Source organism: Haliotis rubra, unplaced genomic scaffold (genome assembly GCF_003918875.1).
Source record: "Haliotis rubra isolate DU_JTF1 unplaced genomic scaffold, ASM391887v1 Scf680, whole genome shotgun sequence".
Taxonomy (NCBI): domain Eukaryota; kingdom Metazoa; phylum Mollusca; class Gastropoda; order Lepetellida; family Haliotidae; genus Haliotis; species Haliotis rubra.
The window spans coordinates 220049-290025 of NW_025767391.1; the positions used below are offsets into that span (position 1 = coordinate 220049).

The window sequence follows — 69977 nt, forward strand, 5'->3', positions numbered from 1 at the left end:
CCAACGATGTTGAGAGTTTCCAGTAGTTGTATACCGGCGGATGCGCAATATTTTGCAAGCACCAGTTTGAAATATTTTTCTTTTTTTCACTAATACGCTCATATTTATTTGTATTACAGGCTGCTGAGGTGTTATGTTTTGTGTATTTTGTATTTTGTAATTTTTTAAATTTACATATATATTTTTGTCATTCAGTAATTTGCACCATTACATAGAAAAGTGTTTTATTAGTATTTTATTTTTCGAAGCGGTAATAATGCATTACACTAGTCAGTCGTGTTTGTGCCGGTTCGGTCAATGCATTCTATTTATTAGGATTAATTCAAGGGATTGGGGTTAGGGTTAGGGTTAGGGTTAGGGTTAGGGTTAGGGTTAGGGCTAGGGGTTAGGGCTTAGGGCTTAGGGCTTAGGGTTAGGGTTGGGGACCTAATGCAATATAGTAGGTACTTGTCCGGTGGTTCGGTCAATGCATTCTATTTATTAGGATTATTTCAAGGGGTTAGGGTTAGGGTTAGGGCTGAGGGTTTAGGGTTAGGGCTGAGGGTTTAGGGTTAGGGTTAGGGTTAGGGACTTAATCCAATATAGCAGGTACATGTCCGGTGTAATACGTGAGTACCATTTGTTGTTTTTCTTTTTTGCATTTTAATACTTTTTTTTCACACAAAAACGGGAAACCAAAAACGTCGAAAGTACATTATGAAATGGGTTAATGTAGAAATTTTGGGCTAATGGAAATTGAGCCTGGAATTTGCACTCAAGCCTCTTTCACAAGCAAAATAAATTTTGTTCAGTAATGATTCGAAGGCTAACTCACCCTCGTGCCGTCACTACACATGCTCATGTCTCCCTCGTTCCTTAGTGCGATCCACATTATCCTTACAGTGTTCCCTACATCACCTTTCTGTCACAAAATCACCGATTTATATAAAAGCGCGTCATTCATGCATGCACCGTGAAATCCACGTCTGACGCCTGACGTCAACAACCCTTTTCAGTTTGAGGCATATCGGCTCATTCCACGCCACACGTTATCTTGCAGATTACGGAATGGGACGAGTGTGCCAAATGGCATCGGATCCATTCGGCAATTGTCCGAAGAATAAAATCACGCGACACCAAGTCTACCCTTAGCATTCGTAATTGTCCGTGACTTATTCGACTCTTTCCGTTCATTTCCGTGACGTCACAGGAATGACTCGATAAATTTGCACATTGTGCAACAGTGTGGACGTAGCTCAGTCGGTTAGCTGTCGAGCTAACAATCCGAAGGTCGCGGGTTCGCGTCCGACGGGTTCTCACAAACTGGTTGCTTGTCTTAATGACATGTGACCTACGGCAGAGATCGTCCTCACGAGGAGTTGTGGTGCTGTATTCTAAAGGTGATCAAGTTTTCTCTAAATAGTTCTGGATTGATATATGTCAGATTCCGATATTTCTACTCAGCTAGTTGAGGCGGTGGGTTAGTCAGAGACGTTCTGAAGACAATAAAGAAATGGTCAGACATCACAAGGACTTCTAGACGCTACCCAGTCAATAGTATGTCCATTTCCATGAGTAGGGACATTCACATGTTGAACTAGATCATGGCTATCAAGCAGTATCTTATCCGAGTATCTTATGTTTCACGATGCCATGGCTTTATTATACGTCACAATCCAGAGACAGATGAGACTGAAACCAACAACCAATAACAATGCCTACAAAATGCAAAATTTAGCGTTGCGTCATTCGCATAATTTGTTGATAAACAGACAAACACATTTGTGTCGAAGTTGAAGGATCGTGTGTAAACACTTCGAGTTATCGACACAGCCAAAAAAGGACGAATGAAGAAAGCATACGAAGGGATCAAGCTTTTGCTTCAAGATGTCAGTAAGTTCGACACATCGATACAATGGTGTGTTAGTGTATATCAAAATGAATCATTCGCTTCTCTAACTTTACCTTATTTTTGGGGGGATACAAGATGTATAGGTCACAGATTTATAACACACAAATATTTTCTCTGCAATTAGTAGCCGGCTTTTGTTCGAACACAATATTCTTTTATAAAGCCCAACGTCAATACAAGCCATTAAAGCTACAGTTATATATAGTATTCCCAGAAAACTTGTTTCGGCAAATATCTGATACATGTATATATGTTTTACGTAAATGAATATGTTGAGATATGAATCTCTTACAGTGTAAGTGTCTTTTCAGTACTTTGTGACACCTCCTTGCTGAACTGAACTGAACTTTATTTCAACTCAGGCCTCAGATAGTGGCATATGAGGATACATATATGTTACAATTAAATATATTCATTTAGTTATATACAATATATGTGCAGTCGAGTATTTCATATATACAGATGAATAAGTAATGCATACATTAAATATATTTATAATAATATTACAGACTAAAACGAGTTTTCTAACAATTCCTATCTTAATGTTATTGATTAATGTATATATTTTATGAAACTTTGGTCTGGTATAAAAATTTGGCTTTAAGTATTTAACTCTTGCATTTATAAAGTGAGATCAAATAAATAAATGATGAAATTCATCGCCGATGTCGTTACCATTACATTTTCGTCCGACAACCACTGTTTTGAGTAGCCAGCAGTGTGTTTTGGGTCGTTATCATGCTGGAAAATCCAAATATCTTCATATAGTGTTCGGGGCCGTTGGAAGGAGGTGACCATTTAAGATGCCAACATATCGTTCCTTCGTCAAATGTTCAGTGAAAATACACAACGGCGTCACTCCACGCGATGATATCCCAACCCACATGTCTAATTTCGGGCTGTTTTGGGCGTTGGTAGATAGGTTTCACGGTATCATTTGTCCACATTTTCACACAGTTCGGAAAAGTCCAGACAGCACTTTCATCAGAAAAGAAAACATTATCAGATTCTTGATTTTCGTGAGCCCTGCACTTGCATATTCTTCAAAGTTCTGTATACTGTAGACAGAGGAATATCATGTCTACCAGGTAACTCTTTTGCATTAGTCACACCCCTTTCAAAATCATCTCGAACCAGCTTTCTTTCCTCTTCTGCTGTCAAATCTGTCATGTCAACAAATAAGCCGTCTGCTACACCAGGGGATATAAATCATGATGAAGTAGGGTTCATTCTTAAGCTTACAAGAGTTGCCTCCTTTATTGAATGCCTTACTACGTAATGTAACACCTATTTTATAATTCTATTATCAGTATTAGGAAAAAAATCATCCCCATAATTTCTGGGAAAACTGTACAGTTTGGTGGCTAATGATGGGACGTCTGTGTGAAACAACCCCTGTGTGAAGCAACGTGAGATATGTATGGCATGTCTAACATTACCTTCGACACAGAAATGGCTGCAATGTTGCTGCTGTAGGACGTCGTGGCATGGCCGACACCCGTGGCACCAGATAGTAGACCACCTATCCCTTCCATCAAGATCCCTCTGTTTACCGCGTGATTTGGCGGAGTATCCACTTCACATGCCTTCGACGCAGCGAAATAGTCCCCCACGGACTCGACCAACGATGCAAGGAAGGATGCGCAAAACCCGATAAACACCGCAACGTTAAAACCTGGCATTCCGAACTGACCTGAAATGAGATTATACCCCATCTCATTTTTTAATAATGTGATTTTTTTAGTGTCATTTTAGAAAATGGGAAGTACCATATGCTTGATCCATAACATTTGTCTATATAATCTGAAATTTCTCTGTCATAGGGTATTGCAGAAGGAAAGACCCAAAATGAACCAATTTTGTGTATCCCATGGCATATATCTTTACCAATATACCTGTATATCGCTGTTGACTGTAGACAAGTGAAATTACTATCCAGTACTGTTCTATCGAATAATATGTGTTATTTGTGACAAGAGGACAGAACTTTGAACAGTTTCGTGTTTTTAAACTGTTCTATCTTTCAGACTGAAGGAGACGGATTCCAGAAAGGCTTATATTTACGCATCTAATGCTTGAATATGGATCATTTCAAAATGCGATTCCAGACTTCATGTGTAATAAATTGTTTTGTGTATGAGCCCGATTGATTGAAAGTACGGCTAGTACATCTTCACACTTACACAAGTTGAACAAACAAGAATGTTGTTATCGTATACAGAATATCTCATTGTCATCTGGAATTGGTCATGTCACACATGTGGAAACTGTGGTGGTTGAAGGTTGTGTGTTGGCCATTAGGTGCCTGACTCTGGAGTTGGGGTCCAAATCCCGGATGGAACGTAGCCTAAGCCAAAGTACGTGAATCTGTACTTTACTGAGAAAGTGAAATCCCAATTATAACATTATGATATGTTATAGCTATAAAATGTTAAACCAGAACCATTGCCACAATATGAATTAATCATACCTCTACTACTTGGTGCCCGTTGGAACTATAGGTGTAAACATTATTATGCTCAGTTTGTACATATCACCATGTCCCAGTTGTGTATGTACACACTCATGCTGTCATATTCGCAACAAAGTAGGAGTTAGCAGACAAATTGAAACAGTCATCCTGGCAATAGCTATTGGTCAGAGCCTTGTCCTTCAGAGGTAACACTGGTCCAAAGTGTCCCTGATCCTTGCCCCTTCTTTCCGAATAGTAATACGACTTCATCTTTGGGAGATCCGAGTGCCTTCTGTAGGTCACGTATACACCTTTCACGGAAATAATCAGTTTCCTCACAATACGTTTGTGGCAACATACCTGGATATGGGAAAATAAACCAGGGAGTTAGATGTATCAGCGACGATTTAGCGTCCGTCCTCGCCATATAACGAACACTGCTTGGGTCGTCGGGGAAGACGTTGGTGACAGTCAAAACAGTGCAAACTATCCACATCAAAACGGTGCTGAGCAGGATCTGAAACACGTTCCTCAAATGTCGAATTTCAGATTGCGTCTTTCTTCATAATCAGGCACTTTTTGGAATGTTTGATTCACTAAGGTTGTTTGACAATCACGGATATTTTAAACCGTCACTATTAATGTAAAGAATATATCCTTTAAATATAAAAATGTATACAAATACAGCCCAACATCAATGACATCATATTAAATGTGCCACTGGAAATTGATAATAACGATCAACAAAATCGTCAAATAGGGAGACATTATCATCGACACTAGGGACACGTGGACACGTTTTAGACATACCGGAAGTAATCCGAAAAGACGAAAACCGCCCTTCTTCCCTTGCTTCGGTGTTTTCCTTAGACAGGAGGGGAGTGGAATTTCCATCTTGTTAAGGAAGAGGGTAAACACGAGGACCATGATAGCAGCTCTGACATAAAAGATGAATAGCGAATAATATCAAAGCTGGAAAATATTTGTTACTATTTATTACTTTAACTCTTCACAAAACAGTATGACAAAAGGGTAGATTTCAAATGAACCTTCCCTTCATGTAGAGAAATATTCCACACACTCCATCCTTCGAAATCAGCATCATATCATGTGATGACTCTTGCTGAAAACTTCAAAATTGGAGGCATCTGTAACACACCCGATGTCTGAAGCACTTCTCTATTCTGAATCGTACAATAAGTATATTTCCCTTTTGCATGTGAGACGAGTGTTTTAATCATGAATGCTACCAGAGGTGTTCTGTCCTTTAGTATTCCTTTACTTAAGATAGGACATGGACAAAAGCAATTACCAATTACAGAATGGAGTATATAGACAGATATATCAAAGCTTAATGAAGGTATATTTCATACTGGACATATATTAGCTTAAAGGTACTTACGTGATGGCAATTTCCCATGATGGTCTTGAATATATTATTGGGATTTTATACAAGGAAAGTCCTATCAGTGTTATTGTAGGAGCCACGGTCAAAGGTCCAATGTAACGAAGCATAGCACCGACCATTCCTGTTGAACCAACCAGTATCTCAACCAAAGACGCTGCCATTAAACTTCCAGACAACTGCAACAAAGATTAGGCTTTGAGAGAACTACAAACAATAGTTAGCCCGGATATCTAGATGTTCTTTAATTCGCAGAAAATAGGTTCCAAGTATCAGGCCAGATATATTTCAAGTAAACGGTGTTTAACGCTGCCTCGGGAATATTTCAGCCCTGTATGATCCCCATTTTCCAATTTCAGTAGGCTCTTACCACAATCATGAGATATAAGGGACATATTCATATTGTCCATGATGTGCTTGGGATAAGATCAAGGGCATGTTCACATACATGAGTGTTGAGCAGCAATGGTTGATCTGAGTGCCTTGTTTCAATCCCCAAATCTTATTCGATCAGGTCTACTCATAAATGACAAATTACTCATGAATTGTGTGTCTGATTTGGAAGCAAACTTCATAAACTGCATGTAAAAGTATATCATAATCGAATAAAAGCATATCACGTTTCATACGTTAAATATGTTTTATGAAAAGGTAGAATATACAGTGGCCTTAACCCTTTCCTTTGGGTATTAAAATCTATGTGACCTCGTACAATGTTTCAGTTACATATTAACATAGATTATAACGCAAGTTACATTCTTCTACACAATGACAAAACCACATATACTGAGTCAAAAAAGAAACTTCACATTCTTTCTTCAGTGCACTATAAAAGAATTAGAGATGGTAAGATGGTTAACTTGTTATTATTTCATTGCTGAGATCTGTGTGATGTACTCGATACACTGACAGTGCCATAATCAGTTCCATTAGGCTACATCGCCGTTCCAAAACATTGGTATACAGAATGTCAAGTCACAAGAATAAAAATGCGAAATTTCTCAGTTCAATATCGTGTATGGCCGCCCCGCGCATTCGACTCCCTGATGCTTGTGAACACGTGGTTGGGGATTCTGCGCCATTGATCTTGCAAGGCAGCGCCAAGTTCCTGCAAATTCTGAGGTTGGTTCCTAAGACCACGAAGCCTTCTCCCAAGTGCATCCCAAACGTGCTCTATTGGATTAAGGTCAGGGGACCTCGATGGCCAGTCTATGACGTTGATTCCAGCGTTTTGAAGGAAATTTCGTGTCAACATCGCGGTATGCGGCCGAGCATTATCATGCTTGAACTGTAGACCTGGGCCATGAGCCGCCATGAAAGGAACGAGTTCAGGGGTGAGCACCTGGTCGCGGTATGCAGCAGCTGTGAGGTTTCCACGGATGACCAGAAGTCGGGAACGGTTGTTCCAACAGAAAACCCCCCACACCATGCAACTTCCGCCCCCGAATCTGTCGACTTCCTGTACGCAACATTGGGCATACCGTTCACGACGTCGTCTCCAGACTCTATGCCTGCCGTCCGCGAATCTGAGGGTAAACCTGGATTCATCGCTAAAGACGACTCGATTCCAGTCTCTCTGGGTCCATCGGAGGTGACGTTGGGCCCACAGCAGACGTTGACGTTGATGAAACGGCGTCAATATTGGCCCACGATATGGACGTCGAGAATGGAGATTGGCGGCCCGCAACCGATTTCGAATGGTCTGTGAGGACAGTCGACCTCTAAACATCTCAGCCCTGGTTCGTGTAGCCGGCAGAAATCTGTCACGTAGGTGACGTAGGACGAATTGACGGTCTTCTGCTCGAGACGTCACACGTGGACGACCCGACCTTGGGCGATCAGAAGTGGTGCCAGTTTGTTGTAGACGACCTCGCAAGTCATACACAGTACTACGGCTGCATCCCATTGCTCTTGCGACGTCAATAACTGATCTTCCCGCTTGCAACATGCCAACGGCACGTTCACGGTGCACATTTGACAATCGTGGCATTTCAAGTACCGTTAGAACTGTGGTTTAAAAGTGTTTTTACAATTCTTGAGGCCAATGCAAACACGTGCATATGAAGAAAACTTCGATGCGAAGATCACGTGATCGACTGCACGTGCAAAACCTGATTTGGCACTAACGTCATTTGCACGACGAATGGATGGGTTTGAGTGGGTTTTTCTAGAGTCGAAAGATAGGGATCCCATTTCGGATACATAGATGTATCATCAGAGAAATATTATTCATTATTTTTCAAATTACATTTGTGAAGTTTCTTTTTGGACTCAGTATATATAGCATTGTGCCTGAACTGGGATGTCTGCAAATGGAGTAGAACCAATTTCCGTAACGAAAAGAGTATATCAGCTAATGGAATCAATTAAAATGTTCCTACCATTTGTAACCTCTCCGTTTCAGATAACACGTGTGTTGAAGACGCTTCAGTCATGTTAAACTGAGATATTGTCACATTGTTTTCATTGTAGGTATGGGACTCTGTAATGCAACAAAATGTTACAGGCAATGATTTATGTAATATGTTGATACATATATCCCAAACCCTAGACAACAAACAAACGACCAACAATCGCATTTATAATAAATGTGAGTATATATGTCAAGAGGCATGGAAATAGTAGATGAATTTGCAATAAAGATAACTCGTTACATTTAAGTAAAGTTTGAGATATTGTTGCAATAATGTGCAATATTCTTCCAATGATCTTCCTCTGATCAGCGTACATACGAACCTCCATTGGTCACATTGTCACATGACCATGCGACATTGTTCTGTATGGTAAGCAGTGCTGGTATAAATGATGACGAGGGTCCTTGAAAAACTGGAAGTCTGTCCAGAAAAGGTAAAACGAGGTTCTAAAATATTATTGTGGATATTATAAGGAAAGGTGTTGAAATATTATCAGTCAGGATTGCATCACTTGAAAACACTAAATTGGCAGTCATAACAGGGCTACAGTCCGTTTGCTGCAAAATTGTTTGCAAACAAGTGCGATTGTCACGTGCGAATGGTGGGCTGTTCTACATACACTGCAAACCCCTTGTTACAAAATTCATTAAAACACCAACGTGTTTAACAACTTTTCCCCTTCTTCATGCCATTGTCTAAAATTATAGTAACGATTTGGTATGGACAAATTGTCAACTTTCATGCTATGCCATTTAAGACGATTTGTTGCTTTCGAATGTACAATATATTTGCCATTTCATTTGTACGATTTTGCAGCAAACGGAATATAGTTTACTATGAACTGCACAACTCGAGTGACAGCTTAAAGAAGAGTGTCCTCATTTCTTATACTGCCATTGAACAATATATATTCAAAAATATGAATTACGGTTTACAGATATGCGATTTATGTATTGTGTAAATAATCAACAAATCACCCCTGATGCATCCAGACATGATAAATTCATATTTGGTATTAATTGTGTAAGAACATCAGCAAAACTCTGTCAGATATTTCTATTTTCGCCTTTTGTGTTTCCTCTTTTCTGCAGACTGAGTATAGATACTACTTCCCCTGTCAGTCACACAAGGTAAGTTCAAACTTATTTTAAAGTTTTACTTTCAAGTAAAACCTGCAATGACGTTTTTGTTCTTCATGTTAGACCTGAGGTTTTATACTGAATAAGTGAGACCTATTTTGCTTTTGAAATATATCGGTAAATTTACACCTAATGCTCATTTAGACTGATTGAATATCTTACATGAATATTCCGTGACACGCACAATTCCGCTTATGCACGTGATGCCACACTCGCGTCCCAGCAAGACCTCTTTCTCGGTCGTGTCAAAAGGCTAGTCCAAATTAAAAGCCATTTGTATTTCTGAGTTTCGTATACAAAGATCTTACCTTACTCCGAAAAGCGTCTGTAGAATTGTGCAGATTCCACACATGAACAATGTTGAAGAGAACAGCCTCGTTCTTATAGGACTATCAGCAGCTGCACACAACACGTCTGAGACGATGAAGCTTGTGGCCAAACACGATGTCAGGCTCAGCAATACATGCTGAAGAAAATATGTAAACACATCTGTTCTATATTCAGAACGTATCGAACTTGAGAAGAGACAATTTGGAAGATACTAACAGTGAATGAGTTAGTTTGGTTAAACGTAGTTTCTAGTTTCATTATGTGGGAAGCAAAATGGCGTAGGTCTCAGATATGTACAACTCTGGTGGAACCCTCGTGCACGTCTTTGGTTTTGACAAGCGAAGAAACATTATCAGTGCGATCATGACTGTAATCGCAGATACGTTATCTGGCATGCCTAATAGACCCAACTCTGATGGTATGAAACATTTAATGACGCTCAGAAGTTTCACCACACACGTTCTGTGAGTCTATATTTATTAGTGTAAACATGCATGTGCAGCTACATAAGGATGACTAATTAATTCCCCCTGACAATATGACAGAACCTGTACTCATCCCGATTTGAAGGCACCCATATCATGATATTGTATATTAAAGAGAGTGAGTGAGTTGGTTTAACACCGCTTTGAACAGGTTCAATTTGTATCATCGCTTGTCAGCTTGATGCAGGAGAAGCCCTGCTTGTGTGCTGGATTAGAACCTCCAATTAAGTGTAGAATGATTCTCCCCTAGGATAGTGATCTTATCGAAGCATCAAATCACTCCCATCCCGATCTCTCTCTTCAGGGTACAACCAAAGCCCCTTAGGATAAGATCATTGAAAAAATATAAGATATAAACATTTATATATTTCGAAAAATGTGGAACATATGTGTGAGATCGCATTCCAGGTCCGTGTTTGGAAAGATTAAAACGGACTACTTTCAAGAATGTGATTCAGTGATACGTTACTCATGCTTGATCGAACGCAGACCTGTTGCTTCTGCCACGAACCTTTATCCCTACTTGTTATCTAGAATAAATGACAACATGTATCTGTTCTTTTCTAATTCACTTATTGTTTTAAAATGGCTTGAGCAGTCAATAATACCTGAGTAAACAAATACGTGAATATTGCCGGTAAAGGCGAAAATATATTATCTCAATGAAACATTTTGAAACAACTCGCTGTGAGATAAATGCTATCTGACAGTCACTAGTGTAGTAATCTCTATGCTGTTCTTGGCAAATCTATATGCAACTTGTACCCAATACAATTAAGCATATCTTTTACATACAAACGTGCATTGCTATATGGCAGCAATGTTGCTGACGCAGTGTAAATTTTAATTACGGACTTATTAAGGCACATGTATGTTATTCATGTTTCATTGTACTCACTCTTTATGTTGTCACGTTTTGTTAAGTACATATGTATATCGTTTTATATATTGCAGAATAATATCCTTTACAGCATATCCCATTTTAATGTTATATTTATCGGTATTGTTATTTTCGTTTCATATAATGTATTTAAAGTGTATTTCATTTACATATATTATGGACGAATATGTTATAGCAAGGTGACTGTCACGAAGTGCTAACTGACAACACATGGCGGTAACTTCATACTTGTCCGTAATGTTAATCTTGATAACACTAATGTCAAGAGTTTTGAATTGTTTATAAAAGCAGTTTAATGGTTAGCATAAGTAATTCCTTAGGTTAATTAGGGTGGGGCGATGCCAAGCTCAAATTAAGTGTGCAGAAAGTATATGTGGACAGAGACCGAATATATTCACCCAAGGGAGTGTTTACACCTTGCATAGGATGTGTGAATGCTATGACTCTAAACCTGGGATGAATTCACTAAGGAGTGATCTGACCCCAGGTAATGACCTCGTCCTCCTACAAAGACATAGCTGCAAGCCACGGGCACAGGTATGGTGCTGACAAACCTACGGAAATAATCTGGACGAACTTGGATCTCATCTATGGATTGCCATTCCGAGCCCTACGAAGACTGTACTACCCGTTGCTTGCTTTTGGACGTGCGCAGGAATCGTCCAGAGGGAATGAATTAACATATATACAGATTGGTTCACGTAAAATACTTGCCTGAAGAGCTACACTGATGATAAGCGGAACTGGAGGCATTTGTATCAAATTGTATTGAAGTTTTTCATCCTCACTCCCAGATCGATTGCCTTGCCCATCCTCATGTAATGCTTTGTCTTCGTCGGAGATGTCATCGGTTGAGGACCGTGTAGGATCTTCTTCCTGTGTCTCACGGTCTTCTAAAGGCCCCATTCTTCCAGTTTACCTTCTTCGAAGAGACCCGGACGTTTGGTAGAAGCCAACAACGTCTTATCACTACCAGATATTTCATTTATAAACCACCGTCGAGCTACCTGTCACTGTCCGCTATGTATATTACCTACACACTATCAAGACATCAGCATGCGTAACGGCATGCGTAACAATTGCCCGTAGGAACAGGGGTCACACAGCTACCTGATAATGGATTCCCGTGTCTAACAACGAATGTAACCATGACCCTCTCACTGCCACAGGTACATATATGTATCCTTACTATGCACAATGCAAACACCTCCCTATGTGAAACACCTAGGGAAAACTATGACTATCACCACTTATGAACTCCGTGTTAACATCATGTGACAGTAAGTGATACTACGAACTATGGTAGATTAATGAAGTTGTTAACGTTCGCTGTTTCGCCACATTTCTGGTGCGTTCGGTCGTTTGTGATACTATGGCTGCTATGTTATCAACAGAACATTTTTCACCACCGCAGTCAATAGACTTCATTGGTCCTACTGGAACAACACACCTTTAGTGAGATTTTCCTTGATGTCTTATCGCTGTTGCCTAAGCTTATTAGCATTGTGCTCTTATCTACTACCAGCTTAAGCGATCTTAAAGGCCTTTCTAAATTACTGAATCACGTATTTATAACATTTTATAAATGAGGTATTGTTGTTATTCATAAGCTGTATATTATGTAAATGTATATACATTTATCTCATGTACCGCCGTTGGTGGTTTCTCGAGAATAAAGAGTTTGAGTTTAAGTCGTTTATGACCAAGGCAGACATATTAGCATTGTTTTGGTCGTTAACGATCAAGGCAAACATATTAGCATTCAGTTTGTTTTGGTCGTTAACCATCAAGGCCAACACATTAGCATCGTTGTGGTCGTTAAAAGGATCAAGGCAAACATATTAGCATTCATTTTGTTTTGGTCGTTAACAATCAAGGCCCACACATTAGCATCGTTGTGGTCGTTAAAAGGATCAAGGCAAACATATTAGCATTCATTTTGTTTTGGTCGTTAACCATCAAGGCAAACATATTAGCATTCATTTTGTTTTGGTCGTTAACCATCAAGGCAAACATATTAGCATTCATTTTGCTTTGGTCATTTACCATCAAGGCAAACATATTAGCATTCATTTTGTTTTGGTCGTTCACGATCAAGGCAAACACATTAGCATTCATTTTGTTTTTGTCGTTAACGATCAAAGCAATCATATAAGCATTTTCATTTTGTTTTGGTCGTTAACTATCAAGACCCACACATTAGCACTGTAGTGGTCGTTAACGATCAAAGCCCATATTTTAGCATTGATGGTAATGATCAAGGCCCACCTGCACAAAGCGACCGTGACGCTGCGACTGCCATGAGTCTATGGTAGAATATCGGAATTGCGATCATCGTAGCACTCATATAGCTTTGTGTATGTTGGTTCTTACCTTTTGGGAGGTAGTACGATTTTCTCGACCACCTGGTGTTATCACTAGATTTCAGTAATTAGTTTTGTTATGTGTCAGTGTTATGTATTGTGATACTATGTTCAAAGTGTGATAAATTGTTTGGGAAGTGTTGTGCTCTATCTTTAGAATTGGGCTATACTTAGACAGAGTTCTGAAGGCTTCCACTGTGTTTTCCTCCTCTTGTGAATTCCTATAATTATGCTACACATCTACTTGCTATGTATTTCTACATATCCAGTTAAATAACGCCTTCTTCGCTTTTTGACGTGTGTCATGTTAGAGCGCAATTTTTAACCACAAAGGAAACCGGTGAGGCAGGATACGCTCACCTTTTCGTGAACACCTGGTATCATCACTATTTGATAATGATTTATAAACTATGGAATCCTGGAAGGGACATTGTCGCGTGTCGCGTTTTATTAGTTACGGCGGATTTGATAAACTATCACAAGCATGATTACTTTTCCATATTTGGAGCGTAGCGGAGTGAGTGAGAGTGAGTGAGTGGAGCGGGGAGTAGAGCGGAGCGGAGTGGAATGGAGTGGAGTGGAGTGGAGTGAGTGAGTGAGTGGAGCGGGGAGTGGAGTGAGTGGGTGAGGGAGGGAGGGAGCGAGCGAGCGAGGGTTGATTTCTGGCACTCCAAGGGTACGCAACTCTGCCAAGTGATTTCACCGGTATTAATATCATAATGATAACAGTCCATTTGTATGGCGTTTTCCCAAGAAGAATATCACGTTCAAAGCCGACCTAAACTGTCCTTGAGGTGAACATAGAGATTTTTTTCTGGCTTACATCTTCTTTTTATTCTCGAGTACAACGTTTCAGGGCTTGTTCTGGCCCCATCATCAGGTAAACTGAACAGTAACTGTTAACTCTGGCCGTGACGTCACAATGCTTATCATTGTGACGTCACGGCCAGAGTCAACAGTTACTCTGCACAGCAAATAGCCCCTCCTTGAATGACAGGGCCGGCGTGTGCCGTCATTACAATGAATAGTAGCGCTAATGATTTGTCTTGCTGCTAAAACACACTTGATTGGCCAAATACATTTACAATATATACAATAATTTTGAAAGCAACAATGAAAGATTTGCATTAAGTTCCAGAAAGGCAGCCCTCAGTATCATTACGCGTACTACTTCATTGTAAAAACCATTGAAGGTAACAAAAGACCATATTGAATATGTCGCATTGTCGCGTGTCGCGTTTTAGTCAATTTTTAGGCTTCTTTTTACACATCTTAGATAGGCCGACACGCAACAACGCGACATATTTTGACCTTGAAAATTGTCGCTATGTCGCGTGTCGCCCTTTGGAGGAATAGAAAAATATTATTCAAAACGCGACACGCGACATCGCGACAATGCGACAAATGAGTGAAATGTCGCGTTGTCGTGAGGTCGCGTGTTGCGTTTTGGTTTATTTTGCCTCATTTTATTTGTTTTTGAGAGGGCGACAATGCGACAACGCGACAATGTCCCTTCTCGGATTACATAATAAACACATGCTCAGTCATGACATCTCACAGTGTCAATCACAAAAACCTGTAATACTGCTGAATATGACGTTTAACAAACACATACTTATGAGATAGTCACAACTGTACTATCGACTCTGATTTTAGCAGAGATTTCTTTTGAAAGTTGAAAGGGTTTTGTCGTCTATATTTGTTCAATTCACAAACATTATCACCCGGAGTGCATGTATACCCAGTCAGTCCATTCAACGGTGCTACGCATGTCTGTCAACTCAACACATCTATACTCACAGAATATATTTATAATCGCCATTTTCAGATATAAAGGATGTCATGTTGTTTGCGACAGTTGATATACTGTGCATGTAGTAGATCTATATAATAGGACATTGTTGTGTAAGTGCAAATGTCTTGACTCCCCACGGAGTCCATGAGTGTATTAGGTTTATTACTTCTTGTCAAATGCTTTATTGTAGTTATAAGTGGCCTTACCAGCTTTAACAACTAATACTATTTGGTTTATTGCTATCTGAGGCACGCTGTATGGCAGTGATAGATGTTTGGTTACATGGCTTGCAATCTTAGGTTAAATAATAGTGAGTGTGTTTAGTTTTACGCCGCACTCAGCAATTTTCCAGCTATATGGCGGAGGTTAAATAATATATTAGCCATACATTTAAGATGTTTTAATAGGCGAGATTCTTAGCTCCACACTGTGATATCTACGGACGGAAACTCAGGCAAAGAAGGGAGTTAAAGTAACAGTGCAGTGGATTATCCTTAGTGCCAAGGAATGTGAATGTACCCTTTTTCTGATCTAAATGAACCGTAAAGAAATCTTTCAAATGTTTTACTGATACAAAATGGCAGTTTGCATTTACTGAATTTCAGGAATCTGTCTATTCATGACATTACATTTCGAAAGTGTAGATGACTCTCATGTAGATTAAAACTACCAAAAGCTTAATCATTTGCCACGCCAATTGCAATCCATTAGAAGACACTCATGAAGATCAGGGTTATAATTGGCCACACCCATGTTTGTCACAAGACGTAACCATCTGGGTGTCATAGTACAGCTTGCTGACTTGATTCATTCAAATTAATCCAAAATATGTGGATCGGTGGTCATGATGTCAATCACTGAATTGTTAATTCAGAAACACCCTTTATAAAGCTGGGGTATTGTGACGTTAAACAGTATACATACATGTACAAACAAATTCAGAGCTAATTCACTATGAGAATATTTATATGTTAGGAATTCGTTTATTGATGCGCACTGTATATTGAAAATGTGTTTTGACTTCAAAAGTAAACGGAGGCTTTCACTTACTGAATTGTAAATAATATATTGAATTAAAATAACATCCATAAATTGAGTAAAACTTGATGTCGTTACCCAGTGCTATATTGGAAACCCTTTCTTTCCAAATGCTTTTACTGATACCAACTGGCAGTTTTCATTTACTAAATTTCTGAAATCTATCTGTTCATGAGCTTCCAAAACATTTTGAAAGTGTTTATGACTGTCATGTAAATGCGTAGATCTATGTTCATGCTGTTGATCACTTTTTCACAATTATTTACCGACCACCGCCATACAGCTGGAATACTGCTGAGTGCGTCGCTAAGCAACAAACAAACACAATTCTGCCAACAATAATACAAATCCCACTGGTGCAAAATATGTCCTAGTTGGTGCTGTGAAATGTTCTCTACAGCAGAAGTGATGTCATCATGATTTGCATAACGCTTGCAGACTGTTCGTTCTTCAAGGAAAGAATGAAATCTATGAGAGAGAGAGAGAGATAGAGAGAGAGAGAGAGAGAGAGAGAGGCGAGGGGAGGGAGGGGGGGAGAGGGAATAAGGGCGGAAGAAAGGAGTGACATAATTTAGTAGATTTAAGGTATTTAATTGCAACATACACAAAGTTATAGACGTTTCAAAGGCATTCGATTCCGTCCAGAAGAGTATATTATGGACCCCTGGTTTAAGTGGCCAAGTGTTCAGGTAATATATTTATGCAACAGTATACGTAACAACATCTTGACACAGAAATGGTTGCGACTTATCTCGGAGTAAGGCAAGGATACATAGTAAGTCCTTTCCTGGACAACTACACAAACACCTATACAAAAGTTTTTACTCATAGTATTAGGACATTCTGGAATATTGCTAAAATCATTGAAATCATTAATATGTGTTTACCTTGATTCAAAAACAAATTACAATCACAAACATGTAACGAGGTTCAAGGAAGCTGCTGGATTACCATGTTAGAGTTTGCTCAGCTTTTTTATCACCTACTATAGCGATACTGAACTTGTAGATTTATCTGGTTGAATGGCATTTAGAAGTGGTACACACATATTTATGGATGAAAGCTTCTGGTGTGACCTGATTCAGGAGTAGAATACACACACAAACGTCGTGTTCCTCATAATTCACGAGTTGACATCCATAAGTCCCCCTTTAGATTGAACCCGGCCACTACAAATGAGCAAACGCCCAGATTAACCAATTATGGGCTCATAACGAATATCACTTTTAGTCATATGCTCGACACTCCGTTGCAGGTCTCCCAGGCCGTTTGTAAGAACTTACTGAGTGCATTTGACTGGGTTAATTAACCTAGTTGATTAGTGATCATCGTACCAAGAAGGCTTCGCTCATAATATCAATCAGTTGGTCGTCTTGTCTGAATCAGTTTGCATACCGGCTGCCGTCATATATTTTGGGGGAAAAGCAAAAACCAAAACAAACAAAAACAGTTAAAAAGAACAACAACTATATCGCGAAAAACAAACAAATACACAGAAGTCGGTATTGCATGTGGCACTACACTACGCTTGACTCACTTCAACAACATGAGGCTGACAGAGGCTGAAGGAGGCTAGGGGAGGCTGAAGGAATCCATACTGGAACTACTTTCACTGTTTCACACAACACAGCCTTGTAGCAGTCGTGGTTCTATGTGGTTATCGGCGGTGAACCTAATTACCGGTGTGTCATACAACATGTCTGCTCCATTATTGCCTATGGTGGAAATTGGGAATGCGCAGAGTTGACACCAATATTCAACGTTGTCTTTAATTATTCAAGTATACCAGTTGAAGGGAGGTAATTCTTGATGCAATTCCATAAGAAATAAGGGTCAGTGATTGGATGGAAATTTTGCATAGCCTATTCCGACCGGTCATATCGCATGAATATGTGTCAACTGTAATATAATTATAGGTTTGTGACAAATGAACGTGGAACACTGTCTGGAAGTTTCTTAGACAAGGCCCATCTACTATTCTGAAACAAAGCAGAGAACCAGAGTGGACCATAGAAAGTGGACCTTTTAACCTGTTAGACATTTCTGTTATATGCGTTGTACTAAATTTGATCCTGGTTTGAGATGGGACATATGTAAGCAAATTCTTGGAGTTTTCGAGGATCAACATCTCCAAAGTGTATCGTCGTCTTAGACGTAATGACTTTGACTTTAAAATGTCCACCCGAGGGCTGTCTAGCTAGGTGAATTATGTGTTGATGATGCACAAAACCGGTCTCATCTTTGAGGGCAAACAGAACCTCCTTTTGATCCATGTCACCATGTACCACTACCTTCATCACTAAAATTGCAGCCGCAAGAACGCATCGTAAACTATTTGAAGCGGTCATAAAATATTCCCAATAGTGACGGCTCCTACCAGCGCGTGAATGTTCCTGGTGTCTCCCAATTTCCCACCCGTTGTCGCAGTCGTTTGTGTGTATTCTCAGCCACCTGTTGCCATCACTTGGTGATGAGGTCATCACTGTTTCTGTATGTCATCACTGTAGGGTGTTCTCATTCCAGGTGTTATCACGATAGCTGGGTTCATGTTTGTAAGTGAGTCTCACCAGTTTGTTTGGTCGGGGGTTGTTTCACGCCACTCCCAGCCATATCACGGCGGTCTGTAAAGAATCGAGGCTGGCCAGGACAATCAAATGACTGCCATCATGAGCATCCAAGCGTAATTTGGATATGATGAAAATTAGGGGTGGGTATTGCACAGAATTTGCATATTGCAATATATTGCGATGCGAAAGCATGTATTGCGATATGTATTGCAATATATTGCCTGAAGTATTTTTAAACAAAAAACTACTGATAAGCGAGTTAATGCTTGATTTTATAGAGCAAAAACACAACAAAATCATTGTGCTTGATTAAGCTTTAATAACAACTTTTAATCATGATAAAATATACATGTGAAGAATATTTGGCACAAATGAAACAAGGAAATATCCTACGATTTCCAAGTGTTACGAAGTTTTCCGAATGCAAGTCACAAACCGGTTTTCAACCAGCGTATCGCAATACGTATCGTTTTCATGTCTGAACCGGTAAATACCGGTAAACCGGTTATATTGCGCAGCCCTGATGAAAATGCATCAACCAAGTAAACGAGCCTGACCCTCCATCCCTCTTACGACAAGCATGGGTTGCTGAAGATCAGTTCTAACCCGGATCTACACGCCAATATTTAAGGGCAGTCACATCTATTACTGCGTGTCATCACAGTCACTTTATGTCATCTTTGTCACTGTCGTGCGCACTCAACCGTTTTTGAAGCACACTAATCATGTTAAGGTATAACTATAAATTATGAGTATTAACTCAGTGATGTTCTGTCATATTATCAGACGAAATATTTCACTACCAAGCACTAACTTTTTCCCCATATTTGCATATTTATTTTATATTTGTTATGTGTATTATGTCATCCTTTTCAAGTCATTTAAATAATGCTTATCCCAAAATTTATCTTGTATGAGAATGAACTTGAGAATCAGAAGTAGGTGCGAGTAATTAATGTTGATGGGTGATCTAGATGCGTAACAATGTAGTGAGAATGAGAGTCCTAAATATAATGATGAGACTTGATATGAATGCAGACTATAATGGAAATGCACATGACAGGTAAGTGAGAGCTAAGAGACTGACGTCGCCTTGAGAAAACGGTGCCTGTGGTCTGCGTTAATTGTGCGCACGATTACCTGTAGGACTGAATGATGATGACGACGACGACGATGATGGTGATAATGATGATGATGATGATGATGATGATGATAATGATGATGATGATGATGACGATGATGGTGATGATGATGATGATGATGATGATGATGATGATGATGATGATGATGATGATGATGATGATGATGATGATGATGATGATGATGATACGTTTATATATTTGATTACAAGTGCCAATTGGGGGCACTAAACCACAAAATATAATTATTACATTAGAGGCTTCGTATTTCTTTTCACCTACCAGTCCCTACTTTAACTTGCATTTATCTAAATTTCAAGCAACATTGAGAAACATTTGCATCAGATTGAAACCTTACTTCGTTGCAAATTATCCATTTCACTGATCTGCTTGGTACTTTGCCGTGCTATCGTGCTTGTCTGAAATATAATGAGTTCATATAAATTTGGAACCTATTAAAGACATAAAATAACTCAAGAGAAAAATCACTTCTTCAGCACATATGTTCCACAAGTCTTATTGATGGCTGGGTTGTTTTGTCTTGAACCTATTCTCATCGGTTTTTAAAGTCATTTTCGAGCGTCTGTATTGATAAAATGTCAAATGCACGTGTTTGCAGCTTCAATAAGACATCCAAATACTCGACAGTGCACAACTGATATTCTGCAGTGTGTGCAACACCTGTTGGTTTTCCGTAAACACATCCAACAACGAACCTGATTTTCTCGCAGTGTATGCCATGCAAGGCTCGTTACGCACGAGCTGTCAGTAAGGCGCTGATGCGACTCCGACTGTCTGTTTGTTTGTTTATGCAAATAAGAAAAGTGGTTTTTCACGCATTCTTGTTCAATTTACGCACACCATTCTAAAGAGCACATATTTGATTTTCTATTGAACGGGTGGGTTTTTCTGGAAACATACTTGAGACCCAGTTTTACTGACTTTTTAAACATAAAACATTACAGAAACATTATTAGCCTGATACTTGTGGACTACAGTAGAGAACACCGGTCGATACTGTCAGTTTATTCATGATGTTGATCACTGGATCCTCGATTATTTACCAACCGCCGCTATATAGCTGGAACGTTGCTGTGTGCGGCGTTAAACAACAAACAAACCATTTAGTTTATTCATGATGTTGATCACTGGAATGACTGGTCCAGTCTCGATTATTTACAGACCGCCGCTATATAGCTGGAATATTGCTGTGTGCGGCGTTAAACAACAAACAAACCGTTTAGTTTATTCATGATGTTGATCACTGGAATGACTGGTCCAGTCTCGATTATTTACCAACCGCCGCTATATAGCTGGAACGTTGCTGTGTGCGGCGTTAAACAACAAACAAACCATTTAGTTTATTCATGATGTTGATCACTGGAATGACTGGTCCAGTCTCGATTATTTACAGACCGCCGCTATATAGCTGGAATATTGCTGTGTGCGGCGTAAAACAACAAACAAACAAAACTTTTAGTATATTCAAAAACACCTGAAAACTTGTTTGTGTTGAAAAAAATATTTTGGCAACATTTGTATAGAACACCCAGTCTTGACTATCACCGACCTCAAACCCATTCTTCCACCCCTAGAGGCGGTGGGATAGCCTAGTGGTTAAAGCGTTCGCTCGTCACGCCAAAGACCCGGGTTCGATTCCCCACATGGGTACAATGTGTGAATCCCATTTCTGGTGTTCTCCGCCGTGATATTGCAGGAAAATTGCTAAAAGCGGCGTAAAATTAAACTCACTCACTCACTCTTCCACGCCTAAAATCAAAGGGATTGTTCCTACATTGACAATTCGTCCTCAACGTTTAAAAGTGGTTGTCATAGAAACGGATATCGATTTAAACTTAGTTTCCGACATGATAAAGTAATAAATGTCAAACTAAACCTGGAATGGCCTTGGAACTAATTATAAACACCGGAGAATGTTGCGAACTGATTGTAAAAGTGTCCAACAATCTGTGTACTTTGTTCTTGACGTGGCTTATGTTTTGTGTGTGTAGGTGTAAGTACTAGTCAGAAGGTCTGTCACTGCACCGGCTGGGACTTAGGTCTAGATATGATTTATTGCGCGACAGCTGGTATAATTGAATTCAATACTTCAAACATGTGATCAAAAAATTCAGTTAATCGTGATAAAACATTCTTTTCATAACACCTGATATCAATCAAATGTCATTATTATTTCTAACGTACGTTTCCCTTTTTTAGCTAGCCTATGTGAACATTGTGTGTGATACTTTCAGGAGGAATGATTTCACACATGAGGAACTAGTTGTTAAATGTCTGTAGATGTAAGAAGCGGTAGTCATGACAACATTCGTGTAGAAAGAAATCGATGTTGCAGTAACACGTCAGGTAACGGTTTGAAAAGTTTCTCTGAAACAAAAAAGCTCAAAGATGTGTGGATCGCTTTCAGGTTTGTTCGGTTCTGATAGTCTAAAAACGTGAACATAATTATTTACTGATTGCTATTTCGTTATTTTCAAAGAATTTAATTGGTTCATTTCCTCAAGGCTACGCTGAATCGCGAGGCAGTGAACAATCTGAGATCATGATGTAGCACTGTGAACATAAAGTACAAACTGGATACTCTTTAAAGGGACACTCCGCATAAGGTATTCAGCAGTACCAGCAAATTTCATCCAAGTCCTTCAAAGACCACAGTTTGCCTGCTGGTTCAAAATATCAAGACAATGATAACAGTTAACATGGAAAAAAGACCACAACGCTCTGGCCATTGTGCACCATTAATCTGAGACAAAGCACTTTGGCAAGTTGAGCGCTGTGTTAAGTGTTTGTTCTTCAGCGCATCGCTCAGCAATGCTCCAGCTATATGGTGGCGGTCTGAAATAATCGAGTCTGGACCAGACAATCCAGTGACCAACAGCATGGGCATCGATCTACGCAATTGGGATACGAGTTCGTGTTAGGTGAGGAGGCGTTAGTGTACCATAGTGGTTAAACGTGGTTAGACATACTGAACACCAGGTTCGATTCACAAAGATGACAATATGCAAAGTCCACTCTTAGTGTCCCTTGACGTGATCATGACTTGCCTAATGTTAAACGCAGCGTAAATCACTCAGCCATTGATTACGTTAACCCGAGTATAATATAGTATAATAATCATATTTGCAGAGGAGATCTGTACGTTTTTATAATAACATACATCCGCTGACAACAGCAATAGCAATATTCAGATTTTCCGGTGAGTGAGTGAGTGAGTGAGTGAGTGAGTGAGTTGAGTTTTACGCCGCTTTGTATGCCATTCCAGCAATATCACGGCGGGGGACACCGGAAATGGGCTTCACACATTGTACACATGTGGGGAATCGAATCCGGATCTTTGGTGTTACGACCGAACACTTAGAATAACCACTAGGCAACCCCACCGCCCACGAATGCAGGAACAACAGCCTCCAGCACAACGAGGTGTAGCACATCACAACTCATCTGAAGTCCTGTATCTGGGCCATCTGGCAGCAGACTCCGTGTCCGACCTTGGCCGCCTGTTGTAGATGTTATCACAACCATTGACACTGCTATGTACACGAAGTGCGGGTACAGAATGGTACTTAACGGAAGTTTGAAGTGACAGCCGTTGACGATATACATATGATTCATATCGAAGTGTGCACTCTCAGACACCGGCGATAGATAGATATAGATAAGATGCCGTTTCATGTTTGTTTGTTCCAGCATATATTGTGTGAACTGTGCTTTATTAAAACAATGTAACTTGAGCGTGGTCAGATTCATACTAGTGTCGTTCCATTTCACCACTCTCCAGAACAGTATTCTTGTAAATTAGTAAACTTTCTTGGACGCTGCATCAAAGTGTTACAGTATTCCAGTTGCACCTGGTCTGCTTGGTGGGGGAGGAAAACCCGAAGTGATGCAGCTGTTAGACTTTTAAAAAACTGATGAAAACCATGAGTAAGGATATTGCGCTGGCAAACCAAGAAACGTAGTGACTAGTCAGAGAGCACCAGGATTCGAAACCCATGGTCATCGCTTCCTGACAAAACTAAGGGATGCAACTCCGCACAAACAATTGCTGCACGCCGTACAAGATCAGACGTGTCGGTACTGATGCCTTTTGTGACTGGGACCCAGTCTTCAGTAACCCATGCTTGTCGTAAGAGGCGACTAACGGGATCGGGTGGTCAGGCTCGCTGACTTGGATGACACATGTCATTGTATCCCATATAGCTTCAGTATTGCTGCTTGTGGCGTTAAACAACAAACACACAAAGAAAATGAAAGTGATTATTTATTTAAATAGTTTATCTTCAGCCTCAGCCTCAGCCTTCATCATCACACCTATATCACGAGGGTCTATAAACAGTCGACCATAGTGTTTATGCACCGGCACAGTTACTCACGACCATCTGGTGTTTACGTTGATGACAAACAGTACTAAGTCAGGTTGGCTCTGTTCACTGCGGTTCATTGCCAACAAGTACTACCAACATCGTTTTGTCAGGTATATTAGCCTATGTGTGCCGAACAATAACACCATGCTCCTATTTGTGTTGGCATCTGTTTCTAACAAGTCTCCATACCACAAAACACTCATGCACACGTAAGTTGGCTGCACGAGAAACGTGAGTGTTTTTGTCGTTTCATATTCACCGGTGTATTTTCACATATGTTGTCTGGTTTCATCAACAAATCCAGTAACGAATCAAACATTATCGTGTTAGTTATCCATAACGGAGCCGGAAAGGAAATGGCATTCCCCGATATTTCAAGAGTGAGTGAGTGAGTGAGTGAGTGAGTGAGTGAGTGAGTGAGTGAGTGAGTGGGTGGGTGGGTGGGAGTGAGTGAGTGAGTGAGTGAGTGAGTGGATATGTATTAAGACTTCTACTAGCGAGTGAGTTTTATGCCGCTTAAGCAGTATTCCAGCAATATCACGGGTGGGGAACACCATTAATGGGCAAGCGAACGCTTTTACCACTGGGCTACACAGCTACCGGATTACCATTACCGGATCGTACAATTCTGTACACTCGTGACAATGATCTCGCGGATCTAAACTCTGTCAAAAAAGAAACGCAACCCCTGTCCTCAGATATGAAAAAATCGTTTGAATGAAGTTATTGCTTCCAAACTAAATTTTATTCGAATGTATTGAAATGATACACGTAATTAATGAAGATTACCATCCAAACAACTGCATTTGTACGCATAAGTGTATTTTATTGCTTATTCCGTCACAACGCATGAAATGACCCTCATGGTGACTTCGCACACAAAAAACACATGCAAATCATGAAAATGCCAGTTAATGTAGGGGTGTATAAAAGCCCATGTGGTTCCGTATTATATTCATTCATTTGTCGCCGAAAAGCTGTGTTAAAATGCCACGATTGAGTGCTGCCGACCGAAATATCGCCATTGGTCGTGTTCAAGCCGGAGAAAGTTTTGGAACTGTTGCACGGCACCTAAATGTTCACAAAACAACGATATCCCGACTTTGGAGCCGCTACAACAACTTCAATTTGACCAACGATCGCCCGAGAAGTGGAAGGCCAGAATCACGACCCCCTTCAAGATCGGTACATCCGGGTCCATCACCTGCGTAATCGGCATGCCCTACCAACCGTGACTGCCACACAAATACCAGGTTTGAGGAGAGTGTCAGCTCAAACGATTAGGAACCGTCTGAAAGAAGCGGGTTTACGTGCCTGTAGACCAGTTGTTGGACCTGTACTACGCCCCTACATCGACGCCGACGACTCAGGTGGTGCAACAACGTAAGGATACGGACTTTACAAAACTGGAGGCGAATCTGGTTTTCTGATGAATCACGTTTTCTTTTGCAACGTCACGACGGAAGACAGCGTCTGTATAGGAGACGTCATAAACGTTTTGCGCCCATCTGCGTCCGACAGGTGGACAGATTTGGCGGAGAAAGCGTCATGGTTTGGGAACCATCTCATACAACCAGAAATCAGACTTGGTGATCGTTCCAGGGAACCTGACAGCCCAACGTTACATCAACCACGTGTTAGAGCTTCACCTTCTCCCGATTATTGACCAACAGACACAGATTTTTCAACGGGACAACGCCCGGCCTCATACTGCACGTGCAACAATGAACTTTCTGCAGAATTCCAACGTCAATGTCTTGCCATGACCCTCTACATCACCAGACCTCAACCCTATTGAACACCTGTGGGATACTCTGGATCGACGCGTACGTCAACGTCAGCCGCCGCCACAGACGCTGCAACAGCTCGCCGTTGCACTGCAGGAGGAGTGGAGAGCCATTCCCCAGGAAAGAATCCGGCGTCTTATCCGTTCTTGTCCAAGGAGATGCCGTGCAGTGATTGCAGCGCGTGGTGCTCATACGAGATACTGAGAAAGACGCCCCCCTGGTGACAAACTGGTGTCTGTGAGATGACTTTTGAAATGACAATTTTAAACATGCCCATCTGGGTTATTATTCTGCCAAATTTCAGACTTCTGTCTTAAATAATAAAAATGCCGTGTCGTCCTAAAACTTCAGATCAAAATCTCTAAAATACAGGGGTTGCGTTTCTTTTTTGACAGAGTTTATTTTTCTTTGGTAGATGTTTTTTGTGAAAAACTGGTGTAGTGTCTGACAGATCACTTTGCATTCAATGCTTTCTTTCTTTCAGGTTGCCATGTTTTCTACGGTGCCGCGATTGCGCCCCTTAGATGTGCCAGGACCCTAAATCATGATTGTGGGTTCAAATCCCAGATTCTGTTTCTGATGCTTCTAGGCTTGTTAGCACTCTGCCCGTGCCTGCTCGGGTCAGAACGGTACACCGTGTCTTGAATGCCGTACTATTCGAAGCGGCCTTTTTCACCATTAGGCTTTATCTAAAAGGGAAATATGAAGAAAAATGGTAAAATCTTCTTTGCTTTGAAGTTGCTTTTTATTTACATTTATCCTCTATGACTTCACTCCTACTGCACAATCCGTCAATAAATTAGCTGAATATATTTTACAGTAGACATATACAGTGGTTTAACACAAGGGTGATAAATAACCAATATGCGATACATTTATCCGGTGTAACTGTCGCGAATTATATACAAATGAAAATGGCATCTGACAAAAGAGCCCTCATAAATTTCCCTGAATGTCCAAAAGGAACCGTAAATACCTGGAACAAATACATAACAATAACAAATAAGCGTTGAATACACAACACAAGTTTTCAAGCGTGGTACACGCAGTCGATGTGCAAGGTCGATAACTCTTTCAGCTTTCGGTAGCCTCGTTTGAGATCCATGTGTGACGTCAGTCGTTCACGGAGCCGCTGTTGGCTGGCAGGCCTTGCTGTTGTCTCCAGCACGCCAAGCGATGTCGGAACCATCTCTGAAACAATAAAAAAAAACCCATAAGCGTTAAGTACACATAGAGGCCGGTAATAGGCATGTACTAGCCCAATCAAAAACTGTACACAGTCCATTCATGTCACGTATATAAAGGGACATAACTCTGTGCGTTTTGTTCGTTTCAGTTGGGGGAAACCTTCTGGTTAATTATTTGCGTGTTCCTTCATCGAATTTTTTCCTGTGTGTTATTTTGCATATAGACAATTGACTTGCCTGTACATGTGCCTCAAAGCTATTCGCGAACACCTGGTGTCATCATGTTTTGGTGCTGATTCCTAAACACATGTTTATGATACAGTCGCAATCTACAATAGACCTTAGCAGATTTTTTTATGAACATGGAAAGATTTTTGTCTTTTTTATGTGTTTGCCAGTCGGTTTAAGCGCACTCTTGTGAATATGTTTTGTTGATGAGAAACACTTTTTATGGATAGACAACTTCTTTATTGCAACGGATGCGACGGTTCGGTGTAGATTCTAACACCGTTATCAAGCAAATGATGTAAGGATCTACATCGAAACGTCGCATCTGTTGCAATAAAGACGTTGTCTAACCATAAAAAGTGTTTCTCTTCTTCATACCAGTTTCTAAATGCCACTGAAAAAAATAATATTACATACTGACTGCAAAGGATAAACTAGATCTGGTATAATGTCTATTAGTCAAAACCCATCTCGATTTCATGTATAATGTGTTATTAGTTTTGTTAACGTAACGTATCTAGACGTGAAGGCAAAGTGTCCCCCTCCCCACTTCCGCACCCAACCAAGCATCATAATACACATCCTCAGAGCGATATATCCAAAATCACTGGTGCTGGATGAGCTCATAAACTACGAGCTGTTTTACACCGATTGATTTATTATCCTTCAAAATTCTATACACTGATGATATAAGCATTTTTATAACATAATATCAAAATTCAGATATTCTCTCAGGACGTCGGTGCGACACGGCCTGGAATCTGAACATAACGTAGTCTAGAACCGGTTTGGTATCATGCAATGTGAGATCTGATAGTTCTGAGTAAAACAGCGATCACTTCTACATTGTGGCTACGTCGGTTTGGTTTCGGTGGAACTTGATTTAGAATGATAATCTCAATTGACCTTAAATACACAATGTTAAAATGTTGTTACAATTTTCGTGTAGCTGTAACATTACTAGTTAATGTAGAATTAAAGCTCTTAGGTTTACAATATCTGTGTATGTGTTAAGCACTGTCTGAGCAAGTCTGTGGTAGCTCTATCCGCTCTGGTCGCTTCAAATGCAGTCACTGGGGCTACACGAGAGTCAAGATGTCATGCTGCAGATTATATTCATATAAACTATCTGGTATCTGTCCCACATCCGTCATGGTAGCCGTTCATCACTCTGGTTGCGAGGAGTTTATCTCAAACGTGTCGTATAAATGCATCAAATATCAATAAACGCTTCATGTACGATCCCACCATTCAAGTGAAATATTCTTGCACCGCAGTGTGTAGAATCCTTCCAAATAAACCAAATTCTCACACATCGTCTACTATTATACACTATGGATAAAATACTCTGAAAAAGAATGGTTCACTTTCCTACAATGGTTCACTTTCCTTCCAACGCATATCTGATTGTACGGCAAGAACAAAGTCATGGATGACAGCAAATAAGCTGAAACTGAACGAAGAAAAAACAGAGGTGATGCTGATTGGCACTAAGCAACAGTTGTCCAGAGTAGAAGAACAATCCATTCTGATAGCGGACACGGAAATAGTTCTCAGTGACCACCTTAAAGATCTGGGAGTATTTCTGGACTCACACCTCTCCATGGAGAAACAGGTTACCCACATCAGTAGAACCTGTTATTATCATCTCCGATCCATCAGCAACATTCGACACTTAATAACCGCAGAAGCTGCAAAGGTACTTGCCCATGGTCTAATAACATCAAGACTAGACTACTGCAACAGTTTGCTTCAGGGCATCAGTGGTAAACTGCTATCTAAGCTACAGGTGCTGCAAAATTCTGCTGCACGGGTCATCACAAGAACACCAAGACACGTGCACATGACACCAGTGCTCAGAGACCTCCACTGGTTGCCAGTAAAAGCTAGAATAGAGTTCAAGCTTCTCTGTATCACATATCGATGCCTCCATAACACCAGCCCTGACTATCTATCTGAACTCTTGACTCCACATACTCCAGCACGTAAACTCCGATCAAGTGACCAAAATCTCCTCCAAGTTCCTAAATATCGACTGAAGACATTTGGCTCCAGATCCTTCTCCAGCACTGCCCCTATCCTCTGGAACTCACTTCCATCAGAGTTGAAACTGTGTCCAACTTTTGAGAAATTCAAATCAAGACTAAAGACCCATATGTTCTCCAAGTATCATAGTGACATTTAACTCCACTCAACACTCCCTGACTTTTATCTTTATACATTCCCATTGTAGCGCCTTGAGCAGGCATATCTGTCTGGATTGCGCGCATTATAAATGCACATTTATTATTATTTATTACAATATTTATTAAATCTTCTAAGACTTCATTGTAGGCACTTTGCTTTAAAAGTGCACGTCAGTCCAAGGCTCGCGCTGTGTATAACAGGCCGCCTATGTGGTCCAGTGGGTAGAGCGTCTTCCCTAAGTGGGGAAACTGGGTGGTTCGATTCCCGATCGTTACGCTCGTTGTTGTTATCCTGCCTTGTTACACTCGTCATTAATGGGATAAAACAAGGACGGTCGGCTCGGCGTCAGTACACTCTGTCTGAGGGAAGTATCCCTTAATGGACAAGCAATATTAACTTCGGACTAGTACAAGCAAACCACACACACATACACACGAACGCGAACACGCACACGCACACGCACACACATGCACCTTGCTATAAGGGTCCATAACTCTTCCATCTCACCTCAGAACACAACCAGATTTAGCTGTTTTTAAATCAAATCTAAAAACCTGTCTCTTTACTGAAATATTTTAACTCTATGATATCAAGACCATCTTAGAGCCTTTGAGTGGTTTACGGATACTGGTGCTATACAAGTATTTGTATGTATGTTTGTATGTACTCTTAAACACGACGTTAATGCCCATTTCACTTCCTTCACAACTAATCCCGTGAACATCCAGGTTAGAATGGGTCACTAACCCATGCTTGTCGTAAGAGGTGAGTAACGGGTTCGGGTGGTCAGTCCCGCGGACTTCCTTCTTTCTTATCATTACGTAGATCAGAGCGCATGATGTCAGTCACTGGATTGTCTGGTCCAGGCTCGATTATTTACAAACTGCAGTCATGTGTCTAAAGTGAGTGCTGCGTTAAACAAACAAACACCATCACGAACAGACACATAGACTAACGCTTAGTCTCTGAATATATATAATTTGAAATAAACCCATTTAAACTGAAAAGGAGCCCCAGTGAGATTGGAGATTCAGAACCTGAGGAAATCTAGACTTGATTCATTTAGGACTTTAGCATTCGGGGAGGGCCAAGCAGTAGGGAAAATAATGTGGTTCGGGGACTGTGAGACAGACTAACAGACACACTGTTCCAAACAGAGAAAAATCCAACTCTCACTGAACTGTTATGAAGTGTATATTTCTGACCATCAGTTTTGACGAAGGCGCGGTCGCGACTCCCGTGTTATAAATGTCATGAGAATCGATCACAACCGACTTTCGTGACCCAAGCCATGTTCACTCACAATACAAAGACGCTATACAAATATCATACAAATCAATCGGCTATTCAAAGAGTGATGACGTAACATTTATAGCCCCTCGATGCGGTGATAAATCACGACACAGAAATTGACGTGCCACTTTACAATATTTTACGAGCAATTGAAGTCATAGATTGTACCACCCGTTTATAGACACCAAAATGGGCAGCGAAGGTAATATCATAACCCTATATAAATATATTCTATTTGGTGTACGGGCGTGGTTCGATCGAGGGCGTGGGTACTAGGCGTGAAGCTATGTACGTGTTGTACAAACAAATCAACTATCATTCAGGGCAAGGCACAATATATTAGTTTTCCCAGGTGAATAGACCAGTGAAGGTCCGGGTTAGATTGGTCTTCAGCAAGCCACCCTTGCCGTAATAGACGACTAACGGGATCGGGTGGTCAGGCTCATCGACTTGGCTGACACATGACACCGTGTCCAAATTGTGCAGATCGATGCTCATGCTGTTGATCACTGGATTGTCTGGTCCACTCGATTATTCTACATACCGCCGCCAATTGGCTGGAATATGGCTGAGAGGGGCATAACACAACAAACCACTAACCAACTCGGGTGAACAGAGGCGTTTAACCCCACGGACACACCCTTTAACACAACCTATGAGCAGAAAGTTCCATAATAGAGTACATTTACTACAACAAGTCTCATGCTACATCTACACAACACAACAGTTTTGCTTGTTTCTTCCTCATCAGCGGGTTGTAAATTTTTTAAAACAAACACCTCAGGAGTGACATTTCCGACAGCCGTGGATATTTATTGATAGATTAATCCTCAGCGTAAACCCATAAAACGACCCCCAACATAGAACGCCCGGTTTATCCAGCACTTATCCTAACATTAAACATCGTAGACATCACGTTTAATTAACGCCTGACAAGGGAGGTAATCAAGCAAGTGATGATTTCTCCGATAGACAGCAATGTACACCTGATTGAAGATTTGACAGTCATGACCCTTGACGATCGAGGTCAGTGTTCACAGGCAGCGATATCAATGTTAGCGTTTCGTGAACCATATATCCCTTTCCGCTATCGGTGATAAGGGTGAGGTGGTTAAACAGTTCCGTATACTGTCGTACGGCAACGTCATGATGCTGCTAGGGGGCTGGTGGGTAGCCTAGTGGTTAAAAGGTTCGGTCGTCACGCCCAAGACCCGGGTTCGATTCCCAGTAGGATACAATGTGGGAAGCCCATATTCATATTCATATTCAACCATATTCACTCACTGACTAATATTAGAATAATATTACTAAAAATAAGGATATGAGTCAGTCATGGATCAGGATTGACCAGAGAAGTGACATAATATAGTTCATTTAAGGTATTTAATCTACAGGTCGAAATCGTATATACTATGGCAAATACTTTGCAAAGTCACTTTACACATAAATACTGCATTAGTTTTTAAAAGCATACAAACACGATGTGAGTTATCGTGAGAAAGATACACATCATTTGAACATTTAGAAACACTCACCTCAAGTTACACTTAATCTATTCAAATTGTGTTTACAAATTCATATATATTCTGGTTTGAGTTCATTTGATTTTTAAAAAGACTCTAACATGATCGGTCATGACGAGTAACACATACCCTCGCTTGTTATCTTTCTAAAAATAGCTTACACGGGGAAAACCTCATGAATACAGCGTCCAACAGCGACAACACCAACAGAAGCACAGGACATATTAAATATTTCACATTGTGTACATGAGAATTATTGAAACAACCTAAAGGTACAAGCTTAAGTACCTTGATATATTTTGCGTGTCTTGCACAGAACTTGTATTTCGTGTAATGAACACACTTGTAAAACTTTTTGAACTGTAATCTTGAGCAGATTTGTAAATATTTCAGCATGTTCAGTATATATTTCAGTATATTGCATGCTCTTGTGCATTCTCTTGTGGTTGATAGAGTAATGTACGAATCTCAATCCGTTGTGTCTCTGCCCTTGAATAAACAAGTACATGTTGTCTACAAACACATTCCATAAAACATGTAATGAAAATGCACATGGCACACCTTCACGACTTGTTTACACGAAGAACCACGTGTGGCTTAATCACATTTACTAAGTATATTAACCTAAATTTCAAGGGTCAGTGCCTGTTGAGTCAATGGTCAACGGGGTCAGGTGGTCCATGCAGGTGTTAATATATACATTACAATGTACACTGTCTTTTTTCATATGCTCTGCCCACCCTTGACCTATCCCATTTAGGCCTTACAGTTAAAGCTGCAGGATGTTGACCATACACTTACACCTGAACAGCAGAATAGTGACCCGTGGCCAGGTTGATTACTTCATCCAATGTCGTGCTTGACCACGTGCTTAATGTCACTGTTAAGGACATGTCAGGTGAAATAAACGGCATGGTTTAGTTACTATATATTTTTTCGTCACTTGATTCAATCTAAATATACCAGAACATAAATATAAGTCATGTCTTACTCACCCCAACGTGTTTGTAAAGGGCTACCGTGGGAATATATATCACATATGTACATATTGTATGTCTCCAAGAAGCACAGCAAATAGAATTCCTCGCGATCTTACTTCATGACGCGAACATATCGGAAACCAAATAGATGTAGATGTATGTATTTAATCTCCATCCAGCAGAGGCGTGACAACCACACCATCTTGTGGCTCACACAACATTCACACATACACACACACCTCTTCTAAACCCGTCGGCTATTGTCCCACAAGCTTGTCCCCCTTTGACAGTATTTGTGAGACACAATCGGTATTACAAAGGTGATTGTAGCGATAACTACTCGCAACATCTATAATTGAATATCATGTACAATAGCGGTCATAAAAGCTCTATGATAGTGTAATATGTATATGCTTTCCGCGTCAGAAAGTGAAATAGGCTGAAGATGATGTTGCGTTGTCTGTGTCGTGGTTGCTGTCACTGGAGGTCGTGAATGACTCATGCAGTGACAACTGTATATTTCAATAATAATGTGTTCGTGAATGAAAACGGTTTTGTACTGCCAGTGTTAGTTATGGGAAATCCATTTCATCGACGGTGATGTAAGTTTATCTGTCACGTGTATGCAGAGGTAGAACATTGGTCAATGAGATTCACAGGTGTGCTTTATTACGATACAGCATCGATCAGAGATGTATAATGGTTTGGTGTCGTGGGCACTATAGCCCCTGTATGTGTATGAGTATACATGTATATACTGAGAGAAACAAATAAAGGAACACAGGAAAATTCAAGTGTTCCTTTAATATTTTCCAGTTTTCATCACCAGCTTTGAATAGCGCTGTGGGAGGAAATCTGAGATTAAATATAGGAACACTGCCATAAAGTGGTGTTCCCTTATTTGTTTCCCTCAGTATATGTTTGTATTACAGGCGTGACGACTGACCACGTGTGAGTGATGGAGTGTGATATATAGCCGTTTTTTGCAATATTCAAGCAATATCACAGCATGGGAACACCATAAAGTGGTTTTACATATTCTATACGTGTGTGACCCTACAGCTGTCATCTCATCAGAAGGATGCCATTAACATTGCAAACACTACACTATCCCGTGTCTACAGATGTCAGCTTTACAGTAGTCAGTTACTGACATAACAATACAACGCACTCTCACATAAGAAGCTGGCATCCCCATCAGCTACAGATTAATTGTAAGCTACCGTTTATACTCTCACATGTCTACAACTGTCATCCCTATCTGTATTCATCTACTGACATGACAATAGACCACACACTCACATGTCTACAGTTTCATACCTTTCTGCATTCAGCTACTGGTATCATAAGTCATGTGAAGGGCCACACAAAGCCCCGGATATTATTGAGTCAACAGTGCTTGTAGCTATCAATCATACGTATATTTACACGCCGTGCTCAATGCTTGCAGGTACGTGTTGTGGGTGACTCACAGCCCTGGACATTAGTGTGGGTCACTGAATTTTCCATAGCATCTTCGTGCTGCCCATAAACCTGCTCCAGGTCTTTGTAATCATAGCACATAACGCCCCGTTTCATTATGTTTTATTACGTGTACTTGAACAGCCGTTGGTTCCTCAAAGAAACCTACAGCATTGTGATGGCTATATATCAATGTAGCAGAGGCAATCAAATAACTACATGCATGTGATACAACCGTGGATCCCTTATCCAAACACATCCGCGAAGGACGATGCTGTGACAACTGCCACAAGGCAGTCAGTCCTTTCTCTTGTATTTAGAGTGGATTGGTAACTTCTCTTTAGACGTGTTTCATTTGGTGAAAAACACGAGCATGGGTTTGACGCTGACAGACCAAGAATAATCTGGCCTAGAGCATCTGGTATTCCAAACTTACTTAAGCGGATCCTGCACAGAGCTTAGGACAAGGACACCTGTTTGAGATTTTGTAAAGAAAACATGAATACTTATATCTATGCCAATATTGTTTAAAGACAATACATGAAAATATATTTCTTTCTCTTTCGATGAGATTCGATGCAACAATCTCCATGGCAATGTCATTTTTTCCAACTTGTGTATTTAGAATATTTGGACTTCTGTCAAGCTGGAATATCTAACGTCGACACAACCAATTCAGCATAACTCAAGAAGAGAAAATCGATAGTAGAACGTCATAAATCAACCTTATCTTGGTGTTACTGACGTCCGTAACCGGTGGCTGATATTGGTTAATGATCAATCAGCTGTTACTTTCAGTTACCTGAGACACTTCCACAGCTATTAAGAACCCTGCTTGACTCAATGTCTAGCATCAGGAGACCTCGTTTGCATGACACAAGGAGCGTAAACCGCTGGGCAAAATAAAGTATATCCTGGAAAATTAGATTTAACAAACATTAGGCTGACGAAACACTCAAACCTAATTATGATGCTGCACAACCGAATAACCCTTCCTTGTATGTTTCGTATCGAGCCACCATCTACCATGTCTATACTCTATTGTGCTTGGCAATTGCTATGAGGTGGCTGATTACTTGTTGTGACGTGTTGAAATGTGCAGGAAAATGTATTTTCAAGTAACGACAATAGACTTCAAAGGTAATATCTAAAGAAAGCACAATGCTAACGCGGACCATTTTCTCGGGCAAAGAACCAAGCTCTGTAGCTCTGATAAGGCGAAAAATGTGCAATATGTCTGCCTAAGCACAAAGGAGAAACTCGCGATTTGTGGTATTGTTTTCATTGTCATTGGTATATTATATTTGCTATTATCATTTAACAACAACTTCGAAGAAAACTTGAACAAAACAACTACAGCACGGTTTCTCATTGCATGGAACTATTAAACCGACAGTACAAGCAGGCACACACATGTACACACATGTACACACATGCATATGTTATATATACACACACACTCATACGTACATAAACATACAACCACGTGCATGTGTAAATGTGCAGACAATTCATACTTGCAATCACACTCATACACACACTTACACATACACACACTTACACATACACACACTTACACATACACACACTTACACATACACACACGCATACATTAACCACCATGCTATAGCGAACATATACACATGCATAGTTATGAATGTATCATTAAAGAGAAACAAGCTCTTTTTCAGCAGGAATTACTAAGGACCATCATTGGCATAATTGATAACAGTAAATTGCTTTGGACTTGTTTGAAGGGTAATGTGCTGCAATGTAACAAACATTGCAGCACATTACCCTTCAAAAAAGTCCAAAGCAATTTACTGTTTCCAGTATATACTATATTTTGCCCTTGCTTTGCTGTGTGCGAGCAACCAGCTAAACCTTGTGGGCAATGATGAATGTTTACTAATGTTAACATTATGAAACGTGTTACACTGTATTATGTGCGAGCAATTACCGAAAGTCTATGGACCAATGATGTATGTATACTTATGTTAAAAATATGAAACGTGTTACACTGTATTATGTGCGAGCAATTACCGAAAGTCTATGGACCAATGATGTATGTATACTAATGTTAAAAATATGAAACGTGTTGCACCGACTATAATATGTGCGACTAAATACTGAAACTCTGTGCACAGATGTTCTATGTACCAGGGGCTGATGGCCTACATGTACCCCTTGCACATAAACAAACAAATACACGTGTATAATATTTATTTGCATGCATGCATGCATGCACGCACACGCACGCACGCACGCACACACACGCACACACTCTCTCTCTCTCTCACACACACACACACACACACACACTCGCACACACCACATAACACACACATGCACACACAATATTGTGCGTGGAGCCATGAATAGTGAACTTGCGTGCATGCTGTCATCAACCAACTTAACGCTGGATACACCATAGCATACGCCCAATGCGAGACCAAAGGTCTACGACAACAGGCACTGCCAAGCAGTTCAGTATTTCCTAGAAGTGAGAATGTTACACCTTGGAATAGATCTGTCACTGTATGTATGCGTGACTCATGGTTGTGTCACACTGTACAAATGGATCCAATCGATACAAAAGCTTATAGTCGTCGTCAACGTTAAACCCAATTCCTGTTGCCACGCACACATGTGTGTGTAGTTAAAGTGAATGATAACTTTGCTGTATACTGCTGTTTAATAGGCTACAGATCCTCGCCGTTGCTGTTCATGAGTTCCCTACTCTATGGAGTCAAGCCGTTTACGTCTCAACATGTTTATATAAGTAACTATTAGTAGTTTGCTTCAAGCTAAACACACAATGGTCAGGCTGGCTTTTTGCCTGGTTGCGATATTAACATATCACTGTTGATATATGTCTGACTGCTCATTCTGTGATTCTCTATACAACACGGAGTGTGGCCAGTTTGCTGCGCTTGCACTTTTGAATCAAGTAGGCAAACATTGAATCGTTCTCTTTGTCTCGAACTTGGATGTGTCGAAACTCCGGCTGTAATGAGTTCTAACGATAATACACTTTTTAATCGGATGCATCTAACTGGACAAGCCTAACTCACTCTTGTGTCGAACACAATGTAGTCTACGTCGAGACAACGACGTTCGACTATACTTCTCGGTGAGCTGATATGCGTCAGTTTATCAGTTACAGATTACTTGTATTACACAGAAAATATTTCAGTTTAACATACCAAAAAGGGTTCAAAGTGGCTTGAAACCCAACATACTTGCTGCTACACATCCACTGGGATAACTGTTTTCAATTTAATTTATCATTAATAACATTATACCCTTTTAAATAATTGTGTTATTAATGAACTGTTTTCACTATATAACATATGTGACTACGCAAAGTTTGTTGATACGTTCACGTCATCTTATGTCTGTGCATATGGGACAATAGGGTTTGTTGTAAATTGTTTTTCAGTTGTTAAATTCCAATTGCACCAAAGCGGTGGGGAAAAGTAAACGATCGTTATCTGGCATTCCGTTTGGACAAATTAATACTTCACACATCGTCTTAAGTACTTTATCCCTCGGCTTAGCATTGCTGGAATGTAATCATAAGTGCCTGGAGGAAGGGATTTGGGAGATCAGCTCTATGAAAACTAATGGATGTACGTATAATACCACCGGCGTTGCTAGAATCTATCGAAAGGAAAGTTCAAGTCGAGTATTCTATTAGAAGATGAGAGAAACTGTAGGTTTACATTGGACGCCTCTCAACCATGAAACTAAACAACACGTGATAATTAAAATGTTTATGCCTAACAGTGTAATGTTCCACCTGACAGAAATCCACCACCGCACCGGGACCGACCACCGCACAACCATAGCAAACCACTGCTGGTTCAGCAATAAGCAATATTTTATTCATGCAATCAATTTAATGTATCTTATCCCACATTGGTGGTTTATTATGTGAGGCCCGTGATATGAATGAACCAGAGACACATGCCATTGATATCGAACGTTAGAGTAACGCCCGGTTTGGTCGGACGTTGTTGTCAAATATTGCAGCTCACAGAGCATAATCTCATTACAAAGTCCAAAAATACGTGTTCCATCCAGAGGCCTACCAATCGAACAAAATGGTATCCTTCAGCAGGATTTATCAGAAATCAGAATGCTCTAATGGCGGTATTACTGCTATGCTGTTCCCTTGTCTCGATTCAATATTCCCCAACTAGTCATCCCTTTGCAGAATCTTCTAGATGATGATATAAATATACGGCCATGTTTGTCTAATCGATGCAATGTAAATTCGAAAAGTACGATGGCGTGCTCCGTTCACAAATCAATTAAATCAAGACAGTTTAAAATTAATAATTCATGTTCAAAGACGCTCCAATTTAATGGGTTGCAAAGCACATCCTCCTGCTATTGAAACGATCTCCACTGGCACTAGACTTGTAGATTGTCGCACCTCATCAGACAGGCAGGGAGCGTACAAATGGTCGTGAAATCGAAACTGAATGCCACTCGGGTGGTTGAATCTCCTTCTGTCCATATTTCCTTCCAAGCTTTTCTCTATAATAAATGGAACTGTCTCCATTCCATTACCATAACCACCCTGGAGCTATGAAAGAACATATTTTGGCTTAGGAAGTGGTGCTACCATTTCCATGTCTCTTATCACACAGTGATTGCGTATTCAAAAAGACACAGTGGCACTGAAGGGGTTCCGATTATTGATCATAACACACTACATAATCGAAGCTATACTATCATTGCCTCAGCGGGTTTCGCAAAAAATGACAAAGACGTATGGCGAACTATACTTCATGTACTCAACTGTATCAAACCGTTATATACTGCACTGCCTGTACTTTCTTCTGTCCTAGTAGGGTGGTAAAGTCAGAGTGCAGCTTATCAGAAAACTTTCTTTAACTAATATAAGATGCTTCCTTTTCGCATAAGAAACATGACATTTTGAAACACTATAATTTAAATACATTTTTGGTTGATGATGTAGATATTCAACACAATGAATTATACCTGACCACGGACCGGGGCGAGAATATATCTGCCATGATCATTTGTACCACACCGTGGTTCACTGGGTTCCTTAGAGTGGAAGCCTGCTTCACTTCCGACTGTGTTCCAACGATACTCTCACACAAACGCTGTTCAAAGCGTTTGACACATTATTCGTTTATTCACATCGTTTGTGATATTGTGGTTTAGTTAGTCATAGCAATATTGCAGCATGGAAAGAATTCCTATAAGACAAGAAACAAACCCGGATCTACATGTCGCGAATGAACAACACTGCTACACCACTCCCACCAGGAAATAAAACCGATTTCATTTGAATTTGAAAGACCGACCTACACATACAGTAGGTAAAGAATTATATACAACTCACAATCTGTTGGAAACCGAAAAGTAACAAAGCACTTTTGAATAGCTCTCGACTCAATACTGTGTAAGAAGCTTGTGAACGTGACCAAGGCTACCCTTCCCTACTCCCCTAGTGGGGAACCTGACCAAGGCTACCCCTCCATTCTCCCCTAGTGGGGAACCTAACCAAGACTAACCCTCCCCTCTCCCCCAGTAGGGACCTGACCAAGGCTACCCCTCCCTACTCCCCTAGTGGGGAACCTGACCAAGGCTACCCCTCCCTTCTCCCCTAGTGGGGAACCTGACCAAGACTACCCCTCCCCTCTCCCCCAGTAGGGACCTGACCAAGACTAACCCTCCCTTCTCCCCTAGTGGGGAACCTGACCAAGGCTACCCCTCCCTTCTCCCCTAGTGGGGAACCTGACCAAGACTAACCCTCCCCTCTCCCCCAGTAGGGACCTGACCAAGACTACCCCTCCCCTCTCCCCCAGTATGGACCTGACCAAGACTAACCCTCCCTTCTCCCCTAGTGGGGAACCTGACCAAGGCTACCCCTCCCTTCTCCCCTAGTGGGGAACCTGACCAAGACTAACCCTCCCCTCTCCCCCAGTAGGGACCTGACCAAGGCTACCCCTCCCTACTCCCCTAGTGGGGAACCTGACCAAGGCTACCCCTCCCTTCTCCCCTAGTGGGGAACCTGACCAAGACTAACCCTCCCTCTCCCCAGTAGGGACCTGACCAAGACTACCCCTCCCTCTCCCCCAGTAGGGACCTGACCAAGACTAACCCTCCCTCTCCCCAGTAGGGAACCTGACCAAGACTACCCTCCCTTCTCCCCAGTGGGGAACCTGACCAAGACTAACCCTCCCTTCTCCCCTAGTGGGGTACCTGACCAAGACTAACCCTCCCCTCTCCCCCAGTAGGGACCTGACCAAGACTAACCCTCCCTTCTCCCCTAGTGGGGAACCTGACCAAGGCTACCCCTCCCTTCTCCCCTAGTGGGGAACCTGACCAAGGCTACCCCTCCATTCTCCCCTAGTGGGGAACCTAACCAAGACTAACCCTTCCCTCTCCCCAAGTATGGACCTGACCAAGACTAACCCTCCCCCAGTAGGGAACCTGACCAAGGCTACCCCTCCCTTCTCCCTTAGTGGGGACCTGACCAAGGCTACCCCCCTCCCTTCTCCCCCAGTAGGGACCTGGCCAAGGCTACCCCTACCTTCTCCTCCAGTGGGGAACCTGACCAAGGCTACCCCTCCCCAGCGTTAAGCGGTGACACTGCAACTGTGAATATGTTTTTGTTGCTTTAGCCACTCTGCTGTACATTTACCATGCAATGTGTCCCAGATAGTTTGCCTTCCACGTGGTATTGTTAGCCGAGGGTGACTACTAGCTCAATACAGTATTACTGCCAGGCTTGTGATCACAGGGATCTCTATGTGTCGCTAGGCTGAAGTAGGCGTAGATTGGAAACACTCTACTTTCCTTGCAGTAACTAGGCCAGATACGGACATGCTTGTTGAGCCTGGAATCGTGTACTGGTACAACATACGCGGAACTATAGCAGGTGTAGGCATACGTTCTTTTGCGATATTGTATAAAATATTGTTTTGTGTTTGTTTTCACTCTAAAATGTTCTAAAAGAGCGTCTTTGCATGTAAAATCGTTTGCAAACAATCAGCGTAAAGACGTTATCTCGTCGAAATATAACTGCAGTTAGAACATTTTGAATAAAATCAATATTAAAATATATATCATTCTAATCTGAAAATGTGTGTGGGAAGACTGGAATCTCATATAGGCTTATGAATGAATCATTCACTTGAAGTTGAAGATATTTGATAAAATAAGCAAGTTCAGCTATCTCCTATTTTCGCCAATCTCGTTACATACCGGGCTCCGGTACTTTCATCACAAAGAACATCTACAGGTAAATAGTACAGTGTGACCTTTTAAAGAACATTGCTTCCTTGAATGAATAAAACGTATGTTCGAGAATGACATGGTGACTTTCACGATGTACTTTTGTCTGTCGTACAGACCCTGAAGTAAATATATCCAAGAAAGCCCACACAAGTCTAGAAAATGTGGCAAGTCTAGATTTCCACAGCTTCTGAAAATGAAGAACGTCTGAGGTCTCCTTTTCATTATATTTTATATTTTTTTACTATGAACTTTTTTCAGTAAAATATGTTCATTTCAGAGACGAGTTGTTAGTCTAGATGTACTAGTGACTGCCTGGATGAGTCACCGTCTTTAGTGAAGGGGAAACTGCTCCCGGTTGTACGTACAGCCTATTGATAAACTGTGGTATGTATCATCTTTTTTTCACAATGTCTTACCTCTAAGTCGACGCTAACTACAGTGTTTCTCTCCCCGTATCACGATATATTATATGCATAGTTTTACCTGAAGGGTCATTCTCCAGTGAAATCTTTTAGTGTCAAAATATTGTAGAAACAATTATTGTAAGTTTAGTTTTTTGGATTGTAAGTAACATCTGTATCTCGTATGCCTCCTGAGAATGGGCTTTGCTGGTTTTTCTACGTTACCGATATGATTATACAGGCTGTACATGCAAAGTGTGACATTAATCAGATATTTAAATTTTTCTTCCATATTTTGAAGACACTTGGGTGATCCCTCGTGTTGGTGTAAGTCATCGTATGATGCAGTGTGTCATTGTAGAAACATCTAGACACACGTTGATTTCATCTGTGACGGTAAGAGAAAGAGATTGAGAGAGAAAGGAGGGGTCAGTCTTTCTTTGTGACCGGTGTTATTGTCATGCATTATCCTTTCAATAAACCACGGGTTTGATGGTCCCAGACACGATTACTTACAGGTCGTAGTGATAACCTGATCATAGCTAGATTCTGCTAGTTGCTAGTTGCTTAATAACATGTTCTGCTTAACACACCATCACGCCTCGGGGTCTGTTGTAATCCGTACAGCCAGTTACCGCCCCCGTTCTACAAAGCTAGCTTATCACTTACCTATCAGTCTATACTCGTGTATTAAGGGGACATACCTCATTATGCTACACCATACCTCACTGCTATTCTCATCTGTCTAATCCCAGTGTGTGCATGTCGTTTGAAGCCAGTGTCCCCTATAGTCAATCAAGGCATGCTTTGATACACAGACCATAACGTTATACTATCATGCATGCCCACGCCGCTCTGACGGAGGACCCTCACGTTGTAACGGTGTATGGGAGGGGAACTAGCTCATTAATGTTAGGCAGTGGGGGAGGGGGGGTGTGGTGGTGAGAAGATTCTAAAGATTGTTCAGAATTTTGTACTTTTTAATGCAATCAACAATAGTATCGAGCCTGCAATCATACCAACATAAACAACATAGCAACCTGTAAATAATGAAATGTTGGCTCGACAAACAAGTGATTGAAAGAATGAGCATCAATCATCGCTATCAGTACACGACCCTATATATGAGAAACATCCGAGTCCCATGCTGAGATTCGAACCACGGACCTTCTGATCCGAAGTCGGACGCCTTGTCCAAAATGACCATTGAGGTTAACCCCGTCAGCAAACTGACAAGGTAAGGATGTCATCTGTACTTCATGCACTGCTACACTAGGTTCTTACGACAACCATCTGCTACTAGAGTCCTTGTAGTCTGTACAGTAACCCCAAATGTGTCAGAGACTGACAAGGTAAGGATGTCTTCTGTGGGATGACTCCACGCCCTGCTACACTAGGTTCTTACGACAACCATCTGCTACTAGAGTCCTTGTAGTCTGTACAGTACCCCAAATGTGTCAGAGACTGACAAGGTAAGGATGTCTTCTGTGGGATGACTCCACGCCCTGCTACACTAGGTTCTTACGACAACCATCTGCTACTAGAGTCCTTGTAGTCTGTACAGTACCCCAAATGTGTCAGAGACTGACAAGGTAAGGATGTCATCTGTGGGATGACTCCATGCACTGCTACACTAGGTTCTTACGACAACCATCTGCTACTAGAGTCCTTGTAGTCGTTACAGTACCCCAAATGTGTCAGAGACTGACAGGGTAAGGATGTCTTCTGTGGGATGACTCCACGCCCTGCTACACTAGGTTCTTACGACAACCATCTGCTACTAGAGTCCTTGTAGTCTGTACAGTACCCCAAATGTGTCAGAGACTGACAAGGTAAGGATGTCTTCTGTGGGATGACTCCACGCCCTGCTACACTAGGTTCTTACGACAACCATCTGCTACTAGAGTCCTTGTAGTCTGTACAGTACCCCAAATGTGTCAGAGACTGACAAGGTAAGGATGTCATCTGTGGGATGACTCCATGCACTGCTACACTAGGTTCTTACGACAACCATCTGCTACTAGAGTCCTTGTAGTCGTTACAGTACCCCAAATGTGTCAGAGACTGACAAGGTAAGGATGTCATCTGTGGGATGACTCCACGCCCTGCTACACTAGGTTCTTACGACAACCATCTGCTACTAGAGTCCTTGTAGTCTGTACAGTACCCCAAATGTGTCAGAAACTGACGTTGGGTTGAATTATTTCAGATGAAGAACTTTTGTATGACGATTCCATGAATATATTTTTGGACAAAGACGTAAGACAATAGCTTTGTAAACTGAGCCTACGGTGACCTCCTGTTCAGCTTTTCACATCCACGTGGATAATCATACAATACATATACGACCTACGTTCCTTATTGTGGAGATTGTGTCGTGACATTATAATCCTCCCCACAGACAGACTTAACTCGGAACTTTACACGAGACGCGTAGTGGCCTCCATTCCACTGTTGTCATTGCCAGTCTGTTGATTATACCAACTGGACGTCGAAACACTGTGGCCTTTTTAATGGCAGTGGTTGAACATACAAATCAATAGAGGACGTAAAGCCGTTTTTATTCAACGTACACCACATAATTATGTCATATAACCGTTCTAATGTAACATACAACATCGGGATATAAATGAAACTATACATAAATGTATGGTGGTCTCGTTAAAAGACTGAAAGCTAAGGTTCCATTTTCAATATGGGTTAATCCTGCATTTCTAATGTTTTCCGTACTCGAAAAAGCGTAAAATCACGTCAACTCACTCATTCGATGACCATTCGTTCGCTAATCGCGAAACAAGAGGAACATGGTAACGATAAACTTTTTTTCACGAATGTAATTTTCTGCTTAAACGACTTTACTACTGCAACTGTCTTGACTCTGATTGTAGATGAACTTTCCCAGGGGCTTCCAACATACTGAAGTTGCGTCTATTCAATTCCGCCAATACATTGTATCAGTTTCACATAATGTTTTATATCTACGTAGTAATTAACAAGGCCATCTGATGCGTGACAATCCCGATGGTTTATTGACATATGAGTGACAGCTACATACACCTGACTTCCGCGTACATTGTTGACTATACCGCCCACTGACTTGAACCTGCGCCAACGTTCAGTATCATGTAAGACAGGCATGACCGTGGGAAGTGACGCAAGGTGACAATGGTGCCGGTAATTAGTGCAACTGACATCGAGTGAAATTTACCACGTGGTTGCAATTCCCCTGGGACTGTGCGAGACTGCTGCACCACAAATGTCAGAATCAATTTGTTGCATCCAACACAATATGATATAACATGTGACTACACGGAAAGCAATGCGTGCATCATCCCATATACGCCACATGCATATCGTCACACGTCAGATCGGTGACGACAAGTCCGTTTTGACTGAAGGGTTGCGAACATTATTTCATTCATGTTTTAATTCGAGGCTATTTTAGGTTGTTTTATAATTGTTGAATATTTATGCCTGTAATATATATAAGTAACCAGGAAATGATTCCCCCACTGACACGTGTAGTTTTACATTTACATCAATGACGCATCAATGTTGTATCATGTTCCATTCTGACAGGACACGTCCAGGGTGGTTTCTACTGTCCTCATTCAGTAATCTCTATCTATAGATCTTAACTTTAAGTCGAATCTATTTTAGGTTGGTTTATAATTGTTGAATATGTATGTCTGTATAAAAAATAACCAGGAAATGATTCCCCCTACTGGCACGTGTAGTTTCGCCCATGCGCGCTCCATGTTTTATCTTGTTCCGTATTAACAGGACACGTACAGGATCCTTTTGTACTCCCTTCATTCAGTACTCTCTATCTATAAATCTTAACTTTCACACATACTCTTAAAGAAATGACATCGCTTTCGTATTTGCGGACCCGCCTCAATGCCCGTTGCCGATAGTGAATCCCTGCTTATTCTCGACACGTTTTGTCAACACTTGACTGTCCTCCCTAGTCTCGTGCTAGGGCTGTATACACATATATCTACCTGTGTCCATTCGGGGGCTAAATGTCCTTGGACACATGTGTGTCAGGTGGTCAGTGGATTCACAAGTAGACATGCCTGTTTAAGACGTACCAATTAAAGGGGAGTCGCTTCGTGTACTTAGTCTTATAGAAATATCTCGTTTGTTGATGGGCAAGAAATGTTAACGTGTCAGCGCTCCCCCTGTTAAACAAATATTGACCATAACTGCATTATATACGTCAATGGGGTCATATGACACATAGTGACATAGAAATATACATAATGAATATATGCCAACCTGTTTTGTTACTTTACAATAAATGTGTACGAAGAAAGCATGCAACCGTGTCTGACCCCATTTCGAAAGGATTTCACCTCTGTGACTACTGTAGTATTATCATAAGCTAATATTATGCTAAACAACAACCGAGATGTTATACTCTACAATGCAACCCGCGTTATGATTAAATAGTTCCAATATTGAGATCACCCAGATATACATGGCAATGCGTTACGTTGGTTTGTTATTACAAGAAAGACACACGTACTATTCTGCGATAGTGTCATATGTTTAACATGTACAATGTAGCCCCAGTGTTATATTTATCTGTATATTATTCAGCCATAGTGTGGTATTTTTCATATATACCATTCAGACATACGTCCCATATTAATCAGCCATGGTGTGATATTCCTCACATTTACCATTCAGACAAACGTCCCATATTATTCGGCAATAGTGTGATATTCCCCATATATACTATTGAGATACACACGATACGCTGTACAAAATTGCAATAACATAATAACAAATTACCACATAAACTATGAAACAAATGAAAAAAAAACTATCCCGATTCGTCGGCTATTTCTTTTTCTTGTCGCGCCAATAACCCACATACCAGCGGGCCGGTTAAGTGACTATGTCACTGACTCGGTAACAGATGAAATAAACGTGCTTTGATTCTGGTAAGGCGGGTCAGTTGGATGAGATTGTACACGGGGATATCAAAGGAGAGTTGATACTGGGATGATTAGATAAATGACCTATTTTCGCAATGAGTAAGACATTTTCAAGACAGCACGACTATTGTTCTCTGTGAAAACCTCCCTGCAATTACTACACGAACTTAGTGGCTTTGAGATTACATACCTAAGGGGTTGTACATAGCAGGCATTTAAATGTATCATTTGTATGTGCAGTATTCAGTTTTGAAATGGATCGTTTGCATTTCAGGCACACCATGTCTGCCTGTAAATGTTCCAGTCAGAATTAGACAAATTAGTGAGTGAAATCATGAGCGTCGACCCATACCATCAGGGCACGGTGACCCGCCTCCATCCCTGACCTCCTTGAGCCTGATGAAGAATCTAGTCAGCGTGATGTCCAATTAGCTGAATTGTTCGGTAATTGTTCACAAATACCATCTAATCACTGTGGTAATAGCGGCATACTTAAATAACATCACAGATAATCGGTGACGAGTTCTCGGTGGTTGCATATATCTATATATCACACAGAACACAGATTCATGGTCCAGCATGGAGAGTCTTGGAGAAACTGCCATTCATTATAAACTCAGTAAACAACTACAGATACCATCGTAATGATTGAATATTGTATTACGCTGCTGGTAGCTATGTTCAAGCGATATTAACATTGGAGAATGGACCTTTGTACCCATGATGGAATCGAACCCGACTCTTTACCGGGACGAGCGAATGCATTATCCACTACACTACCCAACCGAAGGACGATCATCGTAGATATACCAGCAGTATGATACCACTTCCCTAACACCTCCTTAATCCACAAAATTGTTAATCTGAACGATCTTCCAGAATCATTCAGGTTGTTATGACATCAGGTTGGTATGACATTCATTGTACAATCACACTCCGAACAGTGATGAATCCCCGTCAATACGTATGGTAGATTCCCTGTGAAATCGTCCTGATTACAAAATTACCGTATTGAAACGGTTTGACTATATTATAAGCGTGTTATACAGTATCAACACAAGATCAATATCAATTCCCTGAAATGAAAATATTAATTAAAACACAATTGTAATGATATGTATTCTAAGATGTTTCGCTAAAAGATCAAAGGCACCGACAGTACTTTATCAGGCGATAATGTACACTCTTTGCATGACGTCACGCTGCATTGACGTCACTACGCCATTCTCGTCAGCCCCCTCGTTATCAAACGTCGTTTTTCTATTTGTTTTCTGCCTTAGATTTATCAGTACGTATTAAATTTAAATTATTGGTAAGTATTAAATTTGGCATCTTAGAAAAGAAATACAGTTCGTTCTTCCCCCATGTATAGTGTAATAAAGTACACTTTTGCCCTGAACTATTATAGTTAAAGTACGAGGACGCAGCTCAGTGCTGCTTGACATTTTCAACTGCTGTGATCTAGACTTGCCAATTGTTACAGACTTGTATATCCACAGTTCTGTACTGGATATATGTTATATCAACACGATAACCCCATAATCCCCACAGTGACAGACATGTATATCCACAGTTCTGTACTGGATATATGTTATATCAACACGATAACCCCATAAACCCCACAGTCATAGACATGTATATCCACAGTTCTGTACTGGATATATGTTATATCAACACGATAACCCCATAAACCCCACAGTCATAGACATGTATATCCACAGTTCTGTACTGGATATATGTTATATCAACACGATAACCCCTAATCCCCAACGCACCAATTCACCGCTAGTGTGACTATGAAACAAACTATGAAAGCCCTGCTTTATTTGTACACCTGATATACATATACAGTTGAGCGACGGACCTTCATTACATTTGTCCATGTATTCATATCACAGCAGCACGGAATTAAGCCAGCTGAGCACATGTCACTGTTGACAGCAATAGACAGCGAGCACAGTGATATAGACACATTTTACAACCGACATATTCGTGGTGTATCAGCCCAGCCCTAATGAGTCACTTGTTTCTCTGTGTTTACTGACTAATACAGGTACCTGTGGTTCAAGGCCTTTCTATGGCAGTGAGATTAAGCAGGGGATGAAAAAAGACATTTCACTGTAATGTGTCAGTGTATTGTGACTGCATTCGTAACAACTGAGTTGTCAATCAACTTAGAAGCTTTGTGTAATTTAAACTACCACAGACTATCATTACTGCTATCATATTTTTTTTATTTATGGATAAACATACATCCAAAATTATATTTTACACTGTGACCTAACTTCACAATTTTCTACGTAAGGTACATTATAGGCATCGTGCCATGGCACTATATCACCTTATACCACCAGCTCATGCACTAGGGAACCTATCACATAACATAGCATCATGGACACTAACAATGCAGCGAAGGCATTGTGCAATATTGCGATATATGTTATGGTTTCAAGATGTCAATGATATATGTTATATCTTCATGAATAGATTATCCCTAGCACACGAAGCATCAGTTTGGTGCATTTACTGAAAATAGTGAAAACCCGTTAATTTAGATCATGTGAGATGTGAATCTCTCCGAGACAGTAGACAACGTTTACGTATACTACAAACAAAAAGTATGGGAACACCCTAAACTTTGATAGTCATATAGACTTAAACGTGGTTGGGTCATTTATACACATGCACTAGGCTGTTGTGTTTGGGCGTTTGAATCTAACTTGGTGCTGGTTCGTTTCAGGACCCTTGTTTTTGGCTGTTTTTGGCAATGTTTCATTTCACCCAAACTCAATGAATATTGAACCAGTTGCTTCACTGCATGTTCCAACATGTCGTTTAAAGTGCTCATTAAGCACAAAAAGTTGCATTAACCTTGGAGTATAAATGACCTCACCACGTTTAAGTTTATATATGACTATCAAATTTAGGGTGGTCCCATACTTTTTGTTTGTAGTATATGTACATTAATCCTTAGCAAATACCAGTTACTTGCTAATCCCCGAAATAACTGTCCGGTTTCAAAGACAAAGGTCTAATTACAGGTATATCAACCTACTGCTTTCGGTAAGACGATAAGACTGACTGACTGACTGAGTTTGGTTTTACGCCGCTTTAGCCATTATTCCAGCAACATCAGAAATTGGCTTCACACATTGTGCCCATTTGGGGATTCGAACCCGGGTCTTCGGCGTGACGAGCCAACGCTTTAACCATTAGGCTACCCCACCGCCCCCCTAAGACGATAAGAGTCATTAGAAGCAGTCGAATTGCATACCAGTAAAGACAATGAAGAATCTTGTAAACCCATCACACAGGTTGTTTGGGTTGTTTTGTGTGTTGTTTATCGAAGTATTCGGAAATATTTCAGCTCTATGAAGACGGTCTAGACAATGCAATGATTGACATCAAGAGGTCTGCGCAATTGGGTTACAATGACGTCCATCCTGAAGACAACGGGCCTGACCACCCGAACCCGTTAGTGGGCACTTACGACAAGCTCTGGTTGTTGAAGGTCAATTGTAGCCCGGGTGTTCACTGGGATGGTGAGGAGGGGTGGGATATTGACAACTACGTCATGCAATGCATGACAGGCCTGTATGCAGCGTGTGCATTGTACAACCATTATGTCAATATAATGTGCATGAATTGCGTCAATACCAGGGGCCAAGCAGAGATGAAACAAGCATGGTATAATTGTTATAGTGTATGGATAACAGAAGCTGATCCAAGTAATGGAACACACTGCTGATATCCCGCCTGCAGTGTGTTCGGTAACAATGTCACAGTAAACTCATTAACCGTATTTGACGGTGACTCACATTTAACGTAAGTAGTCGAGAGATTGTCTAATCATTGACCATATTGTACACTGCCAAATGTTCCTTCATATGCAACTATTCGAATATCTGACGTAAAATCATATTCACTCGTTTATCAATAGCATGAAATGCGTTCCGCGGTACTATATCCACTCGATAAATTTGTAATTCAGGTGTTAGTAAGTGACTTTGGTTTCACGCCGCTCTTAGCAATATTCCAGCAAGATTACGGTGGGGGACACCAGAAATGGGCTTCACACGTTGTACCCAGGTGGGGAATCGAACCCGGGTCTTCGGCGTGACGAGCGAACGCCTTATCCACTTGGCTACCCCACGTCCCCTCTTAATTCAAGATGAAAATAAGTAATACTATTAAAATTGTCTTGAAAATAGATTTTGAAACACAACACAACCTGTTCGATCTAAGTGTATATATGTACCTTTATAATTCGTATGTACCTCAAGAAATATATATACCATTGGGACTATTATTACACCTGACGAGATTTTATAAACACAATAAATATATACCATTTATATGCTCATGGATGTAAACAGATGTAAGCTGAGATCAAATCTACTAATCATATATTGATTCACAAAGATTTCTGGTTGTTGGGCAACAGCGTTATCTGCCAATCTCGCTTGTTTTACATACGTACTTCTTCGTAGCCTTATAGCATATATCCTTCCAAAGCTTGTCGATTTCACGTAGTTCCAAGTTTGATTTATAGATTACAAGAAATCTGTCAGGTTTTAAAGTGGTCACTTGTCCGGCGATCTTAGTTCCAAGTGAACGGTGAATGTTTGACAACAACATCAGTTGTAAGCCTGGCGGTGGCTTTGATCACCTGTCATTTATAGGTAACACTGTAGATTTCAATCAATCAACTGTCACTTGTGTAAACATGGCGACAACATGCATGGACAACAATGTTATGTATGGAGAGAGAACTCACACGAATAAATAATGCAAACAACTGCAGGCAGTGTTCAGAGAATAGGTCTATGCAGGCCCCGTACTGTGAGCTATCGGTGACACGTGTTGAAGTGCTTTAAGCAGCTATTTTTCAAGCGCCGCCGCGTAACAATTCAGTTTTTACACACATACGTACGGCGAGTTCGAGAGCTAGCTTGCTATATACTATAAGTGGGACACTTTGACACGGTAGACATCAGTGATAAATAGCGTAGGGCTAACACCGTTGCGATCAATGGTTATCGTTTAATATATTTGGTCTTCCATGCTTACTCGTCAAGTTTAATGTCCCATAACAGATTCAAAACGAGATTGAAGATTTTGTATATGCCTGTTTATCTGTGAGGGTTTCGTCTTTGAGGGTCGTACTTGGCTAGCTGATCTATGCAATATATATACATAGACCGAACTGCAAATCTATTATTATCATAATTCTTCTTATTATAGTTATTACATATTCTTATACATTTTCATATTATCATTATGGGCAAAAGTATAAAAGGCTGCCTGCTATCACCATTGCCATCATCATCATCATGCTTACCTTGACTTGTTCTTCATCTAATCCCACTTCAGCAGCGATTAACGTCACATCCAAGTCAGAGGGATTCCTGTTCTGACGGAAATTTGCCTCTAGTTTTTTATGTTGTTCACTTCCTATCTTCGGCAGCAGGTGTGACGGGGAGAGGTGGGCTTGTATTCCGGCCATGTCGCTGTACATCACGTTGGTGGTCATCACAGCTGGTCAGTCACTGACAACGCTGGACGCCGTCCCCTTCCGTCGGCACTGACAACACGCCGAGGAATGACCAAATCAGCTGGTCGTGGAAACAACACTGAGCGAATTGCGTTAACCGTTGCAGCAAGCAAGGTGTATTCAATAGCAGTGAGACCCGGTAGCGAAGTAAAGCAACGAGTGCTGTCAGTCGTTCGTCCTCTCTGCCGGCTCGTTTCTGGTCTACCTCGCCACTGTGGTGATTGTATATATAAATAAGCCGGCAGTCAGTCAGCCGGTCGCTCGTGATACGATAACGTAAAGACCCCTGTATCACAAACGTTGTCAAAGGCTCCCTGTCAGCGCGGAAACTGTGTCGGACTCGCTGTTAGACCCTGTGACGTCTTTTGTTGATATCAGGAGCGTCGCCGAATCTTCTAGGCAATAAATATTGATTAGATATTGATTCAAATTAGACCCAATCGGCGCGCCCTGTACTCCAACACGTGACTATTATCGATTGAATATACGTCATGTGGGATATAAATAGTAACAAAGCTATTGTGTGCGGTATGCGGCGAATACCAATAGCGTGAACGCACGTGGGGTGACTTTTAAATCTACTGAAAAAACTCGGAAGCAAATTGAGACAAAGAAAGTGTCACGTCATATTTTGTGTAAAATACCCTTTTAACTTACTTCCTTCAATAGAAACACAGCCATTTATCAGTTAAATTAATGAGAGGGAATATTGCTTAACGCAGCATTTGCAATTTCGCAGCTACTCGCAACATTTCATTTATGAAATACAGTAGTATATATCGTATCTATCAAGATAAACTGTTGTTTGTATTACATTGTATCATATAACTGTAGTGATAAATTCACTACGGAACATATGAAGATTGTGAGGACGAATTTGCATGATGCTCGACAGAAGCAGGTGGGCGTTAGTTGCTTCTATTGTGATACTGCCTGTGTACAGAGGTGTGTGGATAAATCAGGGGTAAATATAGATGTGTGTTACGTGGACTCATCCTGATCCCCCGCGACATTCCTTCCAGCCTTGATTCTAGTCCGCGGCTATACTGTACACTCAACTATGTATATTCATATACACACCTGTATAACGAGTCAGTCTTTTCGTATATAAGGAACTCTCTTAATTGTAGCCGTACACATATCTACAATGAAACTGTTCTCACGTTGGTTGGTTGTTTTACGGCGCACTCAGTATATTCCAGCTATATGGAGGCCGTCTGTAGATAATCGAGTCTGGACCAGACAATCCAGTGATCAACATCATGAGCATCGATCTACGCATTTGGTATACGATGACATGTGTCAACCAAGTCAACGAACCTGACCATCTGATCCTGTTAGTCTCACGTTGGTAACGACCCGAGATATGACTGGTACCCGCAGAAAGTGACAAGTCTCTCCACATACCCGCAATATTGGGTCGCATGATATGCCAAGCCGGAGAGGAAGCTGTTAGAAGGATGGTAAAATAACTACACCTGCAAAATGTGGCACACCTGCAGAGCGTGTCATTAGATAATCTATTCCAGTTCCTGCATTTCAATGTGTCAGAACATTTACACAGGATGTCAGTGTTAAGAAATTGCTGGTGTATCTAGATACACAGAGCACAGGGCTTAATTTCTTGTCCAGTTTGTGTGAGTAAATTCACATTTCAGTAGCATATTGATCACTTGCATGTCCGCTTCCCCCATCAGAGTGCTTGCCGTGAAACATCTTTAATCCGTCCAATGAGAAACACACGTCGGGATGAACGAACTAATGTCACAAGTGAGTGAGTGAGTTTAGTTTTCGCCGCACTCAGCAATATTCCAGCTATATGGCGGCGGGTAATGTCACGAAGTTATGACTTGTTATGTACGTAGACGTAGGGCGGTCCCTTTTCTCGAGCACCTGGTGTCATGTCTGATTTTCAGTGGTCTATTCATACAATTTTCGCAGCTACTTCACCCTCTACACCAGATAGAATCTGTCTCGGAGAATATTGAAAACAGGGTATTCTTTTTCACCTACGTTGTATATATATTGAAACTGTGTCCTGATACGTAGGGTTCCGGACAAAAGAGATTTCACTGTAGACGTATAATTACGTTTCCATGACGATAGCACCCTTGTGTTGTAGTCGTGTTAATAGCTCAAGTATACTTTAACCTTACCTTTTTGCATAAACTCAATCAAACTGTTACCACTGGCTATCCGTGTGTACACTACCTCAAGCACACAATTCTAAATTTAAAAGATATATGCCGTTACACATACGGATACACCCATACGTATACACACACTCACACTCTCTCTCTCTCTCTCTCTCTCTCTCTCTCTCTCTCTCTCTCTCTCTCTCTCTCTCTCTCTCTCTCTCTCCCCGTGTCCACCGTGATGTCAGCGTGATGTCCACCGTGATGTCAGCGTGATGTCCACCGCTATGATATTGATAAAGGCTGCATAACACCACATACACAGAGGTTTGGTACTTTGGTTGACCTAATTGACTTTATTCGGCCATAGTTTCCTGGTGCGTCTAAGCCAGCTGGGTTAGGACAAGTGGATTCTGTTTGACCATAAACGGTTGACAGTCAGCTCGTTGGAAACGACAACTGACCGCATTATAGAAAAAGCGTTAAAAGACTTGTTTTTTTCTTGTCTGGCGCTTGACATCAAATGAATAAAACAAGGACTGGTAGAGACAACATAAATGTCACAAAACACTAGTTTAACAACCGATAATCTCAAAAAATAATTACATAGTTAATTAAAACAAACAGCCTTCACTAAACATCCGAAAAACACAAATTGATTAAGAAAGTCCCTTAAAAGGAACTCTTTACAGTGAGTGAGTGAGTATGGTTATACGCCGCTTTTAGCAATATTCCAGCAATATCAGAAATAGGCTTCACATCTTGTACCCATGTAGGGAATCGAACCCGGGCATTCGGCGTGACGTGCGAACGCTTTAACCGCTGGGCTACCACCGCCCCTCTTTATAGAATTTGTATAGTGTGACATAATTATTTTCAATGAGGTGTGTAGTTCAAGGCAGCATCGGTGATAAACTTAGCATGTTGTATAACAGAACTAATGCATATTAACTGACCCCTCTTATCTATTCAAACAAACAACCGCGCAGACAGGTCTCTTTGGTGTAATCCTCTCTGTCGCTTGTAAAAAGACCATTTCTCCAGCACTAAAACTTAAACACAAACTGTCATCATTTACAGTATCTAACACCTTTTTGTAATAACCTCCAGCAGTTCAGCCTTGGCATCTGTAATAATCTTCAGGACATTATAATGGTCGTGTTTATAACAGCCTGCGTGTCGTGCGTGCAGTAATCAGCTATTACTGTTGTTATATAAGGCGATATTAACCTTTGATCTTCAGGTACAGGCGATAAGAGAAAGGCTCTAACTCCGGTGATTAGAGCATTAGGTAGGGGATAAGTTGTGCTCTTACGCTCCCTTATGGGCCAAAGGTCACGGAGATGTAATCAGGGGATAATGATTTCGGCAAACGTGTGGAAGACACGGCAGACCCAAGTCTCAGTATAGATATAATGTGTTAAGATATGAGTGGCTTCAGTTAAACGTGGGACCGCCTCCGTGGTGTAGTGGTTAGAGCGTCCACCCGGAGAGCTAAAGGTCGCGGGTTCGATCCCCGGCCGCGTCATACCAAAAGACGTTAAAATATGGTACTTGTTGGTACCTGCCTGGCGCTCGGCATTAATGGGTACAACAAGGACTGGTCGGCTCGGAGTCAGTATAATGTGTCTGAGTGGGGTATTCATGCTTCACTGCAGCATGATATCTCAGTGAGCTAGCACTATAAAACCAACTTCAGTCTGGGCTAGTACAAGCAGCCGTACATACACATACACACGCATGCACGTCGTCATATGAGCGAAATATTCTCAAGTACAACGTTAAACCCAATTTCACCTCACCTCAGTTAAACGTCGCGATGGTATTGCAGTTAATTCGTCACCGGCAGCGAAGTAAGCGGGTTCAGACTGGAGCTTTTTCAATATGGAGCTAGGTTACCTGTAGTCTAGATATTACATTTCTTGTACAAAAGCTCCGAAAATATTAGTGTGGTTTTGTATTTAAAAAACCCCATTGCAGTAATGACAATCTGTAGTTAATAACCAGTAGTTATACATATAATCATACATGTATCAATACTTTTCTATAAATATTAGCTTGGGCGACTGTATAATCAGAAGTACTTCTAACGATTCAGAATCCAACAAAACCGACTTCTAATTTGAAAACAATATTTGTCTCATGAACTGATGAAGGAGTAAGAATATACTCCGAAACGTCATGTGTTCCCCATTCTACAGAAGTTGATATCCGTGAATTCCCCTGTCTGCCAAAGAAAGGCCCTTAATGGCGAGGGCGGAGGAGTTGTTGGTCGCACATTAACACTACGTGGTGACAGTCCATGAAGCATAATCGGTGACAAGACAAGTACATCAAGTAGCAGTAGCTTATATAATTACACCACAGGTACCCACAGTAGTCGCAGTCTGTTTCGCATTATTTTCAACCAGTGAAGATCCGGGTTACAATTGATCTTCAGTAACCTATGCTTGTCGTAAAAGGCGACGAACAGGATCGGGTGTTCAGGCTCGCTGAATTGCGTGACACATGTCATCGTATACCAATTGTGTAGATCGATCCTCATGCTGTTGATCACTGGATTGTCTGGTCCAGATTCAATTATTTACAGACTGCCGCCATGCAGCTGGAATATTGCTGAGTAAAACCAAACTCACTCACTCACATTATTTTCCCTACTGCCTAGCCCTCCCTGCAATGCTAAAGCCCTAAATGAAGCAAGTCTAGCTTTCCCCAGGTTCAGGTCTACATCTCCCGTCTCCATGGGGCGCCTTTTCAATTTAAAAGGAATGGTTTGAATCAATCAAAATTATATATATTCAACATTAAGCGTTGGTCTAGAATACTCGCAGTTGCGTGGGAAAGTTGTCATGCGCTCATGGACTAAATGAGTTCTTGTGTGTGCACGTGCCCGGACTGGTGAGTTATAATTTGTTCTTATTTGTTTTCTATTTTTATTTTTATTTTACTATCAGTAAATTATAATTAATCGAAATAAACCAATAAACGTTACTGTGAGAGGTTTATGTGTCAATGTGTCGGACTACAGGGCAGATGTTTGGTCACTCAAGCGCCTGAAACACAATGGTCACTCAAGTGGCGTGTGTCCGAAGTCTCATCTCCACAAAATCAGATAAACCCAACAATGGGTTAATAATGACTCTCTGTGTAAATACAACGCCCCGTGAACCCTTTGAAATGACTAGCACCGCTGCAGAGATGCGTGACCGCATTGACGGTATTATACCAAAGTAATTGTTAGACGGGTGCCCAGTCCAGTGTGATGCCAGCTACCGAGATTCAGAAAGATTTAACGTGCTTTGTGAGAGGACATGGTGTCGTGGCGAGCACAGGTGTTGGCGATGAATGGTGGCCATTTTGGAAACAAAGGGCTCTTCCGGTTATTCGAACTGTAACAGATGGTTCTCCGGGTTTGTCCGGGACTAAAATTGTCGTTTTCACTTTGTCTGATTTGATCGATACGAAGCATATTGTTCTGTACACACGATAGCACATACGCAAAACTGAACAGAATGAAACATGGAAGTGGACGAGTATGGTTCTATTGTTACAGGAGGCGAATGTGAAACATACGCTGAACACATACAATGACCACTATAGTTTCCTACCGGGTTGAACATAATATGTCAGTTGCGGTGCGTTTGCGTATCATGCTGATGACCCTGGTTCGATACCCAGTTACAAAGCGTGAAGCCCATTTCTAGTGTCCCCTGTCGTAATATTGCTAAAGCGGCGTAAAATCCCATTCACTAACTCACCGCGTCTGTTGCATTCAATACGTTACGATTCAATTATTCAACGTCTTTCAAAGATAAAACATAACAATAACTGTTCAAATACATGATAATTTTGAACATATAAGAACAGGAAACACAGGCAGACATACACCTAAACCTAAACTTGCCTCCATTACACAACATATCACTCCAATAAGGATGGAATGGGAAGCCCTTATCTTTTGTTTACTGGCGACATAGCTTCGTATATTGGCGACTTCATCTCGTGTATTGGCGCCCTACTTTCAAATATTGGCGCCCTATGATATAAACATATTTATTTCCAAAGAAAGGAATCGGATTAGAAAACAAGCATAAGCTTATATGAATACCGCTCCGGGATACAATGGAAGGAAGAGTAAACATGTCATGATGAATGTATAATGTGAATGATATATAAATGTTGCAAAAACGAGAAATAACGCCAATCATTGTTAAACAGGATATGAAGACATTATTTTGGATAAAATCTGCCTGTTAAATTTATAAACGAGTGCACTGAAATTAAAGGTTCTTTGTTTACTATCGAGGAACAGCTTTGGTTTCCAAACAAAATTGATTTTAGGTCAAATCCTTTTGTATAAAAATATATAATTTGACGTATATCGTTGTAAAGAGTACATGAGAAGAAATAATGAGCAGTCTTCATAGTTGTGGCCACAAGAACAAGATGATGTTTGAGATATAAATCTTTCATATTTGTGCGCATAAAGGTCACTATATTCAAGTTGGAGACGAGAATGTATGATTTGAAAATTTAAGTCAAAATGACTGTAGATATTCGAATCATTTAAAAGTACATTTTTGAATCTCGACAGGCACGGTGATTCTCAATGTTCAGCTGGTAATTAATTCCATAATTTAACAATATCTGGAAGAAAGGACCTCGCATAATTTACAGATTTACAGTTTATAGTCTGAAGATTTGAATCACCGCGCCGATTATAACCAACGATATCTTATATTCTAGGCGGAACAAGGTTACTAAGGTAACTTGGCGTAGTGTTATTAACCATTTTGTAAAACATAGTCATTTATGAAGGTACCTTCTACGACACAACGGGTGACAATTAGTTTCTTTGTTTATTTTATGATGGCTGGTACCACAAACAGCACCACACACGGTTCATAGAGCATCAAAATTGAGCTTTTCAAGTATATCTGCTTGCTGTTTAGTACAATTATCCCATATATGACTGCAATAATAAAAAACTGGTAATATGAACTGTTTGTACATGGTTTCTAATGTTTTTCGGTTTAAACGATATTTGAGACTTCTTAGACAATTCACCATTGGTGCAACTTTTTTAGCACAGTCGTCAATGTGTTCATTTCATGAGCAATCATGCTGAAGTATAAGACCTAAATGTTTATGACTTTGTACGGAATTAATGACATTACCATTCATGATTAGGTTCGGCATTGGAGTTGGTTGCAATTTACGAGTAAAGCATATTGACTCTGTCTTATTGGGATTAAAAGATACTTGCCATTTTTCTGCCCATTTGGCAATTCGCTGTAAATCATCGTTCATTACAATAGCAGTTACCCCAGGATCATCAATGATCGCATATAAAGAAGTATCGTCCGCAAAAAGTCGTATAGTACTATTTATACCTTCAACTATATCATGTATATAAACAATAAACAAGAGCGGCCCCAATACTGAACCCTGGGGTACTCCAGCAAATACAGCTTTATTTTCAGATCTAAATCCATTAATTACGACTCGTTGTTCTCTATTCTCAAGATAACTCTCAAACTATTTTAACAAATTACCCTTTATCTTTTTAATTTATTAATGATACCCTTGTGCCAAACCCTGTCGAATGCTTTGCTTACATCACAAAATACTGCTCTTTTTTCTTTTCCTTTATCTACTGCACCGGCAATGAAATCATATAAATTCGTTAGTTGATTAACAGTAGAATCGCCTGGTTTAAATCCTGATTGGAGATAAGAAACTATGTCGTTATGTCTGAAAGAATTAAGATGTGTTTGAAAACGCACTTTTCAAAACATTTTGCCAGACAACGTGTGAGTGCAACGGGTCTATAATTGGAAGAGTCATTAATACTACCTTTTTTGTGAATAGGGACGACGGAGGCTTCCTTCCGAACTTGAGGAAAGGTATTTTCAGAAAGGGATTGGTTAAAAACATCTGATAGAGGGGCAGCCAACAATCGAGCGTTCATTTTCAGAAACTTATTGCTAATTCCGTCTGGGCCTATTGATTTTGTAGTATCTACAGAAGAAAGAATATCATAAACTTCGTTTTGGTTCAGATAAACGCCACATAAAGAATTATCAGTATACGAAACAATCTCTTCAATATTCCTGTCTGGATAACTAACTTTTGTTTGATTTGTGAAATATTCATTCATTATATTTGCTATTTCAGTGCTATCGTCATAAAGTTGATTATTATTTAATTCTGGAAGAAAGGAGCTTGATGAATTTTTGTCTTTTGTATAATTTTTAATCAGACGCCACCATACTTTGGTTCCATGCTTGTCATTAAGTAATTTATCAATTTTGTCTGTATATAATTGTTTAGCCGTTCTGACGGATGATGTAGCTTTATTTCTGTATAGTCTGAATTTTGTCCAATCGGAAGGTAAGTTGCGCCGTTTAGCAATCTTGTGTAAGCGATTACGTTTTCGGATCAAACTCCGGGTTTCGTTGTTCAGCCATGGCACATCTTTTGGCCTGATAGTGACAATTTTTGTTTGTGTTTGCTGCATAGATTAATTATGGTATTGTTTATTTGATCTGCTACTTGATTTATGTCACGAGACGAAAGTATTGTATTCCAATCCAGAGAACTAAGTTCATCAGTAAGGGCTTTGATGTCGGTTGAAGTATAATCACAGTTATTTTTTCCTTCAAAATAACACACACAGGACAGTGATCACTACATATAGGATCAAGTACACCGGATTCTAGTACAGTAGCAACACGTGAAACAAAGATAAGATCAATCAAAGTACTAGAGGTAGGGGTAATCCTTGTAGGATCGGTTATGATTTGAGATAATCCATTTATAAATTTGATTTAATCAACTCCGCTAGAATTTGGGGTAAGAATATCACCAGTCACAATTGTAATCAAGTCAAGATCAACAGCGTTTCTAACAGATTCTTCTATTAAATTCTTATTTTAACCCATATTGCTTCAAGCGCAGGTAAGCCTAAATCAATCATACATTCGAAAGACAAGTAGTTTTTAATATATACTGTTACACCTCCACCCCTACTCTGTCTGTCTTTTCTTAATGGTAATGGAAACCTGGAATTGGAATATCACTGCTGTCTATACCATGGTGCAGCCATGATTCTGTAATACAAATGACATCGTATGATTCCAGTTCAGTCTGGAGTATATCTAGCTTATATTTTATCTCTAACACTCCGTACGTTTAAATGTATTATCTTAAGATCAGTGTTTTGCAATGGTCCGGGATTTGGGTGAACATCACCACAGATCAAAAGAAGAAAAATGATAAGAGAAAAAATTGTTTGGTATAAAGACATAATATCGAAAAATGATAACACGGTTTTCTAAATTTACAGGCAGATTTGCTATGAATATGACAAACAAATGAACCCACCGCTTGTCTATATTGCATAATATCAATCATTTTCAAAAACGGAAATACAAGTGTTATGATGGGTGGGCTCATACAATGATATACAGTAACGAATTAAACTAAGTGTTGTGTATATAAAATACACGTATGACGTCAATTTATTTGGCATTAAGAAAAATGTTGATACACATTAATACAAAACATTTTAACTTCTGAAAAACAATCTGGTTCCTTGTGTTAAGAAACAAGTTATGACAATAGTTGTCAACGATGTAATAAACTAAAAGCAAAAAAATAAGGATACCACAGAATGAAAGCTTCATCTGCAGTTAAAGAGGAAAAAGTCATGGTGGACAATGTGTTACTCTGACATAACTGGGACGCAGGGCAATCTGACCTACATTTAAATAACGCACGTGCTGCGCAGTGTCTGAATAACGCATCTGCTGCACGAGCATCTATCGCGTGATGGCATGTTGTGGAGAGTGGGGGGCAAAGCGGGATGGATGTTGATTGGAAAATGTAAACTTTCTTAATGGATTTATACAGTGAATATAGTTACAGTTGGAATATTTGAAACGTGAGTATGATTTTGATATACTTCATGGGAGAGACAGATAATTAAAAAAAAAAGACCCGGAAATATGTCCATATTGAATAAGCACAATATGCATATATAAGTAGGAATGATCCAAGAAACAAAAATACAGCGTCACATCAGTGAACTTTAATAATCTGTTTTCAGCATGGTATACATACATAATCTGATCTAGATCATAGTATACATACATAATCTGATCTTGAGCATGGTATACATACATAATCTGATCTTGATCATAGTATACATACATAATCTGATCTTGAGCATAGTATACATACATAATCTGATCTGAGCATAGTATACATACATAATCTGATCTTGAGCATAGTATACATACATAATCTGATCTTGAGCATAGTATACATGCATAATCTGATCTTGAGCATAGTATACATGCATAATCTGATCTGAGCATAGTATACATACATAATCTGATCTGAGCATAGTATACATACATAATCTGATCTTGAGCATAGTATACATACATAATCTGATCTGAGCATAGTATACATACATAATCTGATCTTGAGCATAGTATACATACATAATCTGATCTTGAGCATAGTATACATACATAATCTGATCTTGAGCATAGTATACATACATAATCTGATCTTGAGCATAGTATACATACATAATCTGATCTTGAGCATAGTAAACATACATCATCTGATCTGAGCATAGTATACATACATAATCTGATCTTGAGCATAGTATACATACATAATCTGATCTTGAGCATAGTATACATACATAATCTGATCTTGAGCATAGTATACATACATAATCTGATCTTGAGCATAGTATACATACTTAATCTGATCTTGAGCATAGTATACATGCATAATCTGATCTTGAGCATAGTATACATGCATAATCTGATCTTGAGCATAGTATACATGCATAATCTGATCTGAGCATAGTATACATACATAATCTGATCTGAGCATAGTATACATACATAATCTGATCTTGAGCATAGTATACATACATAATCTGATCTGAGCATAGTATACATACATAATCTGATCTTGAGCATAGTATACATACATAATCTGATCTTGAGCATAGTATACATACATAATCTGATCTTGAGCATAGTATACATACATAATCTGATCTTGAGCATAGTATACATACGTAATCTGATCTTGAGCATAGTATACATACATAATCTGATCTTGAGCATAGTATACATACATAATCTGATCTGAGCATAGTATACATACATAATCTGATCTTGAGCATAGTATACATACATAATCTGATCTGAGCATAGTATACATACATAATCTGATCTTGAGCATAGTATACATACATAATCTGATCTTGAGCATAGTATACATACATAATCTGATTTTGAGCATAGTATACATACATCATCTGATCTGAGCATAGTATACATACATAATCTGATCTTGAGCATAGTATACATACATAATCTGATCTTGAGCATAGTATACATACATAATCTGATCTTGAGCATAGTATACATACATAATCTGATCTTGAGCATAGTATACATACTTAATCTGATCTTGAGCATAGTATACATACATAATCTGATCTTGAGCATAGTATACATACATAATCTGATCTTGAGCATAGTATACATACATAATCTGATCTTGAGCATAGTATACATACATAATCTGATCTTGAGCATAGTATACATACATAATCTGTACATTTAAACGCATCATTAACACATTATTTTTTATTTAAATAATTTCAATTCAGAGTTTCGCAATTAATGGTCAGTTGGGTAGAGGTAGCCAACAACGTCCAGAAATTGAACTGAGTTATTCTGGCCTGCTTCAAGTTGGTCCCACAATCGGGGAGTGATATGCTAGAGTCTGTAACATGGAACTTTTATACACTAGTTTATGCTTGTTTACGAGATTGAGTAAACTCAATCAAACTAAGTGGAGTTTAACATTGATTAAAATGTTTTGTTTATCAACGGTTGTGGTGTATATTGTTCATATAACTTCAATGTAATTTACTTTAATAACATTCGTTAATATGTTTTCATTACCAAAGACTGCGTCATACCAAAAGACGTAAAAATATGGTACTTGTTGGTCCCTGCCTGGCGCTCGGCATTAATGGGTACAACAAGGACTGGTCGGCTCGGAGTCAGTATAATGTGTCTGAGTGGGGTATTCATGTTTCACTGCGGCATGGTATCTCAGTGGGCTAGCACTATAAAACCAACTTCAGTCTGGGCTAGTACAAGCAGCCGCACATACACATACACACGCATGCACGTCGTCATATGAGCGAAATATTCTCAAGCACGACGTTAAACCCAATTTCACCTCACCTCACCAAAGACTGTGGCATTTTCAGTGTTAGAGATTCAACTAACCTCAAGCTCTCTAATTAGCAGGCTAGTCCATTTTGCGCAAAGGGTATATGCCTGTTGTTTTAATTAATCCCCCATTTGCTGTATGACAAGTGGGAGTAGGACTAATGAGGGTACCCTAATGAGAGTAGGACTAATGGGACATGACGTCTTGACTATACTCATGCACACCCAGGTTGAATATACTCTGTATATGTCAAAATTGGATGAACACAAATGTGAATATGTCCATATGGAGTAAACAAACAAATATAAACATGTCCATATTGAATAGACACAAAAAGTAAATATGTCCATGTTTGTTAAACATATGGTGTGTTTATGTTTGTTTTAAATAAACACAAACGTTAAATATGTTCATACACATACACAAACTATGTGTAGTTTCGCTCTGAATAGCGCATGTGCTGCACGAGCATCTATCGCGTGGCGGCAGGTTGTAGAGAGTGGAGGGCAAAGCGGCATGGATGTTGACAGGAAAATGTAACCTTTCTTAATGGATTTATACAGTGAATATAGTAACAGTTGGATTCTATTTGAAACGTGAGTATGATTCTGATATACTTCATGGTAGAGACAGACAATCAAGAAACAGAAAAATGTCCATATTGAATAAGCACAATAAGCACGTATATCCCTGTTGGATCAACATAAAGTGTGCTAATGTAGACATTGAATATGTGATACTTGAATATATTCATACACACCCAGGTTGAATAACCTCTGTTTATTTAAAAAACGAAATGAGCAAAAATGTGAATATGTCCATATGGGGTAAACACAAAATATATACAAGTGAATAGACAACAAAAAGTGAATATGTCCATGTTTGTTAAACATAAGGTGTGTTTATGTTTGTATTAGGTAAACACAAACATTGAATATGTCCATGCACATACACAGACCGTATGTAGTTTCGTTCTGAATAGCGCACGTGCTGCACGAGCATCTATAGCGTGTTGGCATGTTGTGGAGAGTGGGGGTTGCAAAAGCAGGGTGGCTGTTGATAGGAATATGTAAACTTTAATGGATTTAGACAGTGAATATAGTTACAGTTGGATTCTATTTGGAACGTGAGTATGGTTTTGATATACTTCATGGTAGAAACAGGTTATCAAGAAACAGAAATGTGTCCATATTAAATAAGCACAAAATGTAAGTGTATCCATGTTGGATCACATAAAGTGTGCTAATGTACACATTGAATAAGTGATACTTGAGTACATTCATGCACACCCAAGTTGAATAACTCTATGTCCAAATTGAATGAACAAAAATGTGAATATGTTCATATGGTGTAAACACAAGATATAATAATGTCCATATTGAATAGACACAAAAAGTAAATATGTCCATGTTTGTTAAACATATGGTGTGTTTGCGTTTATATTAAATAAACACAAACGTTGAATATTTTCATACACATACACAAACTGTGTATGGTTCCACACTGAGTTAGCACAAAATGCTTATGCATCATATTACCACAATTTGGATATGCAAATGTTGTATGTTCACATTGTATACCGTATCATCAAGTCACTTATGATGACTTCTTTGAGTGGCATCACTTATGATGGGTTTCACATACTACATAATCCTAAGGATCCTGAGTGTTAGACTGACTGAGACTAAATACCATCTTGAGCCTCGTAGATTCACATACATCCTCGAAGTGGGTATCATTAGCTACCTTCTTGTCCGAGCCATCAAGCAGCTTGATGAGGATTACTCCTCCCGTGACCCACGTGGACTCCACCCGCTTGTCAGACACTAGTTTCCTGGCCTTACCTGCTTGGATGGCTCTGGGGCGGGTTAGGTCCTCATTGATGAACATCTTAGGAGCGTTGGGCTTCCTCACTTGTTTGAGTTTGGCCCTGACTTTGAGTAATGACCTCTTAGTAGCATTGCTTACAAATCTAACTAAGATCAGTCTGGGGAGGGTTTTTACTGTGGTGGGTCGCCTCGGCACACGGTGACTGATGTCTATGTCCTGTGGACTTATGTCCACTCCACAGGACTTGCTGAGATTGACCACTAGGTCGTCAGTGCTCTCACCTTCGACCTCAGGAATCCCCGATATACGGAGATTGTTTCTCCGAGAGTATTGCTCACTCCGTCTAGGCGATATGTTAGATCCTGAATCACTTTTTCTGTCAACTTATTGTTAAGGGTGGAGAGAGTATGTTTGAGTTGAATATTCTGAGCTGAGAGTTTGTCTATCCCTTCACGCAACATGGGTCTACATATCTCAGACAAAGTACCACACAGAACGGACATGACTCCTTTAGAATGAAGTGTTTTTAATAACTTCTCGAGGAATACATCCGAGGGGTAATCGTCAGAACTTTCTTTATCACTCGTGTTCGGAGATGAACCAAGGTTTACCGAATCTGAATTAAGTGAGCACTGTACATGTCGTTTCGGTTTGATGTCTAATTCCGGTTCGGGTGATGAGAAAACGTCTTGACGATTTCGTTTGACAGGATAAGGGGTTTTCTCCATATGAAAAACTCTGAAAGTACTCACAGCTTCCTGTTGGTGAACATCCACGTATGCCACGTAGGCAATCCAATGTATGATACTGATCCAATCAGTTGAAAATCACAAAACTACACATCCATCCACGTATGAATTAGCCAGTATCTATATTGTGGCGATGTGCTTGTTACAATAATAGTATCTATTGCCGTCAATATCGATTCAATTGTCCTCCATAGTTGATTTACCTTACGCCCGGTCTCTCAGAGCTCGCGCCGCACGTCTATTCACCATGACGTCACAGGCGCCCTCTTACTCACCCGGTCCTAACGCTGAATCCAAACAATAATACCCCCCATTACTGAAAAACAGAAACAAAAACTCACAATGTTTTCATCCAATTATTACATGTCAAATGTCACTCTAGCACCGTCGCGTTCCACAACGAAGTGTACAGTTTTAGCATTACATTTGGTTTCTTGACGTCCCTGGGGGTCAGTGGTGTCGGAGATGTTGGTGAACCACTTGCCGATGTGGCAGATGTGGCAGTCGCTGGTGTCTTCCTCTGGACAACATCACCAACAATCTTTAACATGCCCTCGCTTGTTCTCTTGTATCTGTATTGTATAAAGCAAATACTTATCCAATACATGTTACTCCTTCACCGATATTTTAATAGACATTTTACAAGTGGTTATTAGCGAGTGAGTTTGGCTTTACGCCTCTTTTAGCAATATTCCAGCAGTATAACGGCGGGGGGGACACAACGCATGGGAATCGAACCCGCACCGCAGGCACTATAACCACTAGGCTACCTAGACGTGATTAATAATCCTTAAATTCAGTGCACACATGTCCTATTATACCAGGGCACATTTGTGATCAAATCAACAAGTTGTTCAGTATATGATTATTTCAAATGCAATTACACCTATACTTACGCACGAATAGCTGTCGATCTGTGACCTGTTCTTTTTGCTCATCCAAACCGCTCTCATTGAGGCGTGTGGCCGTTGTAGAGGGAGTGGTTTGTATAAATCCTTCAAACCCGGCCCTGGCGCAGAGCTTCTTGGCTACCCCAGACAGAACGTGTCTCCCTATAGGAGCGGCAGAGTACCACTGGTTAGGCTTAGGATACTTGAGTGGACGAAGGTAAAAGTCATCACAACCCACTGGCCTGCCATCAAGTTGTACATACATTGCATACAAGCTGCACTGTAGCCGTCGTCATGTTGTTGTTGTTGGTTTTTTTTAAAAAAACAATATGAATTTCATTGTTTTTTTAAATTTTAAGATTTTGAGTAATCACCATATTAGTCACTCACCTCAATGACATGTACTTCTGGTGAAGTCTAACTGGACAACGGGCAGGGTTCTCATCATTAACATCTACTGAAATGACCTTAGCAGACAACCTTTTATGTTTCAGCCCTCCTGAATTCGTTTTTGAAACCCCTTCAGAGTATGCCAAGCTTAAGTCTGGGCTAGTACAAGCAGCCGCACATACACATACACACGCATGCACGTCGTCATATGAGCGAAATATTCTCAAGCACGACGTTAAACCCAATTTCACCTCACCTCACCTCACCTCAGAGTATACCAATTGTTTTTTGTTGTTTCTTGTAACAACACAGAAGTTTGAAAACTCACCTACTTTTAGAGCACGATGTTCCTCTCCACCTCGTAAACAAAAGTTTATCCCATTCAAATAAAAAACGGTTTCAAGCAGTTTCTCCGGGTGTCATCCCCAAGCAAACCCCCTCTCCCACAACCCATCCTCCTCCTGTGGTGTGATGACGTTAGCGCGCCTTCTATGCTATTTTAGCGTCAAGTATGGTTCTCAAACCTCTAAAAGCAAAATCGGTGGTTAGGTTAACATCTCGACC

At 40.3% G+C, this 69977-nt stretch overlaps 2 protein-coding genes across 2 annotated transcripts in view; both read right to left on the reverse strand.

Annotated features, from left to right (window-relative positions):
- The window catches only part of LOC124258056 (solute carrier family 23 member 1-like), a 10909-nt gene extending 6070 nt beyond the window's left edge, over positions 1 to 4839 (reverse strand). Inside the window, exons 1-2 of the mRNA XM_046692133.1 lie at positions 4704 to 4839; positions 3331 to 3584 (exon numbers count right to left, since the gene is read on the reverse strand). Coding sequence (XP_046548089.1) covers positions 3331 to 3584; positions 4704 to 4839 — 390 coding nt within the window. The remainder of the gene's footprint in view (positions 1 to 3330; positions 3585 to 4703) is intronic.
- A 21982-nt stretch (positions 4840 to 26821) lies between these two features.
- Positions 26822 to 53543, reverse strand: LOC124258061 (homeodomain-only protein-like). Its single transcript, XM_046692138.1, has 2 exons — positions 52926 to 53543; positions 26822 to 27285 (listed from the first exon to the last, which is right to left on the reverse strand). Exons 1-2 carry the CDS (start codon positions 53115 to 53117, stop codon positions 27208 to 27210), a joined length of 270 nt encoding a protein of 89 aa, XP_046548094.1. The 5' UTR covers positions 53118 to 53543; the 3' UTR covers positions 26822 to 27207.
- Positions 53544 to 69977: the final 16434 nt, after the last annotated feature.

Coding starts and splice junctions, on each gene's coding strand:
- LOC124258061 (XM_046692138.1), bottom strand. CDS start 53,117: ATGACCACCAACGTGATGTACAGCGACATGGCCGGAATACAAGCCCAC. Junction 27,286..52,925: donor TAGATGAAGAACAAGTCAAG/GTAAGCATGATG, acceptor TTATTGTTTCAG/AGATGGTTCCGACATCGCTT.